At 45.3% G+C, this 71,172-nt stretch overlaps 2 protein-coding genes across 3 annotated transcripts; both read right to left on the bottom strand.

Moving 5' to 3' along the window:
* Nucleotides 1-46,230: 46,230 nt before the first annotated feature.
* Nucleotides 46,231-56,657, bottom strand: LOC119249317 (zinc finger protein 546-like). 2 transcript variants are annotated; one of them, XM_037516563.2, is made up of 5 exons: nt 56,500-56,657; nt 55,973-56,061; nt 54,099-54,225; nt 52,949-53,044; nt 46,231-48,267 (listed from the first exon to the last, which is right to left on the bottom strand). In XM_037516563.2, exons 3-5 carry the CDS (start codon nt 54,223-54,225, stop codon nt 46,904-46,906), a joined length of 1,587 nt encoding a protein of 528 aa, XP_037372460.1. In that variant the 5' UTR covers nt 55,973-56,061; nt 56,500-56,657; the 3' UTR covers nt 46,231-46,903. The 2 variants fall into 2 exon arrangements, with proteins under 2 accessions (XP_037372460.1, XP_037372461.1); XM_037516564.2 differs by having other exon boundaries at nt 56,551-56,657.
* A 2,390-nt stretch (nt 56,658-59,047) lies between these two features.
* Nucleotides 59,048-66,658, bottom strand: PSMC4 (proteasome 26S subunit, ATPase 4). The gene is made up of 11 exons (XM_037516565.2): nt 66,546-66,658; nt 65,594-65,692; nt 65,277-65,463; nt 63,758-63,904; nt 63,567-63,676; nt 63,379-63,472; nt 60,208-60,375; nt 60,046-60,122; nt 59,740-59,908; nt 59,467-59,522; nt 59,048-59,306 (listed from the first exon to the last, which is right to left on the bottom strand). The coding sequence occupies exons 1-11, from the start codon at nt 66,579-66,581 to the stop codon at nt 59,193-59,195; spliced, it is 1,257 nt and encodes a 418-aa protein (XP_037372462.1). The 5' UTR covers nt 66,582-66,658; the 3' UTR covers nt 59,048-59,192.
* Between the last annotated feature and the right edge of the window lie 4,514 nt (nt 66,659-71,172).

The raw sequence follows: 71,172 nt of genomic DNA, 5'->3' as shown, positions 1-71,172 counted from the left end.
TGGAGGCAGTGCCAGGCAGTATAGGCATCAGGAGTTACAGTGTCTTTTCCATCAGGGGCTTGCCCTAATGCTTTCCTATCTCTGAAGGGGCAGAGGGAAAGATTTCCAGTGGAGAAGTAACACAGTTCTCAAGATTCCTGGGAATGCAGGAATAAATCACAGGGGAGAGGGAAGTGTGGGAGAAGGAAAACAAAGTGTTGAGCCCTTGATTCTGCTTAGTTTAACCCTTTCTAAGCCTAAGAGATCCTAGGCTACAGAATAAAGGGGGTCAGTTACAAAGTGAATTGACGCATGTTAGCCAAGACACAAATGAGTCTGTGTCCTCAGTGCATCAGGCCGGGAACCTCATGAGGTCAATATATCTCTCTGCTGGGGTTGTTGACCTTGATCGTTTGGTTAAGATACTGTCTACTGGTTTCTCCACCTAGTGTTGCTGTCTTTCCCTATGTATCTAACTAGTATCTCAGGGGAGATGCTTTGAGACTATGTACATCTTGTTTCTCCTCAAGCTCTAATCTGTTGGTGGATTTTATCTGCAACAGTTATTACTAGGGTTTTTTGCCTTCCCCTGTTTCCTTTTGCATTTATTTATTTACGATTTTATTTATTTTTGCATAGAAGAACTTGGGTGTAGGCCAGAGGTACAGCAGGGCGGAGGGGTAGTGGGTAGGATTCGCCAGAGACAGTGGGGAGCAGAACGGGTAGATCTACTGAAATATGCTGCTAAGGGGAGCAGTGCGCGAGACAGTAGAAGTCTTTTGTGTCATGTGGGTCATCGATCCCTGGCCGGGGATCGATCTCAGGCCATAGTGGTGATGGTGATAGCGCTGAGACTTCACCCCCTAGGCCACCAGGGAGGCCCCTTCAGAAGATGCAATTCATGCATTTATAAATTGGGATTCTATTGAAAGCAAGAGCTGCCCCTTCTCCTCAATTATTTATTTGCTTTCTTTTATTTTGTTTATCAATTAATCTGATTTATCTGATTCCAAATAAACTACTTATTTATTTGATTGTTTACTTAGATTGACATAGACTTGTGGATATTTTGTTTTATACTGTGGATTAAAGCCTGATACTGAGAGACTGAATCCTTGACAACCAGCAGGATGTGAAATGGTATGCCACTGTGGTTTTAATTAGAATCTTTCTGAATCCTGAATACTGATGAGGATGGCATCTTTGGCCTGTCCTGTTGTGGCCTCTATGAAACGCTCATAGCAGCTATTTTTAATCATCCTCTTGTTTCTCTGAGTCAGAATGTCAGGCTCACAGCACAGATATGAGCCCGTGTCTTGGGAATAGACCCGTGTGTATATTAAATGCAACTTCAGCTTTCCATACCGTCTATATGCTGATGGACCCTGTTACAATTTGAGTTCTCTGGAAGCAGATACTGAGACGCAGTTTGAGGTGCAAGATATTTATTAGGGTTTGTCACCTGTGGAAGGGAGCTCCTTCTTTTCCATGCCCAGCTGACTCTTTATAAAGACCGAGAACCGGTTGCCTGTATGCCAGGCAGCCTTCCTGATTACTTCCTCCAGTGAGTGGAAAGGCTGAGGGGTTGGAGATGGTAGTGAGGGTTCCTACTGGAGGCACTTTTCTTCATGGTGTAAGGAATTGGTGCTACGGAGGAGCAGTGACAAGGCCCTCAACACTGGGTTCTTGAAAGACTTATGACTTGGAACCTTAATCTTGGTTCTCTTAGTATCTGGGGCAGTGGTTTTCAAAGAATGGGCTGAAGGAGACTCCCTGGTGGTGCAAGGGGTTAAGACACAGCCTGTGAAGCTGTCTGCAGCCTCTGCAGCACAAGTTCAATCCCCACCGGCCAGGGAGCTACCCACATGGCGCAGCAGACCTCTCCTGTCTCGCCTGCTGCTCCCCTCAGCAGTGTATTTCAGTCAGTCTGCCTGTTCTGTTCCCCACTCTGTCTCTGGTGCATCCTCTCACCCTCCTGCACCTCTGGCCTGTACCCCAGCTATTGTATGCATAAATAAATAAATATTTTTTTAAAAAAGAAAGGGATGAAGATCCTTTCAGTGCTTTTTCTTTAACAATATTAAGAGATTTTTTTTTGCCCCTTACACTCTCATTCTGCCGTGAGGACTGAGTGTCCTCCAGACATTGTATATGTGATGACATCACTGTTGTGCTACATGGAGTGTGCATGGGGTATGCCAGCTAATTGTGTGTGTCTGTTTTCTAACAGTTTTATTGCGGTGTCATTCAGATACCATACATTTTACCCATTTAAAGTGCATGATCCAGTGTTATTAGCATATTCACAGTTGTGCAGCTATCATCAGAGCCCATTTAAGGAATATGTTGCCACCCCAAAAAGAAATCCCATATCCATTAACAGTTAATCCTGTTCCCCCACCCTGAGGCCCTGGCAGCAACTCATCTATTTCCTTTTTTTTTAGAAGTGGGGAACAGGCCAGAATTGTAGGGGGTGAGAAGATTCATCAGAGAGAGCAGGGAGCAGAACAGGTAGATGTACCGAAACACACTGCTGAGAGGAGCAGCGGGCAAGACAGGAGAGGTCTGCCGGGCCATGTGGGTTGTTTCAGGTTGGCCAAGGATTGAACTTGCACCGCAAACGCTGTGGACAGCTGCACAGTGCTGCGCTCAACCCCTTGCACCTCCAGGGAGGCCCTATTTCCTTTTCTGTAGATTTGCTTTTTCTGGACTTTGTGGTAAAATGGAATCATTTACTACATAGTCTTGTAACTGACTTCTTTCATGTCTTCAAGGTTCAGGGACATTGTCACGTGTATCACTCATTCATTCCTTTTCGTTGCCAGATAATATTCTACGGTATGGAACTACCACATTATATTTATTTTATTTTAAGATTTATTTATTTATGCATACAAGAACTGGGGTACAGGCCAGAGGTGCAGGAGAGTGAGAGGATGCACCAGAGACAGAGTGGGGAACAGAACAGGCAGACTGACTGAAATACACTGCTGAGGGGAGCAGCGGGTGAGACAGGAGAGGTCTGCCGCGTCATGTGAGTTGCTCCCTGGCCAGGCATCAAACTCGTGCTGCAGTGGCTGTGGATAGCTTCATAGTGCGGTGCTTAACCCCTTGTGCCACCAGGGAGGCCCTACCACATTACATTTATTGCCCATTCATAATTTATGTACATTTTGGTTATTTCCACTTTTTGGCTGTTTACAAATAATGCTGCTTTTGAACACTTACATACAAGTGAGTAAAGAGAAACCATAAGGCAAAGGAAATTAAAGCACAAAAGTTAGATTCCAGCTTCTGTCACTTTGCAGACAGACACAGACTTCTGCAATCTGCCTGGCTTTCCATCAACTTTGATTTACTTCTAGCCTCTCAGACTCTGTGGATTCTTCCACAACCTGCACAGAGCTCACCTAGCCTCTTGCCCAGCACATCAGAGAATTCAGCCACCAAAGGGCGTTTGGAGGAGATATTTATTTATTTATTTATTTTTATTAATATAAATTTTTTTTTTATTTTTATATTCCCCATACAATTGCGACCCCCTTATTTTGACCCCAATCCCTCCCCTCCCCGCCCCCCCCCCCCCCCCCATAGAGTGTCTCTGGTTCATAGTGTTTTGTTGATTTTGATTTTTACTTTACTATAGTTATTCTTTTTCCTGGTCCCTTATTTAAGTTTTCTAGATTCCTGCTATGAGTGAGACCATCCGGTATTTTTCTTTTTCTTTCTGGCTTATTTCGCTGAGCATGGTCCCTTCTAGCTCCATCCATGTTGCTGCAAATGGCATGTGTTTATCTTTTTTGAATGCTGAGTAATATTCCATGGTGTATATGTACCACATCTTCTTGATCCAGTCATTTATTTTGGGGCATTTGGGTTGTTTCCAAAGCTTAGCTATTGTAAACAGTGCTGCTATAAACATAGGGGTGCAGGTGTTCTTTGGAATGGATGTTTCTGTGTCCTTTGGGTAAATACCTAGGAGTGGAATGGCTGGATCATATGGAAGCTCTATGTTTAGTAGGTCCAGAAATCTTGGAGGAGATACTTAAAGAGATATTTAAAGAGCAGGTCCAGGGGCTGGGAGCAGCGGAGCAGCTAAAGGCAGGTTGTGGGGTGGGCCGCCCTGGGCATGCGCAGACAGCTTCCACCCCAACTGCGCATGCGTGCTCTTCCCCGGCTCCCTCGAGGCCATTGTGAGCGCCTGGTGCCTCGTGGTGGGCCGGGCGGCCGCTTTGTGGACCGGGCTGGGCAGCCATGGTTTCTTCCGCCTGTTGAAGCAGCAGCGAGTGGTGATGTCTTTCACCCTAGGCCGTCTCAGCACCCTAGGCCGTGAGTACGGGGGCCATCTTGGGAGACTTCTTGGGAGCCCTCCTTCCGGGGCTGTTTCCAGATGTTGGCTGTTGTGGGGTGTGGCTCTGGCTGTTCTGTCCCTGAGTTTGGCTGCCCATGTATATGCGTTTCTGTAGGACAGCTACCCAGGAGATAGGTACGTAGATTCCATAGGGGTGGCATTGGCAGGGTGCGGCCCTGGCTGAATAGGCATATAGTTGTCAGCCTTCATAGACTGGCAAATAATTCTCCAAATTGCTGTAGAGTTATTACATTATATATCATTATATATAATGTTTCAGTGCCCACTGGCAGCGCAGGCAAGTTTCAGCTGACACTAGAACCCATGACTGGCCAAGGTGTCAAAGCTTCGAAAAGTTGGTCGTTTATCAGGGTATTCATTGACACCCTCAGCGATGGTGCTCCCCAAACCTAATCTAGCCCCCACAGATTACGTCTAAAAAGAAATCTGTTTCTCAAAAGCAGTGGAATGTGAACTTAAGGTAAAATTTACATCAGTGGTGGTGTTTTCTGTTCCAGATCATGAATATACACACGCGGTTATCATGATACATGGTAGTTATATTCTGCTCTTCATTAGCAAATACTAAACCACTGCTCCTAGTGTTGCCAATCAGGTGGGTTCTTGTGTTCAAGCAATTGAGGAATAATCACCGGCACAACGGACTGAAGATTAGCAAGCTCAGGTTTATTGCATGAGAGACTCCTGAGAGCAGGAAGGGGTCCAAGGCAGAGCCCATTACTGTTGGGGGTAGGTTTACTTTGATCATCTCTCATGGGGACTTTTCATGTTCTGGTGCTTTTCCACTACCCCCTTTGCCTCATTGCCCCACTTTGCCACCCAGAGGTGTGAAGCCACCACAAGCTACTGTGTGTGTGCTTCTAGATGCCTCTTGTGGCTACCAGCCTCGGCCTGCTCAGTGGCTAGCAGCCTTTGCCTGTCAGCTTTCTGCTCCCTCAGGCACCCAGCCTTAGTCTGCTACCTTACAACCAGCCCTTGCCAGCCAGCTTGCAGCCAGCTCTTGCAGGCCGGCTTGCTAGCCAGCTAGTTCTCTGCTCCCTCACTAGGAGAAATGCACTGGTTAACATTGTGCTCACAGACCATGGCACCATCTGGTGGCTGTGCAAAGCTGATCTAACACGTATTTCTCCAGCTATTGATGTTTTTCATGTAACTGCCTTACCATTCTTTTCTTGCTCACCCAAAATTGGGAGTTTCCATTCTGCTTTCCAGAGCCTTTCAACTCCAGGCAGCATGGAGATTTGGCGTAGTTCTCAAAGAGGAGCCCAGCATTTGGAGGCCTCTCAACTCCCCATTTTTGTCACCCCATTCTGTTGTCACTACATCACAAGATTGCCCAGAGCCTTGCTGGCCAGACCTCTGGCTAGAATAATCCTTTCTCTAGTTCTTGAGTTCATAGCTCATTTCTGAGTAAAGGTTGACAAATACCACAAGGGAGAAAGTCATTGTAGATCATCAGAGGGTATGGATCCACTTTTTTCTTATTGCATGCAGGTGCTGAATTGTTTTTTTATATAATTTTAAATTAATTTCTTATATGCATACATCATATATATTTGCAAGAACTTTTGCAAATTGATAAGAATGCTACAAATAACTCAATGGTTGTGTCTTGCCTTTTGATCCAGCCTAATAATCTCTTAATGGAGTATTAAACCATTAATAGTTAACATGGTTCACGTTGTTGAGTTTAAATCCAACTTTTATGGTATTTCTCTATTACTTGTCCCTCTTGTTCATTTTACCTCTTTTTCTGCACTTTGGGTTAATTGATTCTATTTGTGATTTATGTTGTCTCCACTATTGATTTATTAGCTGTGTCTTTGTTTTTGCTCTAGGGTTTACAATAGACAGTGTTTCACAGTCTACCTGTAAATATTGGGTTGTTGGAAAAGTCATGACATATTTTTTTTTGTGGTTTTCAAGCAAAAATGTATCATGAATTTTGCAGCAATAATATATAATATAATAACTCTACAGCAACCTTTTCCCATCTCCCAACTCAGTTTTCATGCATTTGTCATTTTACTTCTACCTGTGTTGTAAACCTCAACACATATTGTTGTAATTTTTTTAAAGGTTTATTTATTTTTGCATAGAACTGGGGGGTGAGAGGATTCACTAGAGACAGAGTGGGGAGCAGAACAGGCAGATTTTACTGAAATACACTGCTGACGGGAGCAGTGAGTGAGACAGGAGAGGTTGCTGCGCCATGTGTGGGCTAGCTTCCTGGTGGGGGGATTGAACGCAGTGTAGTGGTGATAATGATAGTGCTAAGACTTAACCTCTAGGCCACCAGGGAGGCACCCATATTGTTGTAATTTTTATTTAAAAATAATCTTTTAAAAAAGTCTTTCACTTCTGCCTATATATTTCCCATTGCTGGTGTTCATTATTTTGTGTAAATCTAGAGTTCCATCTGGTATCATTTTTTCTTACATTTGAAGAATTTCCTTGTAACTTTTATTCTAGTAAATATCTGTTGGTGATAAATCCTGGTTTTGTTCATTAGAGAAAGTCCTTATTTTGAACTCACATGAGAAAGATATTATTTTGTAGAATTCTAGGTTGACAAGTTTTTCTCTTTCACATCTGCAAAGATATAATTTCATTGTTTTACTATACACATAATTCTGATAGGATGCCTTCGGTATTTATAACCTTTGCTCCTCTTTTCTTAATGTGTATTTTTCTTTGGTTGCTAGGAATTCAATTCTGTTTTTTTTCTTTTAAAAAGATTTATTTATGCATACAAGAACTGGGGTACAGGCCAGAGGTGGGGGGGTGAGAAAATTCACTAGAGACAAAGTGGGGAACAGAATAGGAGGATTGACTGAAATGCACTGCTGAGGGGACCAGCAGGCAAGTCAGGAGAGGTCTGCTGCACCATGTGGGTAGCTCCCTGGCCGGTTAGGGATTGAACTTGTACTGCAGAGGCTGTGGACAGCTTCTTCATAGGTTGCATCTTAACCCCTTGTGCCACCAGAGAAGCCCTAGGAATTCAATTCTTATGAGCTTCAGTGTGGTTTTTGGATCTCTGAGTTTATAGGTTTCATTAAACTTAGAAAATTATCAATCATTCCTTCCAATATATGCATTTTATACCTTTTCCTTTGGGGGTTTTAGTTACATATTTGTCAGCCTGCTTCATATCATCTCATAGATAAATGAAGCTGTGCTACCTTCTAAAAATTCAATCTTTCATTTCTCTCTTTTACTCCATTTTTAATAGCTACTAGTGATATTTCTTCTAGTTCACTGCTTTCTTTTTTCTCCAGTGTGTAATCTGTTAATCCCATCTGGTGATTAAAACAACACAAAACAAAAAAAATATATGGGTCTGTTTTATTCACTTTTTTCTCCTATTGATAGACCATCTTTTTCTGGTTCTTGGCATATCTCTTTTACTTTGTTGAGTGCCTGAATTTTATTTTATTTTTTAATTTTTATTTTTTTAAAGATTTAATTTTTTATGCATATATAAGAACTGGGGTGCAGGCCAGAGGTGTGGATGGTGAGAGGATTCACCAGAGACAGAATGGGGAACAGAACAGGCAGATTGACCAAAATACACTGCTGAGGGGAGCAGCGGGCGAGACAGGAGAGGTCTGCTGCGCCATGAGGTGTTGCTCCCTGGCAGGCCAGGGGATTGAACTCATGCTGCTGTGGCTGCAGATTGCTTCATAGTTTGCGTCTTAGCCCCTTGTGCCACCAGGGAGGCCCTTATTTTATTTTTTAAAAAAGAAATTTAGGCTTTAATTTTAATTTCGCATCTCAGAATGCAGTTGACTTACTTGTGATTAAGTCTGAATCTTTCAAAGCTGACATTTACATTTTGCCAGGGTGGGATTAAAATAACCCCTTATTTTATAGAGTTATTCAGTCCAATTACTAAGGCATGATCTCTCTGATGCCTCTGTTGAGTACCCCCAAATGAGCAGTGAGGAGTCGTTTTTCCTGGCTGGCCCCATCTTTTTTTTTTTTTTTAATTTAAAAAAAGATTTATTTATTTATGCATACAAGAACTGGGGAACAGGCCAGAGGTACCGGAGGTGAGAAGAATCACCAGAGACAGGTGGGGAACAGAACAGGCAGAATATGACTGAAATACACTGCTGAGGGGAGCAGTGGGTGAGGCAGGAGAGGTCTGCCACGCCATGTGGGCAACTCCCTGGCTGGGGATCGAACTTGTGCTGCAGTGGCTGCGGACAGCTTTACAGGTTGCGCCTTAACCCCTTGTGCCACCAGGGAGGCCTGACTAGCCCCATTTTGAACACCCTCCGTCTTTGAATGAGCTCTGGGACAAATGGTGTAGTTCACAGTTACCTGGTTTCTAGATGCCTTATGGAATTCCCCCCTTTTCATGCACAACTTAGTGTACAAAGGGTCCCCGCATGCAGATTTCTTGAGTTCTTATGCCCTACTCTTTCACTGCCTTTTGGCCTTATTAGTTATATTCTTGGCTTTCTGTTAATGTCAGTTCATCCCAGTATTGCTTTCTTTCTCTCTTTAATGTGGTTTTTGGAGACCAATCCTTTTCCAGGCTCTTCTAGTATCCTTAACTCTTGTTACATCTCGTCACCCTGACCTGGAAAACCCTCAACATTAATTGACTCTGGTGTCTATTTTCTCCCCTTTGGCTCCCGTGGTGCTTTTGTGCAGCTGAATCGTAAGTGGGTGGGTGATAGCAGCATGAATATTATATCGACAATACCCTGAAATCCTCTTGGGGTTCTAACAAGCTTCTTCTGTCTCCTTTTTTATTTCTTCGCCATTATCTACCACTGAGCTTTCAATTCTCAAATATCCTCAAATCTGTTTCAGCCGCTTTTTATTTATTTTTTTAAGTTTTTTTAAAAATTAATTTATTTATACAAGCACTGGGTGCAGTCAGAAGCGCGGGAGGGTGAGAGAATTCGCCAGAGCCAGAGTGGGGAGCAGAACAGGCAGAAGGACTGAAGTACACTGCTGAGGGGAGCAGCTGGCGGCAGGAGAGGTCTGCGTGCCATGTGGGACCCTCGCTCAGTGGTGGGAGATCGAACCGGCGCTGCAGAGGCTGAAGGCAGCTTTGCAACCCAGCTCTCAACCGCTGCGCCACTGGGGAGGCCCTCAGCCACTTTTTAGATGTCCCCTTTTCTTGCTTCATAGAGAAGTCGAAATTATATATTGAGAAATCTCTTTCCTTCCACAGTTCACAATAATCCTCACTTTATACTTACTCTTTTCCCCCTAAATTTCAGTTAAATGATAATTGTATCCCAATTTAAAATTAAGACTAATTTATTTACTTATGCCATGGATCCTTTTGGCCAATAATGGACTTTGAGCTAATGAATATTAAAAATATATTTATTGTAATTCAAGATATCCTAGTCTACCAGATGTTTCCCGTCAGTGTTTTCTTTTCACATTTTTAATTAGGTTAAAGTGTGCATGAAGTTTACCATCTCAACCATTTTTTTTTTTTTTTTTTAAAGATTTATTTATTTATTTATTTATACAAGCACTGGGTACAGTCAGAAGCACGGGAGGGTGAGAGAACTCATCAGAGCCAGAGCGGGGAGCAGAGCAGGCAGAAGGACCGAAGTACACTGCTGAGGGGAGCAGCGGGCAGCAGGAGAGGTCTGCGCACCATGCGGGACCCTCCTCTGGTGGCCGGGGAGCAGCGGGGATCGAACTGGTGCTGCAGAGGCTGCGGGCAGCTTCGCAACCCAGCGCTCAACCGCTGCGCCACCGGGGAGGCCCCCATCTCAACCATTTTTAAGCGGCCGTAAGTTTTAACTTTTTTGATAGAAATTGTTACGTTCAGTGGTGTAGCCATCACCACCATCCATCCTATAACTTCTCATCCGGTAAATGTGAAGCTCGATACTTTTCAAACAATAACTCCTTTCTCTCCTCTCTTCACCATTACACTTGCTGTCTTTTTTTTTTTAAGATCTATTTATGCATGCAAGAACTGGGGTACAGGCCAGAGGTGCGGGAGGGTGAGAGGATTCACCAGAGACAGAGTGGGGAACAGAACAGGCAGATTGATGGAAATACACTGCAGAGGGGAGCAGTGGGCGAGACAGGAGAGGTCTGCCGCATCTTGTGGATAGCTCCCAGGCCAGTGGGGTATCAAACTTGTGCTGCAGTGGCTGCGAATAGCTTCATAGGTTGTGTCTTAACCCCTTGCGCCACCAGGGAGGCCCTACACTTGCTGTCTAGATGATTTTGACTTGTCTGTGAGTAGAATTGTGCAGTATTTGTCTTCTTGTGACTATCTTATCTCACTTAGCATAATGATCTCCAGCTTCACCTGTGTTGTAGCGCATGTCAGAATTCTCTTCTGATGGTTCAACAATATCCCATTGGATGAAAACATCACATTCTGTTTATCATCTTTTTGTCTCTCGATGGACTTCGGCCACTTCCATGTTTCAGGGATGGTGAATGGTGTTGTTGTGTCATGTCGTGTCATATCCAAGTATCTCTTTGAGTCCCGGCTTGCCATACTTTTGGGTATGCCTAGAAATGAAATTGCCAGGTCATGTGGTAATTTCATTTATAGTTTTTTAAGGGCTCTTCATACTGCTTCCGCAGTGGCGATTTCATTTTATATTCCTACCAACAGTGCACAAGGGCTCCAGTATCTCCACATCTTTGCCAACACTTTTTTTGGTCTTGTTCTTTTGACAGTAGCCATCCTGGTGGGTACGAGGTGGTCTCTCATTATAGTTTCAGTTTGCATTTCCCTTCGTGATCATTGTGTGTGTCTTTTCATGCACTTGGTGACCATTTGTGTATTCTTTGGAGAAATGTTCAATCCTTCCCCATTTTTGAATTGGGTTGTTTATTTTTATAAAGTTTTAGGAGTCCTGTACATATTCTAGATACTAATTTCTTTGCAGACATGATTTGCAAATATTTTACCCCATTCTGAAGGGGTCCTTTTTACTCTTGTTACTGTTTCAATGTATAAAAGTCTTAAGATATCCATGAAGTATAATTTGTCTTTTTTTTTCCTTTGGTTGCCTGTGTCTTTGGTGTCATAGCCAAGAGATCATTGCCAAATCCAAATGTTCTGAAGCTTCTGTCCTATACTTTCTGCTAAGGGTTTTATGGTTTAGGTCTCATATGAGATTCTTGTTCTACTTTGAGGTTGAATTTTTTTTTTAAGATTTATTTTTTATGCATACAAGAGCTGGGGTGCAGGCCAGAGATGCTGGGGGATGAGAGGAATCACCAGAGACAGAGTGGGGATCAGAACAGGCAGACTGACTGAAATGCACTGCTGAGGGGAACAGCGGCCGAGACAGGAGAGGTCTGCTGTGCCATGTGGGTCAGCTGCCTGGCCCAGGATGGAATTGGTGCTGAGGTGGCTGCAGTGGGTGCGGATAGCTTCATAGCGCTGAGACTTAATCCCTTGCGCCACTGGGGGAGGCCCTATTTTGAGTTATTTTTATATGTGTTGTTAAGTGAGGTGTAACTTCATTCTTTCGCATATGGACATATGGTTTCCCAGCATCATTTATTGAAAAGACTGTCCTTTTCCCCGTCGAATGGTCTTGGCACCCTTGTCAAAGTCGTTTGACCATACATGCAAGTATTTATCTCTAGGGTCTTTGTTTTACCCCATTTGTCCATCAGTATTTAAACTCTCCCTTCACCCCCAGCGAAGTTCCGGTCACCCCTCTGCAGTTACGTTTATTGAGAGCATGGTCTGCACCCCTCCCCATTTCCTCACTCTCATGTACTCTCCATCCATGTTAAGTTGGCGCTCCACTCCACAGCCCTGTCTGATTTATTTTACCTTTAATAATGTGCTTAAGACAAGCTCCGGCAAAATGTCGGGTCAGGTGTCCCTGAAAGGATGGGACAGCATCGGCGAAACTGAGGGCTGAGGAGAAGGGGAGTGAGGCAGACACAGACACTATTTGGTGCAAGTATCTCCTGCTGAGGGTCTCAGAGGGTCTTTATTTATACATTAAGGCAAGCAGTGGGATTACATCATCGTATGCATAGAAGCAAAACAGAAATAATCAGTACATTCCTCTCCCATGGCCATTTTGGAGCCTACGTGTTTTGAGAAAAGAGGTGACCTTTAAAGTTAATAGATAATAAAAACTTAAACTCATTATTTCAGCCTAAACAATTACCTAAGACAACTAACAGTCCTTGGTACATCCCTATCAAAAGATTTCTCTATCTATATGGCCTGCAACTAGAGACCAGCTGCTTCCTGGTTATCAGTTATTAGAACTTTTTCTACCTAGAAGCTCCTAGTGTAATCGACTTTATGAATCATTAAAAGGCTTCTCTAAGAAACTTCCATAAAAGGAAAATTGCGGCCAGCTCTGGGTTGCTTATCAGGCATGCCCTTGCACAGTATTTATTTCCCATACTCAAGTGGGCCAAATTGTTTAGTGTTTAATTTTAAGCAGGTAATTCTCCATGCCATGTGCTCACAATATTCTTATACGCACAATTTATTGCCCAATGTATTTTCCGAGAAGTTTTTTCTTGTTATGACCAAGAACAAAAAACAAAGGGATGTTTATTCTTCAGCTCCACGGTGTGAGGCCTCTTTAAAAGTCTTCGGCCCCAGGGTGTGAAGCCCTTTTTCTTCAGCCCCACAGTGTGAGGCTCTTTGAAAGTTTTCAGCCCAACGGTGTGAGGCCTTTTTCTTAGCTACTTGTCTTATCTGGCTGGGGCAGCAAGGCCCCTTGCAGCAATAATGGGTCTCTGTCAATAACTGCTACCTTATTTAGATGCCCCCACCACTCTTTCCCTGGAAGGTCTCTCTCTTGGAAGGTCTCTGTTTCCCTGTCAATTCTTTAATAGGTGGAATTCACCAGGGTGTAAGGTCAAGAATTTAAGAATTCTCTTCTAGAAGTTACACTCATCAGTGTATGTTTTTCAGGGTCATATGTTTTATTTCTTGAGCCCTCAATTTTCAGGCATCACAATTACTTGACTTCATCCCTGAGGAGAGTACAGAAAAATAGTTTCTTCCAGTTACCTCTGGTAGCCTTTTGGGATATTATTCACTTTAAACACTCATAATTAAATTGGATAATTATTGTGCTGAGAAAAAGATGTGTAGGGATTTTCCTTGTCATTGATGCTAGAAATAACACAATTATCGCAGCTCTAGAGAGATGAGGTCAGAAAACCAAACCTATAACTAGAGATTCCCTCCCACAACAAATCTGGTAAACACTGGACCCAACATTCTGGAACAAAGGTTATTCAGGTGAGTGGAGTTTTACTTCAGATTTAGAAACAGTCTGGAAATGAAAAGGGTTGAATATTCAGAGATGGGAACCTACATGATCTCCAAACAACTGTGCTTTTCACAAGAATGTACAAGAGTCCCCGATGGAGCTCCCTTCACTGGGAAGAGGTGTTGCTTGCTGGCAGCAGAGATTCTGTTCCTCTCTCCTTTGCTTCTTGTCTCCTCAGTTCTTTTCCCATGGTAGGTCTGTCCGAATTCTCACTTCAGTTCTGTGGTTACACCTTTTTAGTCTGAGATTTTCCAGCATGGGATCCAGACAAATTAAATGTATACTAGAGAGAAGTATAGGTCTGTGCATGGAACATCTTAAATGTTAATATCTTGATTCCATCAGACCTCGTCTCTTGGTAAGACTGACTCTTGGATATTCATTTACACTGAAAATTCTTCAACATGTGCAGTGCCTGAACACTTGAAGGCATTGTCTGACTTTTCGTTAGAACTGGTATACCAGGAAGTGACCCATTATTGTAGATGCTGATCTTCAAGTCAAAATAATCTTCCTTGGAGCAAATGGGAGACCCAATTATAGAGGAAAACTGTTTCCCAGTGACTATCCTCACAGCTGGGTCCTCAGTCCCCATGACATACTGGGGTCCCAAATTTGGAATCTGAAAGGAGATCTGGGTCCCGCCGTCAGACGTGTGATGGAGAACTTGACTTCTGCTCTGTGTTCCAGAAGATCCGAAAAATCCTCAGAGCCACTCTGCTAGATCAGGACAGAGGCTAGTGTGGGATCAGTGCTCACGAGATGTAATGATTTAGTGAAATCTCACTGAACCTTGAGGTGCATGGACTTTAGGGAGGCCTCTCCACACTTTTCGCTCACACCCAGAGCCCACGCAGGACTCGTCACCACTCACATCACTCTCCAGGCCGCTTGCATCTGTCTTGTTGTTTCTTTCTGCCCGTGGGTGACTGATTCATGGTCTTTTTGATTACTTTTTTGTCTTAAAGTGAATTTTTCTGTAAGATTTGATTTGATACTCCAATTCTATACTTTTAAATCATTCACCAGTTTTTCTAGTCCCTCATACTGACCAGTTATTTTCTTTTACATTGAACTTCCTATTCATAAATTTTACTAGACGCTTTTATTCTGAACTTTGCTATATTTGAGTTTTCTTCACTCACACTGTTAGGGGGAAAAGGATGTCTAAAGCTAATTCCATACAGGCTTTGTGGACTCCACACCCACCCCAGGCCAAAGCCAAAGACACTGGGAACTCCAAATCCCATCACCACCCAAGGGAAGGTGGCTGGGACCTGAGGGTGGGGTTAAGCAGCCAGGTGTGGTATAAAGCCAGACACGTGGGCTTTGGAGGTGAACCCCCATTTTGGCTCTCCGCCGGCTCGCAGCGTCTGCCAGCTCTAAGAGTGCCTTTGGGTTTCCAGGTCGGCGGATCAGGTAGGAAGTATTAAAGACTTTATTTCCCTATTTTCTCCCTGAGTTGTACATTTCCTTAATTCCCTTTCCCTTGTAAATAAACCTTTTATTAACCTTTTGTGTGTGCCTGTAGTGGAGTATTAATAAGTCCCTTTTAAGCGCGCGGGTGAGGACCCACAGCCAGGCAACCCGTTTTATATTGGGGTTGTCCTAGAACAACACCACACACTTCAATTGCTGTATTAAGTTTTAGGAAATCATTTAGGTCAATCTGCTTCATTAATGGTTTTTTTTTTTTAAATGACTTGGTTTCTTTGCTTGAAAATCTGGGGGGAAGTGACTTGAATTTTCTTGTACCATTATAGTTTATATTTGAGGAAAATTGCCTCAAAAGCTACTCCCCAAATTCTCATGTGATTTTGATTGATACTGAATTGAATCTACAGATTAATTTGAGGAAGTTTCCAATCCTGACTTGAATATTATATCTTCTGCTCAGGTACATGGAAATACCGCACTCATTCAAGATTTCTTTAATGCTGGTTTTTTTTTTTTGTTTTTTGTTTTTTACTATTATATTTCTGGTACATTCCTCATCTAGTTTACTCCTAAGATTTTTAAAGTGTTCATACACTGTGTATAAAAAATGTTTGCATGATTTACTTATTGCTTCTTATTGAAGAGGCTTACTTATTGCTCCTAAGACATTCCAGTTGGTTCTTTGTAGCACAAAGATATAATTTCCAGCTTGCCATTTTACTGACCAAGTCAGAAGAATCTTGACTAATTATGTCTCTGTGGTGATGTGACTCTCTTTTCCTCCAGCGAGACAAGCTTCCTTCTTATGTTCACTCTCGTGTTAATTATGTGTACTTTGGGGATGCATTTTTGTTAGTCATGTTATTATTAAATGTATTGCTCAACAAAACCTTTAAGTCATTGATTCAAAAGTCGAATTGAAAAATTAAATTGACTTACAGAAAGATATTTGGCACACACAGTACTGGCTAGGATCTCGTGCAACATAAGGATATGAGGTGTGACTAACACAATTAGTGAGCTTAATGTTCTATTTTTAACTATAGGTAGAGAATCTGCATTCCATGTTAATAAGTCTATTAATGTAAATGACATTGCAGTAACTTTTGACATGAAAACAGTGATTCCATTCACTTGTTTATTCTCGTAACAGGTATTTATTGAGTGCCTACAAATAACTGATCTAGACCCTAGATTGAAGCTGAAAACAAGGTAGACAAGATACCTGCTTTCATGGCCCATAGATTTCTTAACATGCAATGCAGGTTTTCTGCTTCATCGTGTCTGGCCCCTTTCAGTTTTTTCCATCGGAGAAAACTGTCTCCGTCAGCAGAAATAAGATAATCCAATGTGACAATTTTAAGTATCATAATTACCACAAGGGATATATTCAGTGATGAGGAGAAACAAACTTTAGGGCTAGAAATTTTATGCCCAACAATAGAATGGGGTTTCCAGAAAGAAGATTAAAAAAAATTTTGGTGAGACCCGTTTTTCATGTGACTGGAAGAGACTCATGTGTTCCTTTTGTTTCTCCACAGGTTCTGTGGCTCTAAGCAAAATCATTCTCCTCAGCTGCTGAGGGAATGTTCTCTGTTGACTTGGCCATAGGCGTGGTCATCCTTGCTCAGACTGGAATAGGGACTTTGGGGAATGTGTCACACCTCTGTCATTATGTCTGTTCTGCCTTCAGGAGACATGGGTTGAGATCATCCGAGCAAATTATCAGCCATCTGGCCTTAGCCAATACCTTGGTCCTTCTCTGTGGAGGAATCCCTCAGGCAATGGTTGCCTTCCAGTGGAAATCTTACGTAGATGACACTGTGTGTAAACTTGTCTTTTACTGGCATAGAGTGGCCTGGGGAAGCTGCCTCACCACCACCTGTCTCTTGGGTGGCTTTCAGGCCTTAAGTATTAATCCCACAAATTTTAGATGGGCAAAATTAAAGTTTAAATCCCCAGTGCATATTAATTCTCCCTGTATCTTGAGCTGGGTGTTTCATTTGATGGTAAATATCATTGTTCCTATGCGAATAACTGGACAGAAGAATAGCACAAATGTCAGTGTGAAATCAAATCTTGGATATTGCTCGCGTGTGTCTATCAGTGTAATTACAGAATGGATATTTGCAGTTATTTTTGTCTTTGTTGATGTTATTTGTTTGGGACTGATGATATGGGTCAGTGGATTCATGATCTATTTCCTTCACAGGCATAAACAGCAAGTCCAGTACCTTCACAGCACCAGTAAATCCCCTTCAATGTCCCCAGAGGCCAGAGCCACAAAATCTGTCCTGACAGTTGTTAGCGCTTATGTCATCTTTTATTCTCTCTCTTATGCTTTCGAAATGCAGGTTTATCTTACTGACAATCCACAGTTGTGGCTTCGGAACGCCAGTGTGCTATTAACAGCGGGTTTCCCAACCCTCAGTCCTTTTTTACTCTTCAAAAGTAACTCCCATGTCTTCAGCTTGTGCTCTTCCTGATAAGGAAGATGTAAGGCTTGCCCAATTACTGACAGCATTGTACAATACTCCTTCATCCATTTATCTCATACTGTGAACTATCTTCTCTATACCATTCATATTTTAGACAGTGGGGAAACAGCGAGGATGTTTGCTTCAATAAGGTTCATGGGGAATCCAGAAATCAAATAAACAATTACACAGATAATTATATAATTGCTGTTGTGTCAGTTGCTGCAGTGAGGGGCACAGGATACTATGTTTCAGGGTCATGGAAAGCTCTTTGTATCTCTAGTTAAGGCTACTCCCTGGATATTTTGGAGGAATTCAGCTATAGTTTGTATTTCAGGCAATTGGTGAATGTAGAAACTTGGATCTGACAGCCAACCTTGACTGTGTGCTTAACTGATTCATCACTGAAGAGTCTCTATTTCAGGGAATTGGACAAGTGTGTCTGATCATCATTTGCAGAAAGGAACATAGAAGATACAAACAATGGAAAGAAACTCCTATGCATCACCTGCCAAGAATAAGAGAATTCAGAGCCAAGGCTACTGAGTTAGGGTGGGGTGACAGATGAGGTTAGGGATTTGTACCATGAATCCGGCAATAATTTCAGGTAGGTTAAAGTTTTATAAGAGAAAGGAGGTACTTAGAAAATTGTCCAAGGAGGTACTAACAATTACAAGCATAGTTTATTGAATTGAGCAAGAATAAACTTGGGAAAAAGAAGACTTAGGAAGGAGACTTAGGAAGTAAACCAGGTGAGAGGGGATGATGGTTCTGATGAAGATAATGAAAACCAGCAAGAAGAAAGGCATACAACATTACACTAATACCAAAACCGAACAAGGACAACACAAAAAAGGAAAACTACAGGCCAATCTCCCTAATGAACACTGATGCAAAAATCCTCAATAAAATTTTAGCCAGCAGAATCCAACAATGTATCCATAAGATAATTCACCACGACCAAGTAGGATTCATTCCAGGGACACAAGGATGGTTTAACATCCGAAAATCAATCAACGTTATCCAACACATCAACAAAAAGAAATATAAAAACCATATGATAATATCAATAGATGCTGAGAAAGCTTTCGACAAAGTGCAACACCCATTCATGATAAAAGCCCTTGAAATTCTTGGGATACAAGGAACATACCTCAACATCATAAAGGCCATCTATGACAAGCCAACAGCCAGTATCATTCTCAATGGTGAAAAGCTGAAAGCAATTCCATTAAGATCTGGAACAAGACAAGGATGTCCACTCTCACCACTGCTTTTCAATATAATATTGGAAGTCCTAGCCAGAGCAATAAGACAAGAGAAAGACATCCAAGGAATCCAAATAGGAAAAGAAGAAGTCAAACTATCACTATTTGCAGATGATATGATAATATACATAGAGAACCCCAAAAACTCCACAGAAAAACTAATTCAACTCATCAATCAGTTCAGTAAAGTGGCAGGATACAAAATCAACACGCAAAAGTCAGTAGCCTTCCTATACACAAACAATAAATCTGAAGAAGAAGAAATCAAAAAAACCATCCCTTTTTTTATTGAAACAAAAAAAATCAAATATTTGGGAATAAATCTAACAAAAGAGGTAAAGGACCTATACAAAGAAAACTATAAAACACTGTTAAAAGAAATAGAAGAAGACACAAAGAAATGGAAAGACATCCCCTGCTCATGGATTGGAAGAATAAACATTATTAAAATGGCCATCCTTCCAAAAGCAATATACAGATTCAGTGCTATTCCAATCAAAATTTCAATGTCATTCTTCAAAGAAATAGAACAATTATTGATGAAATTCATATGGAATCACAAAAAACCCCGAATAGCCAAAGCTCTCCTGAAAAAAAAACAAGGGAATGGAGGCATCACACTCCCAGACTTCAAACTCTACTACAAAGCCATAATCATCAAAACTGCATGGTATTGGAACAAGAACAGACATACAGACCAATGGAATCGAATAGAAAATCCAGAAATAAACCCACAGATTTATGGTCAACTAATCTTTGACAAAGGAGCAAAGACTATGCATTGGAGCAAAGAAAGTTTGTTCAATAAATGGTGCTGGGAAAACTGGGTCGCTACATGCAAAAGAATGAAGCTTGACCACTACCTCACACCATACACAAAAATCAACTCAAAATGGATTAAAGAACTAGACATAAGACCTGAAACCATAAAATATATAGAAGGAAATATAGGCGAAACACTACGTGATTTGCACATCAAAGACATCTTTACAGACACATCACCCAAAGCAGTGATAGTGAAGGCAAAGATAAACAGCTGGGACTACATCAAATTAAAGAGCTTCTGCACAGCAAAAGAGACAATAACAAAAACAAAGAGAAACCCCACCAACTGGGAGAACATTTTTGCACCCAACACTAATGATAAAGGACTGATCACAAAAATCTGCAAAGAGCTGATGAGACTCAACAACAACAAAGAAAATAATCCAGTCAAAAAATGGGCAGAAGAGCTAAAAAGAAACTTCTCTGAAGAGGAAATACAAATGGCCAACAGGCATATGAAAAAATGTTCAACATCACTTGCAATCAGGGAAATGCAAATCAAAACTACCATGAGATACCATCTTACACCAGTGAGAATGGCACATATTAAAAAAACTAGCAACAACAAATGTTGGCGAGGGTGTGGAGAAAAAGGAACTCTTCTGCACTGTTGGTGGGAGTGCAAACTGGTCCAACCACTGTGGAGAGCTGTGTGGAGATTTCTGGACCTACTAAACATAGAGCTTCCATATGATCCAGCAATTCCACTCCTAGGTATTTACCCAAATGACACAGAAACATCAATTCCAAAGAACACCTGCACCCCTATGTTTATAGCAGCACTATTTACCATAGCTAAGCCTTGGAAACAGCCCAAATGCCCAAAAATAGATGACTGGATCAAGAAGATGTGGTACATATATACCATGGAATATTACTCAGCATTCAAAAAAGATAAACACATGCAATTTGCAGCAACATGGATGGCACTGGAAGGGATCATGCTCAGCGAAATAAGCCAAAAAGAAAAAGAAAAATACCGGATGGTCTCACTCATAGCAGGAATCTAGAAAACTTAAATAAGGGACCAGGAAAACGAATAACTATAAGAAAGTGAAAATCAAAATCAACAAAAAACTACGAACCAGAGACACTTTTAAGGGGGCGGGGGTGGGAGGGGAGAGATTGGGGTCAGAATGGGGGGGGCTGCAATTGTATGGGGAATATAAAAATAAAATAAAAAAAAAGGAAAAAAAAAAAAAGAAGAAAGGCATATGCACTTGAGAAATACTTCCTTAGAAAGAAAGATGTGCTGAGCCTAGTGGTTGTTTCATAAAGAGTTGTTTGAGAAAGGCTTGTGTGGACAGTGACTCACACTTCTCTTAAGACTTGAGCACCTATAAAAAGAAACTTCTCTGAAGAGGAAATGCAAATGGCCAACAGACATATGAAAAAATGTTCAACATCACTTGTCATCAGGGAAATGCAAATCAAAACTACCATGAGATACCATCTCACACCAGTGAGAATGGCACATATTAAAAAAACTAGCAACAACAAATGTTGGCGAGGGTGTGGAGAAAAAGGAACTCTTCTGCACTGTTGGTGGGAGTGCAAACTGGTCCAACCACTGTGGAGAGCTGTGTGGAGATTTCTGGACCTACTAAACATAGAGCTTCCATATGATCCAGCAATTCCACTCCTAGGTATTTACCCAAATGACACAGAAACATCAATTCCAAAGAGCACCTGCACCCCTATGTTTATAGCAGCACTGTTTACAATAGCTAAGCTTTGGAAACAACCCAAATGCCCAAAAATAGATGACTGGATCAAGAAGATGTGGTACATATATACCATGGAATATTACAAGCATTCAAAAAAGATAAACACATGCAATTTGCAGCAACATGGATGGCGCTGGAAGGGATCATGCTCAGCGAAATAAGCCAAAAAGAAAAAGAAAAATACCGGATGGTCTCACTCATAGCAAGAATCTAGAAAACTTAAATAAGGGACCAGGAAAATGAATATAAGAAAGTGAAAATCAAAATCAACAAAAAACTATGAACCAGAGACACTTTTTGGGGGGTGGGGGGCGGGAGGGGAAGGATTGGGGTCAGAATGGGCGTTTGCAATTGTATGGGGGAATATAAAAATAAAATTTATTATTTAAAAAAAAAAAAAAGACTTGAGCACCTGGATTGGTGGTGGTAGTGTTCCTTCATTTTGAGAAACCAGGGAAGTTCTAGTTTGGGTGTTAAGACCCTGCACATTATTTTTAGCATGTGGAGTGTATTGTGTCCCTGTGACCTCTGCATCATGCACTCGTCTAGTTATATATCACACGTGCACATACAGATGAGTAGAGTGAAGGTGGAAGGTTTGATTTGGAAATACACCATAAGGCTGGCAATGCCATGTACTGGTAATAGGAGCTTAGGCAGGACTGAAGTAAGAGGCAGGGAAATCTGAGAGGAGAGTAGGCCTGAGATCTAGTAATGAGTTAGCTTCATCAAGCATCAGATAGAGGAGGCGGAGCTACACTTTTAGTGTAGATTTATATTAAGAATATTTAGTGATCTTTTGCTGTATGCCAGTCACTGTTATAAGTGGTACTGGAGGGCCTCCCCTGGTGGCGCAGCGGTTGAGCACTGGGTTGTGAAGCTGCCCGCAGCCTCTGCAGTGCCGGTTCGATCCCTGGCTGCCGGGCAAGGGTCCCACATGGTGCGCAGACCTCTCCTGCCTCCTGCTGCTCCCCTCAGCAGTGTATTTCGTCGGTCTGCATGTTCTGTTCCCCACTCTGGCTCTGGTGAACTCTCTTACCCTCCCATGCTTCTGATTGTACCCAGTGCTTCTATAAATAAATAAATAGTTTTTTTTTAAAAATGTGGTACTGGAAATAATAATAGGAAAAAATAAGGGTTCATAGAGAGTTTACCTTCTGTTTGGAGAGGCAGAAAATTATTAGACAAACAGGTAACACTGTACAGTATTTCAGATGGTGGTAAGTGCCCTGCTGAAAATGAAAAGTAAGGGATCGGAAGGGAGAAGGAATGTCCTGGGTGATTCAGTTTTAAATAATCTGGTCAGGCAATCTCTTCCTGGTACTAATATTTGAATGAGTCCAAGATGGCTTGAGGGAGTAGATGATGCAGATAGCCCTCAGCAAGAATGTGGCGGGTGGAGAGAAGAGGTCAAAGCTCAGATGAAAGGAGAAATTTGTTGGTGTCTTGGAAGAAGGTACCAGTGTGGTTGTGGGGGAACATGGCAGTGAGCAGACAGTAGGAGTAAAGAGTGACAGATTTATGTGAAATGTAGGAAATTAGTTTGACTTCCACTCGGAAAGAGAGCTATTAGTAGTTTTTGAGCAGAACGACCTGATCTGGTAAACTTTTGTTGTTGAAAGAATGTCTGCGGTGGTTTTATCCCGTTACAGTTCATCTAAGCTGGGGCCGTGTCGCCAAGAATTCCTTTCCCGGACGGTTTCAGGTTAGAGCTGGTGGGCCCCACATTGTACCATATTTAGAAGTCGGAAGGGAAGCCGCACCCTCGGTGAGGCGCGGGCACAGCTCTGCGGCCGCTCTCCGTGGTGCTGACGCGCCGTGACGCGCTCCGCTGGCTCCATGCCCCGGCTGGGCCAGGTGTGTGGGCGATCCGTGGCAGCGTGCCAGCTTCTGCAGGTGACCCACGTGGTAGAAGTTGGAGGTCGTGAGACTCTGACACAGGCTCTGGTTTGTCTTCACTCTACCTAGTTCACACCCAGCTCTTGGTTCCCGACTGCTGGGCCTAGAGCGTGTGGACCTACAACGTCCCCTTGTAAGCTTCTTCCATATCTCTCCCAGTGTTTCTACTTCTCTGAATCCTAACCAATGCAATGATATTCCTCCTGGGTTTTTACTTGTGAGATCAGCAGGAAACTAGAGACCATTTAGAGGGCAAAGTGCAATGATTCAGATGAGTTCTGGTGGACTGGTATCTTAACAGCAGAAGTGGCAGGTGTTGTTCAAATTCACATGTGTTTTTATGCATTTGTCTTTTTTTTCTTTTCTGAGAAATTAATATCCCCAGGTAGAGACAAACCTTTCTTTTTTTTTTTTTTTAAAAAAAGATTTATTTATTTATACAAGAACCGGGGTACAGGCCAGATGCGCGGGAGGGTGAGAGGATTCACCAGAGACAGTGGGGAACAGAACAGGCAGACTGACAAAATACACTGCTGAGGGGAGCAGCAGGCGAGACAGGAGAGGTCTGCCACGCCATGTGGGTTGCTCCATGGCCGGCGGGGATTGAACTCGTGCTGCAGAGGCTGCAGACAGCTTCACAGCACTGCGCTCAACTGCCTGCGCCACCAGCGAGGCCTGAGACAAACCTTTCTTATCTTGTTATTTCTCTGCCAGCTTCCAGCACAGTTCCAGGCTATTCTTTACTTGACCGGATTACTTTCTCCCCATAAATTTTATTGTAGTATATCCTTCATAAGGAAAGTAGTCTAAATAAGCCTACAGGCCATTACATTTTCATAACTTGAACACTAATAAAACCAAAACCCAGAATAAGAAATAATAACATCTCAAGGTTTTTTTTTAAGATTTATTTTTATTCACTTCTGTACACAAGAACTGGGATGTAGGCCAGAGGTGCGGAGGATGAGAAGATTCACCAGAGACAGAGTGGGGAACAGAGCAGGCAGAGTAACTGAAATACACTGCTGTGGTGAGCAGCGGGCGAGACAGGAGAGGTCTGCTGCACCATGTGGGTAGCTCCCTGGCCGGGAATCAAACTCAGGCGCAGTGGCTGGTAATAGTGCTGAGACTTTAACTTGAGGGAGGCCCCTCTAGTCTATTTCTTTTATACCACTGTAAAGTCAGTGATCCCAAAGGTATCCACCCTCCAGATTTCTAACACCTTACATTCATTTGACTGTACTTGAACTGTGTATAAATGGAATCAGTTTGTGTATACTCTGTCATGCCTGACTTCTGTGACTCAGCCTCAGGTTTCTGAAACTCTTACATGTCATTGAATATAGTTGAAGTTCTTTTATATTCACATCTGCATGTTATTCCATTTTGTAAATATGAGACAACAGAATCATTCTTTTTTTTTTTTTAAAGATTTATTGATTTATTTATGCAAGCACTGGGTACAATCAGAAGCGCGGGAGGGTGAGAGAATTCACCAGAGCCAGAGTAGGGAGCAGAGCAGGCAGAAGGACCGAAGTACACTGCCGAGGGGAGCAGCAGGCGGCAGGAGAGGTCTGCGCGCCATGCGGGACCCTCCTCCGGTGGCCGGGGAGCAGCTGGGGATCGAACCAGCGCTGCAGAGGCTGCGGGCAGCTTCGCAACCCAGTGCTCAACCGCTGTGCCACCAGGGAGGCCCAACAGAATCATTCTTGAGAGCTCATTTGGAGATCTCGCAGGGAAGCACAGCGACTCTTATACACTTGACCAAAGCGATTCATTTCTGTTCTGGGAATGTGAAGGGGAAAGGATGTCCTAAGCTAATTCCATACAGGCTTTGTGGACTCCACCCCCACTCCAGACCAAAGCCATCAAGACATTGGGAAAGACAAATCCTGTCACCACCAAAAGGAAGGTTGCTGGAACCTGAGGGTGGAGTTAAGCAGCCAGGTTTGGTATAAAACAGGACACATGGGCCTTGGGGGGCTCTCTTTTGGCTCTCCGCCAGCTCGCGGCTCTCGGCCAGCTCTCAGAGTGCCATTGGGTTTCCAGGTCGGCGGATCGGGTAGGACGCATTTAACACTTTATTTCCCTATTTTTCTCCCTGAGTTGTACATTTCCTCATTTCCCCTTCCCTTGTAAATAAACCTTTTATTAACCTTTTGTGTGTGCCTGCAGTGCAGTATTAATAAGTCCCTTTTAAGCGCGGGTGGGGACCCACAGCCAGGCAACCCGTGTTATATCGGGGCTGCCCTGTGACAGGAAGGCCGTCCTCTCCCACCGCCATGCAGCTTCTGGAGGGATGCAGATGCAGCAGTGAGGAAGGGTACACCCACCAAGCCATCCATGTCAGCCAAATCAGCCCCGGTGATCAGCCAGATTACCCCCACATCTGGACAATTTAATCATTCTAGTGTACATGCTTATTTGCCTTGTTTCTTGATTTGACTTTAGAATAAAGCAGTTCTTAATATGCTCCATCCATGTTGAGACAGGGCAAGCTAGGGTTATTAGACAGTTTTAGGACAGTGCAGGAGGGGACCTTTGAAGAATTCAGGAAGGCTTCAGAGATAAGGATGAGCAAGGAAATGAAACCAATTCCACTGGGAAAAACAAACATCCCAGCACCACAGATAATCTTGTTAAGGATGGTCCTGGTTTTCTTCAGTGATAAGATAAAGTGTAAAGATGCTCACCGGGAGGGCTAGACCATAAAGATAAAGATGTAACAAATGGGGAAAGACAGACCTGTTAGATAAGGAATGTGAAGATCTCCCACTCAGTAGCAAATTAAGTGAGACAGCCAAAAACTGACCAATCACAAAGAGACTGGTAGAGCTTTAGAATAATCAGGGAAAGAAAGTATATATTCCCTGAGACACGACTTCACTTTGGCTTCCTTGCCCCTCCCAGGCCTGGTTACCTGGCCTGGGAGTCCCACTTTATTTCTGTTTTTTTTTCTCCTCAATAAACTTTTTCTTCTTCTAAACAAACCTGCGCTTCTCGCTCGCTTGCCTGAGCGTCTGCAAAGTTCCTGCTGCGGCTTCGTGAGACACCAACCCGTGGGGGGTCTGGCGGCTGGGGCTCAGCGCTGCCCTGCAGCCTGAAATCCGATCCTGGCTGGGAGACTAGGCCTGACAATTCTGGCATCAATGTCTTTGTGCCGGAAGCCAGCTCCGGCAAACTGTTGTGTTAGGGGTTCCAGTAAGGATGAGACTTTGGCGTGGACGAATCTGAGCGATTAGGGGGATGGGGGGTTTGGGGACAGCAAACACTTGATCAGGGTGCAGACATCATCCTGCTGAGGGTCTCAGCAGCCCTTTATACATTACAAGCAAATCATGAGAGTGTTATAGAGCAGCCCTGATATTGAACGGGTTGCCTGGCTGTGGGTCCTCACCCGCACGCTTAAAAGGTACTTATGAATACTCCACTACAGGCACACACAAAAGGTTAATAAAAGGTTTATTTACAAGGGAAAAGGAAATAAGGAAAAATGTACAACTCAGGGAGAAAATAGGGAAATAAAGTCTTTAATGCGTCCTACCCGATCCGACGACCTGGAAACCTAAAGTCACTCAGGACTCTGCGAGCTGGCGGAGAGCCAAAATGGGGGATCCCCTCCAAAGCCCACGTGTCTGGCTTTATACCAACCTGGCTGCTTCACCCCACCCTCAGGTCCCAGCCACCTTCCCTTTGGTGGTGATGGGATTTGGAGTTCCCAGGGTCTTTGGCTTTGGCCTGGGGTGGGGGTGGAGTCCACAAAGCCTGTATGGAATTAGCTTTAGGATGTCCTTTTCCCCCTAACAATTGTACATAAGCATATGTGTTAGAGCATGAAGATAACAATATCACATCTTCCTCTAGAACAGCCAGGGGTTTATTTGCCCTCCAGCAGAGGTTGTAACATTCTTTCTTTCTTTCTTTAAATATTTATTTATTTATTTATACAAGCACTGGGTACAGTCAAGAAGCGCAGGAGGGTGAGAGAATTCACCAGAGCCAGAGTGGAGAGCAGAACAGGCAGACCGACGAAGTACACTGCTGAGGGGAGCAGCGGGCGGCAGAAGAGGTCGTGCACCATGTGGGACCCTCTCCGGTGGCCAGGGATTGAACTGGCGCTACAGAGGCTACAGGCAGCTTCGCAACCCAGTGCTCAACCGCTGTGCCACGGGGGAGGCCCAACATTCTTTATTTTGAAGAAGGCACAGTTGATTAACAAAAGTGTTCTTAGAATAGCCATTGATCTTAAACAATTATTTTATTACTGGCAAAAACTTATGTGACCGAAACTAACATTTCTGTGTTTACCATGGTGAACGATTAACTAAGGGCTAGGGGAAACAAAGGACAGGAAGTTACCTGGGGAAGGGAAACAAAGGGATTTTTTCTAACTAACCTATAAACTTAAGACTAACATATAACCATGATTAAAGCAAAAACAGAAGGCTTTCATATAGAAATCATCATCTAATAATATATATTGTTTCAATATCAAGGAACCAAGGGCCTGAAGGGCGTCAGTGAGCTCTCAATTAAGGGAGGAATTTTCCTAATCTAACAAAAGAGTTTTCTACTTATTACTCCCCTGCTTATCTTGTCAGCCTAGTTTCCACATCTAACTTTACGATCAAGGGAAAATTCCTTTTTCTGAAAGATTGGTGATTGTTGTTTTAAGGAACTACAAATATTTCATCGGAGGCAGGACAGGAGATGGATATAGCTTTTGGTTCCCAGAATAGTTAATATGTGACATATCAGTAGTTGTAACATTGACTATTTCCAAGTGCATTATTTGTGCTGTCATGGCTACAGAATTGTTGTTGACTTAAATTGTCACATCCAGGGGAGTCAGCCCTAAACAAACAGGAAGAATTTAGCAGGAGCCTGCTATGGCACCTCCTGGCTTATCAGGAATTTTCTTACATTTGGAGCATGGCTCGTGTCTGCCTCCCAGCTGCTATCTCTAACTTCAAGGCAAAAGAATTTCCTTTTCCATTTAGCCCTTGCCTCAAAAGACCCCAAATCCATATCAAAAGACTTGTTTACAGCGTTTTGTTCCCGGAAGTTTTTCACTTGCTAATGTAAGGCCAAATGTTGAATTACTGCCTTATGGCAGAGAATTACTAATTTTATAAAAAATGTAGTATTTGTGTCATGCAGTGCCATTTACCATCAAATTGGTTATTCAGTAATTGATCAAAAAGCATTTGCAGTTTTACTTTTAAATGCGTATTTAAACAGTTGCCATATACGGTAGAAACTAGCCATAAACAAATGAGAAGAATGTAGCAGGAGTCAGCTAATGAGATTTCTGACTTTTCAGGAATCTGCCCCATGCCCAGACCTTTGTCAGACAGCATGAGTAGCATGGCCCTCGCCATCTTTGGGTATATTTATACATGGACTTCCTCTAAGTATACAGCTAGAGAAAAATTGGTGGATCATAGTGTTATAGAGCAACCCCGATATTAAACGGGTTCCTGGCTGTGGGTCCTCACCCGCGCGCTTTAAAGGGACTTATGAATACTCTACTACAGACACACACAAAAGGGTTAATAAAAGGTTTATTTACAAGAGGAAAGGAAATAAGGAAAATGTACAACTCAGGGGAAAAATAGGGAAATAAAGTCTTTAATGCGTCCTACCCGATCCGACGACCTGGAAACCCAAAGTCACTCCCAGAGCTGGCCGGAGGCTCCGCGCTGGCCGAGCGCCCCAAAATGGAGAGAGCCCCAAAGCCCACGTGTCTGCCTTTTGTATCCACCTGGCTGCTTAACCCCACCCTCAGGTCCCAGCCACCTTCCCTTTGGTGGTGATGGGATTTGGAGTTCCCAGTGTCTTTGGCTTTGACCTGGGGTGGGGGTGGAGTCCACAAAGCCTGTATGGAATTAGCTTTGGGACCGCCTTTTCCCCCTAACAATTCCCCCCTTTCACTTTTTGCCACCATTTCCATGGTGATGAAGATCAAATATATGGAGGTTGGGATGCAGTCTCAGAGGAACGTTTTGTCAGGTTCCAGTGTGAAAGAAAACCAGTCTCTCCATTTGTCCATTGTGGAAAGCAAAAGTCCTCCACTCCAGGAAAAAATAGTTCATCAGTTTAAGCCAAAAAAAATCTGGAGGCGTTAGCCAAAACAAGTCAGCAGATATGTAAAAATTTCAGGAAAAAAAAATCTTAAAATGGTTCAACTGATGTAAAAACACAAATTTTCTCAACCTTGATCCCAAACTTTTAACAGCAAAGCAAAAGTTTGCAAACTAGATTTACTTTTAAACCATTTTTCTATTTTTGCATAAAATCACAGAGTAGAAATAACTAACAGCAATTTTTAGCTGGCTTTGTTGAAATATTCCATACAGGATCAGAGCGAACCGGCGGCATCCAGTCGATGTAGGCTTCAGGTATAAAGTTGGTCTCATCAGACTCCACCTGGGCTTTCCTCTTCTCGAGGGTACCAGGGCATTTTCGTTGGCCGGGTTGTCCAGTCCTGCCAATGGAGGCAAGCTTCCTCACCTTCTTTGGAGGTCTCTGGAACCCTACAAACAAGGCAAACAGGTTCTCCTTTTCTTGGTTCAGCTCTTTTTCAACTTTCTGGAAGAACTCCACACAAAGCCACACAATCAAACTCACGTCCAATTTTCGTTAAAACAGACAAAATCCCTATGGAAGTTATGCAAAAACAGACTCTGAAATAAGTAGCAAAAATTACTACCACTATTTGTATGCTGTGTTGGTATCAAGGGGAGAGAAAATGTGACAAGTTAGCTTTGCTGGAAAAAAATTACAACCTTTCTGTAGATCCTGGTTAGTCAAAACAAAACAAAACAAAACAAAAATTTCGTGGATTCAGGACAGAATGCATAAAAAAAAAAGTTCCAGTATTATGTCAAAGAAACCTTAGTAAATGTCAGGTGTATTTCCAGGTCTATTGAGTCCTTTGTAAGAAAGTTTTACTCTCAACAGTTCCATCAATAGGAATCTGTTGAGACCTTTTCTCCCTATATTTCCAGAAACAATTTCTGTAGATGTGAAACAATTGAATTATACAATATTACAAGGTGACAATCACCACTGACAATTTACATACATACCCGATACTACTGTTAACATATTGGACATACCAAAGTTTTTTACCATTTTCCCAAGTGACAATGCTTCCCTTCCAGTTTTACTTCATTAGGTAAAAGCCAAATAGAACAAATTCATGTAATGCCTTCCCAGGAGGAAAAGGAGAAACTTCGTGGAGTGTCTCAGGAGCTCTACTGAGGTTCCACGAAATTTCCTTGCATCAGTCAAATGACAGGCCACCAAATTTGTACTTGAATTTAGATTTCTGGGAAGCTTTGCCATAAATATCAGAAAAGTAACAGAAACAACAATATTTAATCTCTAAGAAGGCACCGGCTTAGTTCAGTAGCACAACGTTGACAATCAAACCATAACTTTTTGTTTTTCTCATAACTGGAGACTCTTTTTTTTCCTTTCCAACGTCTATGGGCACCATGTATATCAATTCGTCGATCACTGGAGGTCAAGACGGTTAGACACAAGGACATACAGACAGACAACATACAGACACAAAGAGCTCTTTAGTTACCATTCATCACGCGTGGGATATCCCGTGCAACTGCAGTTTGTCTGATAGGCCAAAGTAATAATAAAAAAACGAGCAGGGTTAACAAAAAAACTTCAAAGAAAAAAAAAAACAAAAGTTGATAGGAAATAACAAAATCAAGATTAGAAACCTTTGTATGAAAGAAAAAAAAATACTGTCAGCATATGCATGATCCTAGATGTCATTTCACATCTCCTAAACTTTGCAAGGAAAGAGATTGGTTAGAGCATGGTAGTTTTTTTCTTCTCAGGGTTTCTTCAGAAAAAAAAAAAAACGAGTCCTTGGGTATCCTGCAACAATAACTGGAAAAAGAAGTCAGTAACATTCAAGTTTCTTTCTGTTTCTTAAATAAATATCTCAAGTCTTCAATGGGTTCACAAGACCAATGGGACTTCGTCTCTGGGTCCGTTCCTTTTGGCGCTTTCTTAACTCTGGAATGATGTACCCAGGGTTTTATTCCTGCAAGTTTCAGAGAAGTATGTGTGCTTAGCAAAACATCATATGGACCAGTCCATTTTTCTGACAACTGGTTTTGGGCATCCCCACTCTGTCAGGTCTTCAGTAAGACCTGATCTCCAGGTTTGAAGGGATGCAATGGTTGATCAGGAGGCATAGAGATTCTCGAGGTTGCAAAGTTATGAATTACTGTCAGAACCTCCTGGATGTGTTTCACATATTGTGTGATCCGGCAATCTTGAGCTATTTCCGGACTGGCTTTCAGAACTGAGGCCTGGAAGGGTCTTCCAAACACAATTTCAAAGGGGCTTAATTGTAGCCCACTTCTAGGTGCCACTCTTATGCGGAGGAGGGCAAGGGATAGTACCTGGTCCCAACGAAGCTGTGTTTCTTGGCACAGTTTCGCCAAGGTTTTCTTCAAGGTGTGGTTCATCTTTTCTGTTTGCCCGGAAGACTGCGGTCTCCATGCAGCATGCAATTTCCAGTTGATCTGTAACGCACTGCTTACTGCATGAGTAACATCAGAGACAAATGCTGGCCCATTATCACTCTGGATAGAATCCGGCAACCCAAAGCGAGGAATTATCTCCTTTAGCAGCTGTTTTGCGACCTCAGAAGCTTTTTCCGTCTTTGTGGGAAATGCTTCCACCCATCCCGAGAACGTATCCACAAAAACCAACAGGTATTTGAAGTTGCCTGTTGTTATAGGCATTTGTGTAAAGTCCACCTGCCAGTCCTCAAAAGGGCACTTGCCTCGATATTGAACCCCAACGGCTTTGGGGTGGGAGTCAGTCTTGGGGTTATTCCTGGCACATAGTTGACAACCTCGGGTGATCCGTTGTGCTATTCTATGCAAATATGGTCCCTTCAAATATGGGCGCACAGTTTCTAATAAGGCATCTCTCCCATAGTGGGATCCTTCGTGAAGATGTTTTAGCACCGGATATACCAGGGCCTCCGGGAGGAGTATCATCCCATGGGAGTTTACTCTCCAAGTAGAGCTGGGGTCAAACTCAGTAAATCCCCATGCACGAGCTCTCTCCTCATCCCGCTCGGTGTATTCAGGAGCATACTGAGTCAGGTCCACAAGAGGGATGAGTGCACCCTGGAGGGCAGAACGGGCAGCGGCCTTAGCTGCCCGATCAGCTGCCCTGTTGCCCTTTGCCAAGTCAGATCCACCCTTTTGGTGGCCAGGACAGTGCATCACAGCGACAGCTGATGGTAAAGCTACTGCCTTTAACAAGGCCAGGATTTCTAATGGGTGTTTGACATCCTTGTTACTAGCCGTAAGAAGTCCCCGCTCCTTCCAAATGGCCCCATGCATGTGGAGAATCATAAAAGAGTACTTTGAGTCAGTAAATATATTGACTCTTTTACCTTTTGAGAGTTCCAAGGCACGGGTCAGGGCTATTAATTCGGCTTTCTGTGCTGATGTACCTGCCGGAAGAGCCTTGGCTTCTACGGTGTTCTGGAGCGTCACCACTGCATATCCAGCACATCGACGGCCTTGATCCATAAAGCTGCTGCCATCTGTAAATAGCTCCCACTGTGGATCCAGCAGAGGCTGGTCCGTTAGATCTGGTCGGCTGGCATACACTGTGTCTATGGTTTCTAAACAGTTATGGATTAAAGTGTCATCCTCAAGTCCGTCTGCATTGCTTGGAAGCAGTGTGGCAGGATTCAGGGAATTAGAAACCTGCAGTTTCACATTAGGATTGTCCAACAGAGCTGCTTGATATTTTCCCATTCGCCCAGCAGTTAACCAAAGTCCACCCTTCTGCTCCAGCAATGTCAAAACCTGATGTGGCACACACACAGTGATGGGCTGACCCAATGTAAACTTCTCTGCCTCGTGTAGGAGGTCACAAGTGGCAGCCACAGCACGCAAGCATGAAGGCCATCCCTTAGTGGTGTGGTCCAACTGTTTGGACAGATATGCAACGGGCTGCATTTCTGGTCCCAACAATTGGATCAGCACTCCTAGGGCAACCCCCTGTCTCTCATGTACATAAAGTCTGAATGGCTTCCTAAGATCCGGAAGTCCTAATGCTGGTGCTGAGATCAACTTTACTTTTATTTCATCAAAAGCCTTTTGACATTCCGGAGTCCAAGACAAAGGTTCAGAGTCCAGGCCTTTGAGAGCATCATATAAAGGTTTTGCTATTAGTCCAAAATTAGGAATCCAAATCCTACAAAACCCAGCCATACCCAAAAATCCGCGCAACTGTCGCCGGTTACTGGGGATTCTAAGGGCTGAAATTACCTGTTTTCTTTCCGTCATCAGGCTCCGTCTGCCTTTCTTGATTTCAAACCCCAAATACGTCACAGTTTGTTTGCATATCTGTGCCTTGTTAGGTGACACCTTGTAGCCACATTTTGCCAGGTGGTTCAGTACCACTATGGTATTTTCCAGACAAGATTCGTAGTCTGGACTTGCAATCAATAAATCATCTACATATTGCAATAAGACACCCTGGTTTAGTTGAACCTTCCTGAGATCCCTGGCCAGTATTTCCCCAAAAATAGTTGGGGAGTTCTTAAATCCCTGTGGAAGCACAGTCCAACAATACTGGAGAGTGCTCTTGGACTTAGGGTCCTGCCACTCAAAGGCAAAAAGCGGTTGATCCTGGACATCAATTGGAATACAGAAAAAGGCATCCTTCAGGTCTAATACTGAAAACCACCCATAGTCACCAGGTATTGCAGTTAATAGGGTGTACGGATTAGGCACAGTGGGATGTAAATCCTGAACAATATCATTAATAGCCCTTAAATCTTGGACAAAACGGTACTCGCCTGTATGGGGTTTCTTCACTGGCAGAATTGGAGTATTGTACGGTGAGCGACAGGGCCGAATGAGTCCAGATTGAAGGAATCTTTTCAATACTGGCTCAATTCCCCTCAAGGCCTCCTCCCTTAAGGGGTATTGTTTCCTTCTCGGGGTTTTGCTCCCCTCTATCACTTCTATCCTTACAGGCTCAGCATTTTTCGCACGTCCTGGGGTTCCATCAGCCCAAACCCACTTACTTACTCTTTCAACAATTTCTGGAGGTAAAATTTCACTTTTTGGTGGAGCATCTTGAGTAAGCAACATCTGGAATCGCAGAGCATGCTCTGGAGGAACCTGTAGGTGAAGCCTCTGATTTTTGGGTGAGAATATAATTCGTGCGTTGAGCTTACTTAAAAGGTCACGACCAAGGAGAGGGATTGGACACTCTTCCATGTATAGGAAGCTGTGCTGGAGCTGTGTGGTGCCTAGCCGGCACTCCAAAGGTTGCAGGAAGGGTGTCTGTTGTGACTTCCCTGTAACCCCAATGACTGCTGCAGTCTTTTTGCTCATTTTAGTTAATTTCGAATTCAAAACTGAGTATGTTGCTCCAGTGTCCACCAAGAAATCAATCAGATGGTCCCCCACAGCGAGGGTTACCCGGGGCTCCGAGGGGGTTATTTTGATGGGTTTAAGATCTAGTGGAACCCCTGGGCACCCCTATTCTTCATCTGAACCTTCTCCATAAACTTTCATTTGTCTCCTTTCCTCCACACTTGGCTCCCGATTCCTTCTACTCTGTCTATATTCCCTCCTATCTTCTCCTGCCCTATAACAGATTTGGCGCCCCACGTTGGGCGCCAAGCTGTTATAGAGCAACCCCGATATTAAACGGGTTCCTGGCTGTGGGTCCTCACCCGCGCGCTTTAAAGGGACTTATGAATACTCTACTACAGACACACACAAAAGGGTTAATAAAAGGTTTATTTACAAGAGGAAAGGAAATAAGGAAAATGTACAACTCAGGGGAAAAATAGGGAAATAAAGTCTTTAATGCGTCCTACCCGATCCGACGACCTGGAAACCCAAAGTCACTCCCAGAGCTGGCCGGAGGCTCCGCGCTGGCCGAGCGCCCCAAAATGGAGAGAGCCCCAAAGCCCACGTGTCTGCCTTTTGTATCCACCTGGCTGCTTAACCCCACCCTCAGGTCCCAGCCACCTTCCCTTTGGTGGTGATGGGATTTGGAGTTCCCAGTGTCTTTGGCTTTGACCTGGGGTGGGGGTGGAGTCCACAAAGCCTGTATGGAATTAGCTTTGGGACCGCCTTTTCCCCCTAACAATTGGATGACTTTAGTAGACAATGCCAGACAGTTTGCCAAAGAGGTTGTATAAATGAATTGATAATTCCCAGTGTATGAGAATTCTGTTGCTCTAAATATTCCAAATGTTGGGGCAACCTTTGGTATTGTCCTTTTTTTTTTTCACATTTTGGACATACAGTGATGTCACATGATTTTAATTTTCACTGCCCTATGGCTTCTGAAGTTGAAAATCACACATGTATATTTATTGGCTATTTGATCTTTCTCTTTTGTGAAGTTCCCTTTAAAATGTCTTGTTGGTCACTGAAAGGTTCGGCGTGGAAAAGAAAAGGAGAGCCAGGCTACATTTCTCAAAGGGAGGGAAAGTTTATTGCGCCCCGGGCGGAACTCACAGACCCAAGGTGGGGGTCAGTGAAGCCGCGCACGTTGTTAGGGGGAAGCAGGGTTTTATAGGGTGAGGAGAGGTCAGGTGGGTAGTTGGGCTCGAACGGCGGGAAAAGTTTGTAGGGCAGGTAGAGGTTCTTTGTCTGAGATGAGACTCGTAGTGGGAGGGGGGAGGCTCATTGTCTGAGTCCTCCAGGCAGGTATCCGCATTCCTGCCCCCCAGGTGGGCTTCCTGGTTGGCTCCTGCATGGACCTTTCATACCAGCCTTTTGTTGATAGGAAAAGGGGCGACGGTTCTTTTTTTGGCTACTTCCTGCTGAAAAGGGGCGATGATCAAGGGGGGTGGCTCAGGCCTGGTTATGAGGGTCTTCTGCGGGGATGTGAGAACACGGAAGGAGCAGGAGCTGGTTAAAGGTGGTTAAAGGACATTTCCCGAATGCGAGCCTGTATGAACTTTAGGAGGCAAGGAGCGAAAAGAAAAAATAAGGTTATCATTAGTATTGGCCCCAAGAGTGGGAGGAGCCATGACACTATAGGATTTTGAAACCATGTCAGCGGAGAGTTGGAACCCCCAGTTTCCCATTCTATGTCTTTGCGTAGTTTTATTAAGGCTTTTACATTTTGTTCTACAATTCCCGATTCGTTGATATAGTAACAACATTCTTCCCTGAGGAACAGGCAGGTACCCCCTTTATTAGCTGTTAACAAGTCCAGAGTCCGCCAGTTTTGGAGAGTGACCTGTGCCAGGGAGGGGAGCTGTCTTTGTAATGATGCTAAAGACACATAGGTTTTTTCTAAGGAGGTATCAATTTGTTCATAAAATTCCTGGGCAGAAATCAGGCTGTGTCCCAGGGCCCCAACTGCCATACTTGCAGCTGCTATCGATGATGCCAGGCTGATTCCAACCATGATTGGAAGAAAGGCTGCCTGCTTAGTCCGATGTGGTGAGAATAACTAACCTAGCTCAGACCGTCTGTACAAAGTTAACTGTGGGACCACGAGAGAGTACGTGGGCCTGGAGTAGCAGAATTAATACACTGAGAGAGAGAGCCATTGCACCAGAAAAAGTTTCCCTTTGCTGTTGTTCGGAGTACAGAAGTAACCGAAAGGTTAGAAGTACAGGAATGAAAGCTGACAAGGGCATCAGTTTGATAGCAGGGGTAGCTGTGATTGGAGTCAGTGTTGCCACTGGATAGGAATGCCAGCCAGTGTTAGGGTGAGTGATAAGTGCTGTGCATCTGGCCTGTGGACACTCCGCAGTACCCACCTAGTGGGTGGTCTCAGTGGATCCTGAGACAAAGGTCTCCCTAACTTTGAATTTCCATACACAGGACACTGAGCTAGGGGAGATTTTGACAAGAAATGCATATCCTAGTAGGACCCAGGTTATAACATACATACTGTTTGTCTTCAGGGGCACGTTTGACCCATGATAGATGGTGCCAGGAGGGGTGTCCCAGAAGTTTTACCGCTGTAGGCTTGGTGCGAATAACCGTGTGTGTGCCGGTCCACCGAGGCTGCAGTGGCTTTGGCTGAAGCGATTTGAGCAGGCCTTGGTCTCCTGGATGCAGTGGTAGGGAAGGTTGGTTGAGGAGGTCGAGATCCGAGGCAGGACTGGGTAAGTACCGGTCTGTGTGTTCCCGGAGCAGTTGGCTGAGTAGGGAGAGGTCAATCCTGTCTGGGTAGGTGTCCACGCAGTTGGTGAGCTGCAAAAGAAGGTAGGCGAGCTCCCCTTTGAGGTGACATGCGAGCATAGGTTTGACGACGGAAACGTATTTGTCAGACTTTTGCACTCAAGGAGGGGTGGAAGAAGAGCAGACTCAGGAATTGGCGTTCATTAGGCTCCTAAGCCGGAGTGATGGAGGGGACAGATAGAGAATAGGGGAAGAGTCTGCAGCAGAGTCAGTTGTGAGAGCAAAAGTCCTTGCATCCGCCTTGTTATTCCCTGTGGTAACGTAAGAATTGTCAGTTGGTGTCCTTTCAGTGGATAATGGCGACTTCAGTTGGAAGCTGCAAGGCTATTAAAATCTTAAGGATAAGTCTAGCGTTCATGATGGGGGCCCCTTGGTGGAAAGGAACCCCCTTTCCTGCCAAATCGCAGCATGACTGTGAACAATAAGGAAGGCATATTTTGAATTTATATAGATGTTGACTTTTTTATGTTTGCTGAGTGTAAGGTCCCTGGTTAAGTGCTATGAGTTTTGTCTTTTGGGAGGTGGTTCTTCTGGGCAGTTTTCCTGTGTCGATTACCTGATCTATGGTAGCAGTGGCCTAGGTGGCCCTCCGCTGACCACGTGCATCTTCGCAAAAGCTGCCAGTCTACAAACACAGGAGGCATCTGACAAAGGAGAATCAGTTTGGAGGTTTGCATTTCTTCCAGGATTTTAGGACATGAATGAATGGCAGAAGGTGGCCAGAGACAGGCAGGAGAGTGGCTGGGTTGAGAGAATTAGACTGAGTGAGACTCACTAGAGGGTTTTCGATAAAAAATACATGGAAATTTTGTAAGCAGGAAGGAGTAAGAGTGGAGAGCGAGCGGCGAGACAGGAGGTCCTGAAGGCGGTGCGGGGAATGTACTTGGGTGGGTCTTTTTAGAGTAAATTTGAGGGATTTTCGGGTGAGTAGAGCTGTCGCCGTCAGGGCTCTAAGGCAGGGTTGCCAGCTCCTAACGGTGGGATCCATCTGCTTGGAGAGATAAGGGATAGGATGCAGGGCTGGTCCGAGAGGCTGGGAAAGGCCGCCTGCCGCAGTGCCCCAACGTTTGTCTGTGAACAGGAGCAAAGGCTTTTCTGGATCAGGAAGGGTAAGGACAGGTGTCTGAAGAAGGATATGTGTGACCCTGCGGACTCTCCGGGGGATTGGAGAGGTCCTTCAGGGAGGCTTTTGCTGCATTTTGCAGTGGCGTGGCTGGGAAAGCAAAATTAGGGATCCAATGACAGAAAAGTCCAACCAAACCTAGGAAAGAAAGGATTGTTTTGCCGATTTAGGGGAGGGAAGGTCCCGGATGGCCTGTTTGTGGTCCACCGTCAGCTGTTTGGAGGAAGGAGTTAGTGGAAGACCCAGATAGACGACTGTGGGAACTGAGAGTTGCGCTTTGAATGGGGAGACACTGTAGTCTTTGGAGCACAGGAAGCTGAGGAGTTGTGCAGTGTGTTGCTGAGACAGCGGCAGAGCAGGACGGCAGAGGAGGTCAGCAACACACTGGAGGAGAGTGCGGGGTGGAGTATGACATGTCGAGAGATCACTGGCTAATGCCTGACCAAACAGATGAGGGCTGTCCCGGGAACCCTAAGGCAGGACTGTCCAGGCCAGTTGCTGGGAGGTGTGTGTCCGGATTTTCCCAAGTAAAAGCAAATAGGAAGTAACATTGAGGATTTAGAGGGATGGTAAAAAAGGCATTTTTTTGAGGTCAAGCACAGAGAAGTGTGTAGTAGAAGACGGTATATGAGACAGAAGGGTGTAGGGGTTGGCACTACAGGATGGATAGGCACCACCACTTCGTTAATGAGGCGAAGGTCTTGAACTAAGGGATAAGAACCATCAGGCTTTTTAATGGAGAGAATGGGAGTATTACAGGGCGAGTTGATAGGAGTAAGGAGTCCCTTTCCCAGGAGTCGTTGGCTGATGGGTTTGAGACCCTGACGGTGAGTGAGGGAAATTGGAAACTGGGGGTGAGAGGGAAAAGAAGAGGGATCCTTAAGGCGAATGAGGACTGGGGTATGATGGGTGGCAACAATTAGGATAGAGATATTCCAGAACATGGGGTTGACAGTGGAAGGAGACAGCGGGTAGTCCTGAGAAGGATTAGGAGATGTTTGGAGTCATGGGAGGATGAGAGCAGCACTAGGGTGTTGGAACCATGAGAGAGTTAGCCCTGAGTTTGGTCAGAAGATCCTGACCCAGGAGTGGTGTGGGGCAAGGAGGCATGACTAGGAAAGAGCGGGCCACTGGTCCTGAACTGAGAAGGAAGGCCGTCAACTCCCGTAACCGAGGCCTGAGAAGGATAAACTTGACCAGAATAGGAGGGGAGGACAGAGAAGGTAGACCCCGTGTCAACCAGAAAGGAGATGTACTTACCTGCTACCTTGACCGTTACCCTGGGCTCCTCAAGGTTATCAGAGTCGATGAGTCCGGGCCTCTTCAGTCCTCAGCCGCCAAACCCAAGACCGCCGGTGGCAAGAGTTGCAGGGGCTGGAAGGACTGGCCCACCACAGCCAGGTGTGGAGGGACAGTCACTTTTCCAGTGACCCTCGACGTTGCAGATGAGGCACGGTCCTGGCGGAGGGCGGGGGTTGGGGCATTGTCTGGACCAGTGGCCTTCTCGGCCACATTTGAAGCAGGCTCCCGGTGGCAATCGGTTGGGGCCCATGGGGCCCATTGTCGTCCTCTGTCGGTCTGCGGTCGTTGGAGGAGCAGGGCCTGGCGATCTCAAGGCAGCTACTAGGGCCTGAGCTTGAAGCTCAGCCTTCTGGTGACTGCGGAGTTCCCTCTCTGCCCTGTCCCGTTCCTCCCGGTTGTTAAATACAGTAAAGGCCATGTTCAGCAGGTCCTGGATAGGGGTTTGAGGACCATCCTCAGCCTTTGGAAGTCAGGAGGGTTTTTTGAGGAAGACAGGGTAATCTTTCTGAGCTTATGAAAATTTATAGGTTTAGGCGCTGCCGGTTGGAGACCAGCTAGGGGACAGGTCAGAGGTCAGCGTGGAAGAGAAGGTAACATGTAATTATGACATGTATGGTCATAGGCTTGGATAAGATAATGAAAATTTAGGTGTAGGTAGTGGGATAGTTTGTGAAAGAGCCAAGACTTTTTTTAAGTTGGGAGAGATCAGACAGAGAAAGGAACATGGACTATAACTCCTCCTTCAGTCCCACCCACTTACCTGCGGGGAGGGAGAAGAGGATTAGCAGGGAGAGGGTGTGGCAGCTGGGAGGTGAAAAGAAAGGGGGGATGGGCAGGATTGGGGAGCTGGAGGAGGTGAAGACTGAGAATTTAGAGGATTAGAGAATGCAGAAGAGGGGTCTGCAGAGGGCAAAGAGAGAGAGGAGTATTAGAAAGTAAGGCAGGTTTTTTGGAGGGAGGGAAGGGGCGGGGCGCAAGAGAAAGACAGCCTGGCCCTAAGGATCTCTGACCATTTTCCATTGCGGTGACAGAATTGTTTAGGTCTGTAAGGACCGAGAAGTCAAAAATGTCATGTTTGGGCCAGTGGGAGCCATTGTCCAATTGATACTGAGGCCACGTAGTGTTGCAGTGAAAGGCCAGACGGTTAGGGCGTTAGACGAGACGCTTAGGGCGTTATCTGGCCTCAGTCCCAAGGGACCGAGGTTTGAGAGAAGGCATCCCAGTGGTGTGGCCGGGCTTGGCTTGGAATTTGCGGACCCCATGACTAAATCGGCTCCTTTCCCAACCGACAGGGGGCACAGTGTCAGAAACGCAGCGTCCCACGAGCCTGACCTGGCCTACAGGGGGCACAGCCCCGGATCGCGGCATCCCCCGGTCCGGTTCTGGCCAACAGGCAGGGGGCAAACAAGCGAGGGGGACGTCTCCACCGCTCGGTTGTTGCCTAGACAGGGCACCTAGTCTGGACGGGCGTCCCCAAATCCAGGCCTAGGTGTAACGGGGGTCGGCTGACGTGGGCCCACGGTTTACAGGACAGCCGACCAAAACAGGAGATTAGGAAAGGAGCCGAATAGCCAGAGGCAAGGGCCTCCCAGGAAGGAGGGTCAGGCAGGTGACTTACCCCAAGGATTAAGGCTGGTGGTGGGTGTGAGGCGTCTGCAATGGAGAGGAAAGGTCCCAGGGACGAGAAGGCGGCCCCGGCGCCAGGGGACACGGCCTTCCCGGGTTTCGGCACCAAGATGAAAGGTTCGTCGCGGTAAAGAAAAGGAGAGCCAGGCTACATTTCTCAAAGGGAGGGAAAGTTTATTGCGCCCCGGGCGGACCTCACAGACCCAAGGCGGGGGTCAGTGAAGCCGCGCACGTTGTTAGGGGGAAGCAGGGTTTTATAGGGTGAGGAGAGGTCAGGTGGGTAGTTGGGCTCGAACGGCGGGAAAAGTTTGTAGGGCAGGTAGAGGTTCTTTGTCTGAGATGAGACTCGTAGTGGGAGGGGGGAGGCTCATTGTCTGAGTCCTCCAGGCAGGTATCCGCATTCCTGCCCCCCAGGTGGGCTTCCTGGTTGGCTCCTGCATGGACCTTTCAGTCACCGTCCTTTTTTCTTATTTATTGTTAAGAGCTCTTTATATATTCACAGTGTGAGTCCATTGTGGATCTGTTCAATATAAATATCTTAACCCATTTGCCTTTTCACTTTTTTATTCATGTATCTTCTAAATAGAATTTCTAAATTCTAAAGTAGTCCTGTGTAGGAACTCTTTGCATACTCCAAGGTCATGACCTTACTCATATTTGCTTTGATCAAAAATTCTTATTGCTGATACTTCCACATTTATCTATAATGTATATTGCTGCAGACAGGACAGCTGATGAAGTTCTCTGCCATTAACAAAGACTCAGAGTCTAAATGAATTTGCAATGGGGGGAGGCTGGGAGTGCCATTGAGAGCAGCTTTGCCTTTCATTTTCCCAGCCCAAGCTTTTATTGAAGATAAGAACAAAGGAACAAGAAAATAGCACACATTGTGTTTTTGCTTATACAGATTAATACGTTACTGCTGAAAACAAGTTTTCCTGGTTAGTAGGGAACATGTACAGAAGCCAGTGGGTCCTCAGAGAACAGGAGTCAATTCTGGGAAGAAGTTCTGAGCAGAACTTCTGATGTCCTGGAACTCCATATGCAGAGTAAACAGGTGCTCTCCAAAATCTCTAGCTCCCAACAGCATATGATTTCATTGTTGTGGATGGTGTTGTGGGTGACTAGTCAAAGACCGGCTCTTACGGATATCCAAGCCCCAGTGAAGTCCAGTGCCTTCTTTATTCTTGTCATAAATCAGGTTGAGCTCTCTACTCTTTCCATTGGTCTGTTTGTCCTTGTGCTGCTGCTGTACTATCTCAATTATAATAGCTTTGACATAAACCCTCAGGCTTTGTTCTTCAGTTTGCCATAGCAATTCTTTGCTCTTCACATTTCCACATTTTATAATCAGCTTACACTTCATTTATCACTATTTTGAGTGACTTCCCTTTTGAAACTTCATTTTATTGGTGGACTTAAGAAAGTCAGTTTTGTATTTTGAATTAAATCCAGCAATGTTGCAAGATAATATTACTGTAACTCCTTGTTTATCTTCTGTGTACACCAGCATGTCACCTGTGAATAAAAGCAGGTTTAATTTTGTTCAGTTGATATGCCTTTTAGTAATTTGTCTTGCTTTCAATGCATTGAATGGAGCCTTCAACAGATACTATCTGTATTTTTGATATGCTGCTATCTTGAGAAGGAATTTTATATCCATGCTTAAGTGCTATGCCTTAAAATGTCCTTGTCAGGCTTTAGTATCAAAATTATTAGACTACAGGAATGAGTTGGAAAGTGTTTCTTTTCTGTTCTCTAGATGAATTTTTGTAAGCCTGGTATCCTTTCTTTCTTGGGATATTCATTGATGAAGCAATACAGGCATGGGATTTTCTGCATTTCATGCATTTCCATGTGAACTATTTACTGTGAAAAAATTTTAAATATTGGTCAAATTTCTTTAATAAATTTAGGAAATTCAGAGTTTCTATCTCTTCTTGTGCCAATTTTCATAAATTCTATTTTCCCCCCAAAATGGTCATTTAGCTAAATTGTCAAATGTTGAAAAACGGTTTATTGAATTCTTATTTGAGTCTATATTCAGGACCTCTTTTTCATTCCTGTTGTTGCTAATCCTTCCTTCTTCCTTCCCTCCCCTCCCCTCTTCTCTTCCCTCCTTTCTCTCTCTCTCTTTCCCTCTACAGGAGGTGAATCTATACTTTCAGTTCACTTGTTCATTCATTCATTTTATTAAGGATATTCAATGATCCTTTACTGTATGCCAGTCACTGTTATAAGTGATACTGGAAATAATAAAATAGGAAAGCACAATGGTTCTTATGGAATTTGCCTTCTACTTGGAGAGGCAGAAAAATGCTAGACAAACGGTATTTCAGATGGTGGTAAGTGCCCTGCTGAAAAGTAACAGATAGGAAGGGAGAAGGAATGCCCTGCGGGATTCAGTTTTAAGTTATTTGGTCAGGAAATCTCTTTCTGATACTAATATTTGAATGAGTCCAAGACGACTTGAGGGAGTAGGTAATGCAGATAGTTGTTGGTGAGAATGCGGAGGGTGGAGAGAAGAGGTCGGAGCAAAGATTAAGGACCTTTGTTGGTGTCTTGGAAGAAGGTACCAGTGTGGCTGTGGGGGAACATGGCGGTGAGCAGATAGCAGGTCTGTTATTTAGTGTGTGTGGGGGTGAAGTCTTTCATCAAATTGGGGAAACGCTGAGGCATTAACCTTAAATTCATCTGCTGTTACATCTTCCATCTTTCATTTAAGTCTTACATATATTTCATCTTCTGTATCTCTTGCCTTTTCTATGGTTTTAACGTTCTTATCTATTTGTATGTTTCTGGGTATTTCTTTCTCACTCACTTTTAAGTTTCTAATTTTGCTTTCAACTGTGTCTAAACATCTAATAATTTCGGAAGGAGTGTTCAAATAGAGTTAACTTGTGCTCATTTAATCTAAGAGAAAATAATCACATCAATACAACAAATGTAGTATCCAGAGAAACATGCAAATTAATTAGGAAAAAAGAAAAAAAAAGAACAGAAATAACAGAAAATCAAGAACAGGAAAGTCAAAGCATGATGATTGTGGGGGAAACATTTCTGAAAAGATGCTCAACTGAAATTGAAATGCCTGAAAACAATTACTAAAATAAGTATCGAAAGTGAGGCTTTAGAAAGTTGATTTGGTAGACATATTCCTGTCAAATTGCATATTAACAGCAGTCGAAGAGAACAATTTGGCCTATCTAGTAGAATTAGATGTGTCTAGCCTGTGAACAGTTGAGGAATACCTAAAGTACTTGAAAGGATATAAAATGTAAGAACAGGGCTCCCTGGTGGTGCAAGGAGTTAAGACACAACCTATGAAGGTATCCGCAGCCTCTGCAGCACGAGTTCGATCCCCGGGCAGGGAGCTACCCACATGGCAAAGCAGACCTCTCCTGTCTCATCTCCTGCTCCCTCAGCAGTGTACTTCAGTCGATCTGCCTGTTCTGCTCCCCACTTTGTATCTGGTGATTCCTCTCACCTCCCACACCTCTGGCCTGCACCCCAGCTCTTGTATGCATAAATAAAAATAAATCTTTAAAAAAACATAAGAGCAGTTCTACCACTTGCATACAATTAAAGAAATTGTATACATTTGTATACAATGATCACAGATAAGGAGGTTCACTGAAGTGTAGCTGAAGTAAGGAAAAGCTGCTGAAACCTAAACACTAAACAGTAAGAGGGCTTGAGTGCATTATGGTGTTCATCTCAAAAACAGGATCAAGTGGATTTTTAATTATAGGAAAAGTGGCAGCCCTACCTAGAGGGCAACCCATTGACTTCAGAAGACGCAAACCTCAGAGAAATGTACCTTCCCTAACACAGCTTAGCATCTGCCCCCTATATCTTAATAGTCCATCTTTAGGGCCCCTCCTTTTTGGTGATAACAGCCTTTCCAATGTGGGTTCACATCCCCAAAATACCAGGTGTTGTGAATGGAACTTCCTTAGCAGAGCTTAAGAGACAACGGGATAGACAAGGTTAAGCAAATTTTCTTTAGTCTCAGACTCCTAAGTTTTCCCATAGCTTGGCAACAAGCATCTGTTTCTTAGAAGGGATTTAATATTCAAAATTTCAAAGCCTCTGTGGTCACAGAACATTGTTAAATGCCATTAAATACTGCTTTTCTCAGAGATGTTCTTTCAGGTGTGCTGGGCCGAGGCCTGGTGTCTGTCTGTCCTGTTCCAGGTTATGTAATGACTTTATCTCCTTAGGTCAAGTCAGAGAGTAATGATGTAGGAGACAACCTCCGTTCTTAGGGGCTACCTACAGAGAGGGCAAATGTCATGCCCACAGTACAGACTCAAATACCAGCAACAACTATGTGAAAAATTACATAGAAGCAAACCAAAAAATGACATATGAACAATCACTGAATATAAAGAAGGCTATTCTATGCTACTTTTTTTCCAAATGGGCAGCTTCTAATTTATGATGAATTTTGTGCAGGAAAAAAGCGGACTGTTCCACGTCGTTTTTTCTTGGGTTATGAAAAGCATTACGACTCTCCGAGTCCTCAGAGGCTTTACTTTCCCCACCTTCACACTTAATAGTGATTTCTTGCTCACATTAGCTTTTAGAGCGGAGTTCTGATTTTACTTACTCTGCTGGATTCTCCGCACAATGGTCAGTTTATGTAAGGAGCAGATGGTGGGAGGTGTTTACCCCCATTAAGGGTCTGCCCCTCGCCTGCATTTGCTGATGGTGTCAGCAATGATAAAAATAATACCAAGCACATATGCTTCAAAAGGTGGTTTTTATTATTTCATTCTCACAAAAATACTATTAAATAGGTACTACGATCACCATTTAAAAACTGAGGCACATAGGGTTTTGCCAAATATCACACAGGCCTCGGTGGAGCTCATGAAAACAGCAGCAGAGGTGTCCCGGGGCCAAAGTCTCCCTGTTCGCTGTGTGAACGGAATTTATCTGCGACACTCAGTCCTGGAGTCAATGCCAGCCCTGAGAGCTGGAGCTTAGAGATCTTGACTGCAGTTTGACGGGGCTTATTTACATCTGACAGTCAGTAATGAAAAGAAGGGAACTTGATTTTGTCAAGCGTTTTCCTTTCCATTTCATATTCTGGCAACCCAGTTGTATTTCATTTTATGAAAATACTGGACAACAGCAGTTTGTGGGGGGCGAGCCCTTCCTCTTGTGTTGAGGTGCACTGCAGCCCTGCTAAAGTGTAGGCAACACTGGAGAGGAGATAGTGTCTCTCTCCACATACAGAGTTGAAAAACTCTCTCTGTTAAGTTCTGAGCAAAAGAGGTGTGATGCAAAGCAGGTTCCCACCTGTTCCCTCACAAGCAAAAATATCTTAGGAGTTCTCTGCCGTCATGAAAGGCCTTTACTGTAAGGCCTCTTTACAGGCATAGGGTTCCTCGCTAAGGTGATTTCTCTGATGTGAATTTAGTTGATCCCTACGATTAAAGGTTTTCCCACATTCTTTGCATTTATGGGGTTTTTCACCAGTGTGAATTCTGTAATGGCGGGTAAGTTCTGCGTTAACACTGAAGGCCTTCCCACATTCTTTACATTTGTAGGGCTTCTCGCCCGTGTGTACTGTGTGATGGCGAGCAAGTTCTGCTTGAAGACGAAAGGCCTTCCCACATTCTTTACACCCGTAAGGCTTCTCGCCGGTGTGAAGTCTAAAATGTTGAGTGAGATGGTACCGGCGGCTGAAGGCTTTCCCGCACTCCTTACACTCATACAGGATCTCACCGGTGTGAGTTCTCTGATGCAAGGTAAGCTGGTAGCTACACATGAAAGCATCCCCACACTGATGACACGCGTAGGGCTTCTCCCCAGTGTGGGTTCTGTGGTGTTGAGTGAGATGGTAATGGCGGCCAAAGGCCTTTCCGCACTCCTTACACTCATAGGGCCTCTCACCCGTGTGGATCCTCTGATGCTGAGTAAGGTGACTGCTACGAATAAAGGCTTTCCCGCATTCCTGACATTTATAGGGCTTTTCGCCAGTATGAAATCTGTGGTGCTGAGTAAGTTCTGTTTGGAAGCGAAAGGCCTTCCCACATTCTTTGCATTCATAGGGTTTCTCACCAGTATGGATTTTCTTATGCTGAACAAGGTATGAGCCGTGGCTGAAGGCCTTTCCACATTCACTGCATTTATAGGGTTTCACACCTGTATGGATTTTCTGGTGTTGACTAATATGTCGCTGCACCCGAAAGGTCTTTCCGCAAATCTTACATTCATAAGGCCTCTCGCCGGTGTGAATTCTCTGGTGTTCAGTGAGGTGGTAATGGAGTCTAAAGGTCTTCCCACAGTCACCACATTCATAGGGTCTCGCCCCGGCATGAATTGTCCGGTGCACCCTGAGGTCCCCCACACGACAGAAGGCCTTCCCGCACTCCTTACATACATAGGGTCTCTCACCAGTGTGGATTCTCATGTGTTGCATGAGGTAGGACTGCTGTCTAAAAGCCTTCCTACACTCCTTACATTCATAGGCTTTCTCTCTGGTAGGGATTTCCTGATGCAGAGGAATAGCCAGGCGTTTTGGGATTGTGGTTGGGCTAATGCCTCCCATCCGCTGTCCTCGTCTCTCAAGTTCACGATTGCACCGCGCGTCATTTCTGAAAGTAGTGTCCTCATAGAGGCCGGTTTTACTTTTTTCCACAGTCTGCAACTGAGACAAGTAGATTTCACAAATATCCTTTTCAGGAAAGAACTTCTTGGGGACAGATCTCAAACCTGAAAAACAAAATGCAAATAGGAAACATGCTATAATATGATATTTTTTTTTATGTTGGGGGCAGGCCCATAGAAAGAAAAGACAGACCAAAAATAATACCCTTTAGAAGGAAAGGCTTAGAGCCGGGCCCAGCCATGTTTTCAGTGAGAGGCCAGGCAGAGCGGACGGCCTCGTCACGGCTGCTCAGGCCTGCTGTGATAACACGCTGTCACAGTCTGTGACTGCACGAGGATGACTGAGGTATACTAATACTTTATTTATGGACCCAGAAATTTGAATTTCAAAAAATTTCTATGTGTAACAAGATATTCTTTGGATTTTTTCCAACCATTTAGAAATGTAAAAATGAACCTTAGCCTATGAGAGAGATAAAAAGCAGGTGGGGAACTAGTTACGCATGGGCCGTATTTTCCTGAGTCTGGCTTAGAGAACTCAAATTATTGCAAGGGAATTTGAAAGACAGCAGAATGATCTCAGATAGCGATGGCTTTAAAAATAGGTGATCAGAGGGACGGGTAAGCCAGTGCTGCTCCTACTTAAAATCGTTGTAGGGGGATTCCTTACATACACTGTTCTTTAGGCACCAATCTAGACAAAATCAACAGGATGTCTAAATACCTGCATTTCTAATCTTTTTCATCAGCTAATTTTGATGTGGCTCATTTTGGGACTCTTCTTAATTCTTTCCCCAAAAGTTTTTCTTTACTTTTAGTATACAACCCAGACATAGAAATCCAAACAATCCAAGCAAGGATACCAAGCCCTTCCTTATGTGTAAGATCTAGTCAAGCCACTGTCATCTTTTCGATCTTTCAGCTCCTGTGATTTGCTTGAACTTTCCCTCTTAAGGCTTTCCCCAAGCGCCTCTGGCTCTGATTCTTTGCATGGCTGGCTCCTTCTCACCCTTCTCAGGTTTCAGGTTAAATGTCATTTCCTCTGAACAGCTGTCCTCACTGACCACGTGTGAGTCAGCTCATGTTCCTGATTCCATCTTCCAGCACCTCGTTCTGTGGCTCTTCTCAATTATATATACACTGATTTCTTCATCTGTTGTTGTATGTATTTCCTCAGGCCTGTAATTCCCTAAGTATAGACACAGCTTCTGTTTTAATCCTGCCACTGAGTAACAAGCTCTAACACACAGTGCATATTAAGTAACTAGGAGAAATAAACCATGGATTTAAAAAGGTCATTAGCATGAGAATAAAAGTAAGTATTATAAACAAGTCACAGAAGAAAGCAGCTGAGTAAAATTTAATTTTTCCTAAATAACACTACCATTATGAATATGTCTCCCATCTCTCACCATGATATAGTGATTGAATATACCCTTTTCTGCATGACTTCTCTTATAAAAGGGAACAAATGTACATTCGTTTAGTTCAAGATTGCTCTGTTAGAAGCTTAAATGGAGGGAACAGAAACAAGAGAATATAAGCAGATGGGGCTACATCAAACTAAAAAGCTTCTGCACAGTGAAAGAAACTCCTTAAAATAAGACCACTCTACTGAATGGGAGAAAGTATTTGCACACCATATGTTTGACAAAGGGTCGACATCCAAGTCTACGAAGACCTCATACAACTCAACAATTGAAAACAATCCAATCAAAAAATGGTCAGAAGAGCTAAATACACACTTCTCCAAAGAAGACACAGAGATGGCCAAAAGGACATGAAAAATTGCTCATCATTTATCATCAGGGAAATGCAAGTCAAAACCACAAGGAGCTACCATCTCACACCTGTGAGAATGGCCCATATCAGAAAGTGCAGAAACAAGGGTTGGCGAGGATGTCGAGGAAAAGGATCCCTCGTACACTGTTGGTGGGAATGCAGATTGGTCCAGCCCCTGTGGAACAGTATAGAGGTTTCTCAAAATATTAAAAACAGATCCACCCCTGGGTATCTACCCAAAGAATGCAAAAACACAAATTAGAAGTAAACACACTCCTGTTTATGGCAGCACTAAGAGCCAAGGTGTGGAAACAACACTCATCTGCCCAAGGACAGATGAGTGGATTAAGAAGATGTGGTTTGTACATATATAAAAAAATGGAATATTACTCAGCTATAAAAAAGATGAACTCTTGATATTTGCGACAGCATGGATGAAACTGGAGGGATAATGCTAAGCGAAGTCAGGAGGAAACAGACAAATGTCACATAGTTTCACTTGTATGTGCAATCTAAAGAAGCAATACAAAGGGTCAAAACCAAACCACTAAGACCTTAAAAGTCTGTAGAATTAAGGTTACTAGAGGGGCTGGCTGCAGGGGGCTAAATGGACTGTGGCGGAGGACTGTGGGTGCCTTGGTGATGGAAGTGGTGTGGTCACAGACACCTGAAGAGGTGCAACCTATACCTCTGAATCATACAGAGTTGTAAACCAATGTTACCTCAATAAAAAAAAAAAAGATCAGATATTAAGATGTGTAAATGTATACATTAAAATAAATATACATTTACAAATATATAAACATTAAAAAGAATAATTGGGGAAATGTCATTTTCTACACCCCATCACTCTGTAATACCCACAGTTGCCTTGAACGCAGGCCTCGCCACTGTGGTGTGCAGTCCCTGCACGTGAGCGGTTGCTGCTTTTCTTTGCCCCGCCCAAACTAAAGTATTAAAATGTTTTCTTTAGTCAGCATCAGCTGAGTTTTATTATGACTCATTCATGCTCACACTCACTTCTATTCGATAGTCATACTGCATAACATAAGGGTTAGAAAGGAAGAAAACAAAAGGCATCATTCCCAGATACGGTGGGTGAATGGTGGCCTCAGTGCCTGGGAATGTGTCCTCATTTGGAAAAAGCCTTTATAGATGTAATTAAGGCTCTTGAGGTGAGATTATTCTGGATTCAGGTTAACCCTAAATGCAATGACAGGTACATTTTCATGAGTGAGGCAGAGCGAGATTAGACACCAGGCACACGAAAAAGCAGTTTATGTGAAGGGGATGTGAAGACAGAGGCAGAGACCTGACTCGTGCCATTAGCCAGAGAATGTCAAGGAGAACAACAATAACCATTTTTGTTAGGAACTCTTGGATCAAATGGCTAAAATTTTGTTTAGAAGAACTGCATCTCTTTAGACATTTCCTGTAACATCTTTGGTTTTGGTATCGGGGTATTAATGTTGGCCTTGTAAGGGAACTGGGACGTATGCCCTGTTCAACTTTCTGTAGGAGTTCAACTGATTCACAAATGGAAAAGCCTAGAAGTATAAATTTCTGGAAGAAGATAGAAAAGACTTTTTGGATATGATACTGAAAGCATGATCGTGAAAAAGAAAATGTGGCAGTTTCTTAAAAATTTAAATATATTTACCATATGATCCACCTGCATATCCCCAGATATTTATCAAAGACAAATGAAAACGTGTCTGTACTTGTACATGAATATTTATAGTAGTTTTACATGTAGATACTCCCAAACTGGAAATAACCCAATGTCCATCAACAGGTAAATGGAAAATGTAACACAGCCACACAAATGAACGCTATTCAGCATTAAAAAAGGACGAACCATTGACACATGGGACAGCGTGGATGAATCTCAATTATGTGGAGTGAATGAAGCTAAATAAAAAAATCACTGTGTGATTCCATTTGCAAAAAATTCTAGAAAATGTAAACTGATCTATAGTGACAGGAAGCAGATAAAAGGTTACCTGGGGGTAGGGTATAGTGGCATGAGGGAGGGGTTACCTTTGGAGGTTATGAATGTGTATCATTTTGATTGTAAAAGCTTTAACACACATTATAACTTAACATTGTATAGTAAATATATGCAGTTTATTGTATGCCAATTATATGCCAATAAGTTTTTTATGCTAGAAAATTTGATGCTGAAAATGGGGTACATTTTATATTATGTAAATTATACCTCAGTATATACAATAAAGCTAATATATCTGGCCTATTACTTAGCAATGCACTTCTATATATTCCCAAGGAAATGAAAACTTCCAAAGACAAAAATGATCGTACAAGCTGTTCACATCCGCTGGCATAATCTGGTTTGGGAATCAACACAGATGACACTTGATCTCATAATCTTTGCATTTGCTGTTTGCGCTGCCTGAATGCTTTCCCTCTGCATTCATCTGGCCAGAGATCTCACTGCATATCTCTGATCAAAGGTGATCACTTCAGAACAGTCTTTCTCGATATTATCTAAATTAGCCCTGTCAATCAGCCCGCCAGCATTCTGCCTCCTGACCTTTCTTCATTTTCTTCACAACACATACACCAACCTAATGTGATCTTATCTGTGGGCTTATTGACTGTGTATCTTCCTTATTACTGTGTCAACACCTCCACTAGAGGGAGGATCATGGAGCCACAATGCTTGGACTGTAGCACGGTGCTTGGTTTCAAGTATGTGGGAAAGATGTGTTGAGCAAAATAAGTTTAGTCAACGGGGAAATAAATGTAACTGTAAAGGAGGAATTGGAAACTCAGCTAAAATGGTCAGTGGGGAAGAAAGCAAGCAATCCCAGTTTTGAAATGTGAGGGAAAGAAGAGAAATGAGCGTGGCAAAAGGGGAGAAAGGTGACCCTCCTTTTGGTAGCTCATGTTGAAAGGATCTTTTTTTTTTCTTGGGTCTCAGGAAAGGGTGCTTTCTGAACAGTACCCAGGGTGCGCCCCTGCCAAATTTGCCATCACTCACCTGTGCACCAACTTCTTGTCCCTTCGCTCCTTACCACCCAGGGTGCTTTCTCTTGCTCCAGTAAAGCAATCACCTCCGGCTTAGGAATCGAACATCCTGCTCAGGAGAAAAGAAATGCCACTTGATTTAGAACAAACAAAATTCCTGACGCTCACAATGACTTCATTCAGACTTGGTTACATTTATGTTAAACTATATAGGTCTAAATGGTACTTGATGAAACTTGATGAAATGAAAAAAAGCCACTAGAGAATAATGACATTTAGAGTGACTAAATATTAACATTTAGATAGAACTAAATATTAGAGAAGGGAAAGGGTGTGTTCTGATTTTAAAGGTAGCATAGAGAGGTTGAAGACACATTCTCTGGAGCCCCATGGCTTGGGTTCAGAACTTGCCAACTGTCAGCTGTGTGTCCTTGAAAAGCTATCCTCCAAAGGTAAAGGTAAAGGTCTCTATCAAATGCAAAATAGAGCTAATATTACCTGCTGTTCAGATAATTAAATGAATTCATATATGTAAAGGTTTAAAAGGATGCCTGGGATACAGTATTATTTTTACTCTCGTTATTTTGCAAAAGGAAAAATAATTTAAATGTAAAACACTTTCAGGTTCTTCAGATATTTTTTCCGTAGAAAATCCAAAATTCACAGACTCTAACTTTCAACCACAAGGAAGGGTAAAAAGAAAATAAGTCTCTTCTAGGAATGCATGTTCGCTTGAATTCTAAGTGGATATGGTCAACTCAGTCTCCAGTATTTAAATCAGACGTTCCTGTGATGAGCTAAGGAAACCAGGGCCCTGGCACTAGCTGGCACCTTTGTGGGTGGACCAGCCGTGAACACAGGGCAGCGACAGGAATTCTAAAGATACACTTTATATCACATCTGGCTTCTCTGAGACTGTTGTGGAATTCAAATCTTGGAGTCATTTAGAAAAACAGGCAAATGCAGGAAGGAGTAAAGGCCACTGAAAGAATGGGAAATACAGGTGCTTAATGCAAATGCTCATTTCTAAGCCAGCAAGTACTGAAACCATTTCTTTCAGAACAGGGGGCAGAAATTCAGGTTTCTTAAAACAGAGCTCTGAAATTCAACAATGGAGACTTGTTCCAGAAAACAGACTGCAAACTATTTGCACAGATCCTTACCCAGGGAGACCAGGTGGCTGTAGTTCTCCAACATCACTTCCCTGTACAAGGCTCTCTGTTCAGGGCCCAGGCACTCCCACTCCTCCTGGGAGAGGTCGATGGCCACGTCTCTGAATGCCAAGGACATCTGAAGTGACAGACCCATGTATTATAAAAGTTGTTTTAAATGTGTTTTCAAGATGGAATACTGCTTTGCAGGAAAGAGGCAACCTAACAAGTAAGTAAACTGGGGTTCAAGCCTGTGATGTGTAGGAAAGAATAAGGAAATTCATCTTTCTAAAGCAGAGTGCCTATATGCTTTTAAAACATACTGATGGTGCAAACAATTGTCCGTTATACCATGGGATAACATTATCTGGGAATGAATAAAAATGAACATTTCCCAATGAAACGAAATCACATGCATAAACACACTGCCTATCATTTAAGTCCTGCATGTTTAAGTACCTGAATTATAAGTTCTGAATTAATGTGCATTCCACCATGTTCTTTTACTTCCAAAGAATTAAAGAATTAGTGAATTTCTCCCCCAAAAGTACTGAAAAATCTGCCTTAGAAAATAGAAGATGATTAATGTTTGATTTCATAGAAACTCAGGCTTATCAGATAAAACATCATAATCATTTTCCTTTGAGTCCATGACCAAATCGTTCATTAATATATTTATTAGCTGACTAATCCATCTTGTGAATATATCAGACCAAGTCTTTGTTCACAGTTAGGCAAAATGTATAAGGTCTTCCTGAATCCTAAGAAGACATATGTCCATCCACCATTAGGAATTAGGAGGATCTTGCTAGCTGCCATCGGCCGCTGTCCCTTAGGATAACCTGTCTTAATCCCGTGCTAGAGAATGCTGATGTGGAATGACCCACAGTGATGATGTCACTGGGCTAAGTGGATGGAACAGTGTTTGGGTCTTCCTCTATTTCTAGGCTGAATAAACAACCGAAATACCATTTTGTATCTAATCCTTGTAAAATATCTTTACATCTCAATAAAAGTCATCTACAGTTTAAAACTGTGTAATTGTTCATCGCGATGAATGTCACTTTTCTCGTAATTTTTTTTACGATAAAAATTTTTTTTAAAGATTTATTTATTTTTATACAAGAGCTGGGGTACAGGCGAGAGGCACAGGAGGGTGAGAGGATTCACCAGAGGCAGGGCAGGGAGCAGAACAGGCAGATGACAGAAATACACTTCTGAGGGGAGCAGCGGTTGAGGCAGGAGAGTTCTGCTTCGCCATGTGGGAGTCTCACTGGGTGGCAGGGGTCGAACCTGCGCTGGAGAGGCTGCAGACAGCTTCACAGCATGGCACTCAACCTGCTGCGCCAGCAGGGGAGGCCCTCTTATGATAAATTCCGTATAAATCTTAACTCATTGATTCCTTGGGGAAGTCCCTGCCTATGAGGACACAGATTTCCGTGTCCACACACCAGTCACCTCCCTGCTCCTAAAAGCCTTAAAAAGCAGATAACCTTGTGCCTGGCTTACAGACTTAGTCAAACCTCTTCTGATTGTGCCTTCCTTTTAAAATGTTTTAGAGAAGGTTAGTGATACAGTTCCACTTGCACACTAACCTCAACAAAATAATTTTGAAATTTTAGACTCCAGGATATGTATTTCTTACTGTACAAAAAGTAAGTACAGAGGGTATTTCTTACTGTACAAAAAGTAAGTACAGAGGAATGATTTGAAAAAATGAGGAGAGGAGCACTTGGGGGTGAGCTAGGAGAGGAATCCATGTGTATGGCTCGTCATTCACCAGGAAGGAAAGCCTGGGATAGGCCACCGGACATTTCAGTCAAAGAAAAACAAATGTTTTTCCAAGTACTAAAAAAAGTGTGAACAAAGAGGGAATACAGGCTCACCTGGGCTGGGCTTTCAGATGGTCAACAGTTGAACTGTTAGGACGAGATGTCCCTCCTCGCAAGGATACTTCTTTTGGAAAATGGCAGGACTGGGGAGGAAGGAAATCGTGAGACACAACACCTTTCTTAGAGCGGAGAAAAATCCCCGCCAGGGTCACATCTACCGTGACCTCGTACGTATAACCAGATGGGGAGGGAGGCTGGACTCTGGCTGTGAACTAACAGAAGATTCCGAAGAACCGCAGCATGGGAATGTTGTGGTTCCGAAAACTGGAGCAGCACCTCAGCCCTCCAAGTCCCGTTCGTCCCAGCAGTCTGGCTCAGGGACACTTCTCGCCCCAAAAGTCCCACCCAAGCCCGGCACTGAGCCTTCTTGCTGGGAACTTTCATCTCAGGGCTCGACACTGGCGTTGCTCCCGGGGACGTGACTCTCGGCTGACACGCGGCCATGACGGGTGCGGGAAGGCGGCAGGGGCAGACGCGGGTCAGGGACACACACAGCGGAGTCAAGCCTCCCAAACACCCACCGTCACGCAGGCCCGAGCCGGCCCAGACAGGCGAGTCCCGCTACTTCTCACCCAGCGCCGACTCCTGCCCAGGCTGCGGCTACCTCCCCCGCGGCGGCTCAACCCCAAGGACCAACCAGAGCGGGCCCCCAGGGTCATGGCTAATTGCCCCCTGGGGCTTCTGGGAAATATAGTCCGCGGCCGGAAGCCGGAAGCCGCTGCGCTCGCACTCTCACTGCGCAGGCGTAAACGCGGGCGCTGGCGCAGGCGCAGAGCTGACATCTCAACCCGCCCGCTGGGGCCCGGAGGCTGACGGTGAGCGGGGTCCCCGAGCCGCGCCGTCTGGGCTCTGCCGGCGCTCAGGGCCGCCAGGGTTCCGGGCCGCGGAGTGCATCCGTGGGTGCTCCCTGAGGCCGAGCCCCGAGAGGCAGAATTTTGTCTTTTCCTTTAAGGTCCTCCCCAGCTCCTGTGCCCTGCGGGGTTTGGTGTGTGACGCGGGGACTTGGAGTGTGTGTCGCCCCGAGGGTGGGGGTCGACCGCGCCCCCGGCTGCGGGGGGATGTGTCTGCGTGTGTGTTATTTTTTGAGTGGGAGACGGCGTGTGACCGAGGCGGCATCCGCTTGCCGGGAGCCTGGTCTGTGGCCGTGCACTGTGAGGTGACAGGCTCGGTGGGGGATCGTGGCGCGCTGGGCTGCGGCTGGGCTGATGGGTGTGTTGGGGGGGTTGGAGGGGGGGGTCGCTGTGAGCGGACTCGTGAGCGCTGGGTGTAAGCGTGGCTGGGCGAACACGACTTGTGTGATGGCTGTGGCGCATCGTGGGTGCCATGGAAACGGGACCACGCGCTGCCATAGGTCTCTGTGGGGTAAGGAAGTCTGTGTTGCATCTTCTTGCAGCGTCAGCGTTACTTAATATGGGGATCAAAGATTGATAATTTATTTGGTCAGATCATTTTGTCTTTTTATGTACCGTCAGTGAATTTGTTTTCATGCATAAAAATACAAGTAACTTTTTAAATAGGAAAGAACTCTTTATGCTCCTCTGTACTTTGGAGTGTTTGGCAGATAAAATTTGAGCATCCTGGACTGAGAAAATAGATTTATGCTTGCTTGGGAAGACACTGTGTCTTTGACTTAGTGAGCCCACAGATTTGCAGCAGATGGCCTGAGTGCTAGGTCGAGTTCAGCTAGCCCTACTTTAGGATGGGAAAAACCCGCGCTCTAAAGGCAGAGAATGAGTTTAAGACCCACTTAGTGCTTCAGAGCATAATTTGCTTTATTTCAAATTATAGTACTTATGATTCTTCCTCTTCCCTTCCTGAACAATTCAGTCCTAACGCCATAAGACGGGCTCAGAGCAGGGTCTTAGATCCTGAGCAGAGTGAGGAGCGTGATTGTGCTAAGGGGAGCAGCAGGCGAGACAGGAGAGGTCTGCTGTGCCATGTGGATCATCCCTGGCCAGGGATCGAACTCAGGTCATTGTGGTGATAGCACTGAGACTTAACTTGCAGGCCACCAGGGAGGCACAAGATGAATCCTTAAGTTACCTGCCTGGGCTTGTACCCTCTTCAACACGGCACTCTCCTCACTGGTGCTGCGGGCCTGTCCCCCCAGGCTGTGGGCCAGCCTTTCTGGAGCAGACCTGTCTGTGGTCTTCAGCTGATGGGCCATGGGCCTGGAGTAACCTTAGCAGGGAAAGTCACCTGGCGCTAGTCATAGCCAAGGTGGGCATTCTGAATGTTACGCAGCCTTCCAGCCCTTACTTCTAGAACCTGCTCCTCTGACTTCTGAAACTTAAGACTTTCCTTGAGCCCAGGCTCAGGTTGCCTCAGGTCTGCTCCAATGAGCAGGAATCTGCTTGTTTCCAAAATCATTTTGCTGCATCTTTTCTCCCCTCCTGTATCCTTGAGTTTACACTTTTATCTCCTTACTCATTTTAATGAGGTTTCAAGAGGAAGGAAAAGTTAACTACTCTTTTCAGCCTGCCAGGCTCACTTCTGGAAGAATCATCTTCATCCCTTCAAAGAACTGTAACTCCCCAGCATTTTTTCCTTACACCTTCCCATCTTACCCCCAGGTATACAGTGACATTTATTTATTTGGTAAACAAGCCTAAACTGGACCCTGCTGCTCTGCCAGGGGAGCGCAGGGGAAGGCTCTTTCCCAATCTGGGGTATCGGGGATAGACACCCAGAAGAGGTACCTAAACCATTCCCACTCCAACCAGGTGTGCCTGCCCTGATAAAGTCAGCGACATGCACACCACGGGGCATCCTACCCACAAGTGCGCCTTCCCTACCTCCACTTTGGGAGTTGGGCCGAGTCCCAGATATTCTCAGTGTGCAAAGACAGGTATCCCTAGAAATGCAAATGGTCCACCTGGAGGAAGCAGGGGTGCCAAGAGGCATGGGGGTTTTATTTTACGGTCCAAGGCTAAGGTCTGAGGCTTGCTTTCCACCCCTTGCCCCAAATCTTTGCTTCTCTCTCAAGCGGTAACCCTGACCATGGCCTCACTCAAGCGTCTGTCAGGAGGGGCACAGAGCGTCCAAGGCCCACATTGTCCAAAGAAGTCAAATTTCTAAGAGGAAATTAAAGTGATTCAGTCTTGTCTTTATTGAATAAACCAATCGTAGGTAAAGAGAAAAAGAGAACTTGGTTTGGGGACAAAGGCTGGGGAGCTGAGAGAAACCCCCGCCCCTGTGGCGTGGGGGTGAGGGCTCACTTGTAAAACTCATGCTCCTGCTCGTCCTTCTTGATGACCGTTTTGTACGCCTTCTCGAAGTCCTTGGCCAGGACGATGTAGCGGTTCTCGCGGACGGCCAGCATTCCGCTCTGTTGGAGGAGGAGCGGAAAAAGTGGGCTCCCTGCATTTCCCACCCCCAGTGATGGCAGAGGAAGAGGAACAAGACGCCAGGGAGGCAATGGAACAATGGCAGCAGAGAGGTCTCAGAGGCAGCCCCCCACCCTGACCCAGAGATACACCGGCACTCACCTCCTGACAGATGGAATTGATGTCAGCTCCCGAAATCTTATCCGGCCGGGCCACATCTACAGCGGGCGAGTCAAGGAAAGCATTCTCTGTGTGACGGGGTGAATACGCAGCACCGGGGAGTCACCCTTGAGTTGCCTCTGTCAGCACCTCTCCTCCCGGGACCTGACTCCACCTAAACCGTCTGATGGCAGCAGCGCCAGGGGCAGAGATGAAGATTCAGTCCTGCCCCCTATCCCCTGTGGGCCCCTGCCCCGCACTTGCAGAGCAGGATACAATCCTCCAGGTCAACCTCCTCAGAGAGGTTCATCTTGCTGGTGATGGTGGAGAAAATCAATCTCTTCTGGCGGCGGTCAGGGAGTGGGAATTCGATCTTCCGGTCAAGGCGTCCCGGCCGCAGCAAGGCTGGATCCAGGGTGTCTGCTCTGTTTGTGGCCATGATCACCTGGTATGGGGGACAGGCTGGCTCAGACTTCTGTCCCCACCACACTGTCCTTCCCATTATAACACGTCCCTCACAAGCACATGCCCCCAAGCCCCATGCCCACACCACACCTCCCCTGGCCATCCTGAACACCAAACCTTGACATTGACATTCTGGTCGAATCCATCCATCTGATTTAGCAGCTCCAGCAGGATTCTCTGAACCTCCCTGTCAGCTGCAGACAGTGGAACATGGTCAGTTAGGGGCACACAGTACAAGCAGCCTGCCCCAGACCCAGGCCCTGCTTGGGCACCACTCACCTCCGGTCTGGGCATCGAATCTCTTGGTGGCGATGGCGTCGATCTCGTCTATGAAGATGATGGCGGGTGCGTTCTCCTTGGCTAAGCGGAACACGTCCCGGACCATGCGGGGGCCCTCGCCCAGGTACTTCTGTACGAACTCTGAGCCCACAACCCGGATGAACGCGGCTGAGGGTGGGAAGACAAGGGTTAGAGGCGATGAGTCTCCAGGGGGCCCGTTCTTTCACTGAACTGGAAACTGCCTGCTGTCACCCCTTTCTCTGGATGCCCACCCAGGCTGTTCTGCCAACACCAAAGCTGGTCCCAGCCTCTGCTTGCACCCTGCAGAGTACCCAGAGCAAGCCAGCAGCCCAGATCAGGAATCCTGCCCACAGATGGCTGTTTTGGCCCTACACTTAAAATCCGGGATATTAAGGAAAAAAGCCAGTGCATCTGTGCTCTAAAGCACCCCGTGGAGAAGGGCTGGAAACATTCATGGATCCAAGAAACAAAAAAAGAAGTCAGGACTTCTATAATATTTTTAAAAATCAGTGAGAACAGTTTGTCTGCACATGAAGACCTCACACTGCTTCCCGGAGAGCCCCGTGGGTAGCCCCGCTCCCGACTCCATGACAGCTGGCAATGGGGTGGATGACAGGTTCGTTCTGGACTATTTTAAACTTGTGTCTCAAATTTAGTCTAATTTGGTGACAGATGAGGCTGTGTTGTGCAGAGCAGCCCCCAGGACACTCCTTCCAGCCCCCCCCACCCCAGGAGAGGAGACAGCCCAGGGGCTTCATTACAAACTAGAGCTGTGGACGAACGGCCTTCTGCCCTGACAAGCCCCCTCGTCTGACTTCACCCCAGCTCAGGCCCTGCTCCCGGGTTCCTGTATCACCTAGGGCTCCTTCAACACCCCTGCCTCGGGATTTGACCTCTCCTGCTCTACTAACCCACTCCCACCCCCTTGCTGTGGCCGTACTTTTATTTGGATAGTCTGCAGGGACTGAACTGTTCCCTGGGAGGCCCCAGTCTCTGGAATCCCCTTGTCTGGCCCTGGTCTCTGCCTCTCCCACGGGGTCGCTGCAGTGCCCTGTCCCACTCCTGCCTTCCCATCCTCTCTGTCTCCCCCTGTTTCACTAATGTTTCCTGGCCACTGAGTCCATCGACTGTCTGCTGCCCAATGTGCTGTTCCCCATCCCCAGGAAGGTCACCAATAACCATCAGGATGCCCAAGCCAGAAACCAGGAGTGGCTGCTGACTCTTTCTTGCCAACCAAGGATATACTCTGTGGCTTTTCCCTTTCATCCCAATCCAACTCTGCCCAAGGCTCCCATCACCTCCCTAGATCATAACTAAGTTCTAAAAGGCACTTTCTCCTCCTTCCAGGTCACCTCCAGCTGCCACAATACTCTTTCAAAAGGCTAATCTGGTCACACCACTTCTCCAATATGGTGGACACTGAGCAATTGAAATGTGGCTGGTCCAAAGTAAGATGTGCTATAAATGCGAAATACACAGCAGATCTCACAAGACTTAGTACCAAAAAAAAGCAAAATTTCTCAACAAGTGAAAGGATGTGTAAAACTGTAATTTATACAATGGAATATTACTCAGCCTTAAAAAGGATGGAACTCTGACACATGCTATGACATGGATAAAGCCTGAGGACAAAAGACAAATAGTGTATGATTCATACATTTTTATGAGGTCCCTGGAATAAGCAAATTCAGAGAGGCTGTAAGTGGAATAGAGGTTCCAAGGGGCCAGGCAGAGAGAGTTTTCTGTTCAACAGGTATGGAGTTCCCTTTTGGATTGTTGGGTAAGTTCTAGGAATGGACAGTGGTGGTTGCTCAACATTATAAATGTACTGATGCCACTGAATTGTACACTTAAACGTGGGCTAAAATGATAAATTTTACTACATGTTTTATTACAATAAAAAATTATAGAAAAAAAATCTTGTTTTTTGTATGCTACACATGCAGATAGCAAATTTTTTTTTTTTTTTTTTTTTTTTGGTGGGACCCTTGCTGGTGGCCGGGGATCAAACTGGCACTGCAAACTGCTGCGCCACCAGGGGAGGCCTGCAGATAGCATTTTGAGCATACTAGTTAAATGAAGTAGATTAAGTTCACCTAATTTAACTTGTTTTTAATATGGCTATTTAAAACTTTTTCATTCTGTATGTAGCTTGCATTGTATTTCTCTTAGACCCCCACTATCTAAAACCACCCAGTCCTCATAGGTGCTTATAAAATCTCTGAGATCAGCACTGAGACTATTTATATTCTGGTCTCTTCAGTCTCACCTGGACCTGCCCAGCGTAGCCCCTCTGTCAGCCAGTCATTCAACAGACATTTTCTGAGCACCTACCATACGGTTTAGAGATGGGCATCAGAAAAACACGAAAGGAAAAAATGCACAAGGTTCCTGCCATGGTAGAGTGAAGTTGTGGTCTAGTCCCAATTAACCACCCCAGGGCCTTTGCACATGCTCTTCCTGCTGTCTCGGATGCTGTCTCCCAATTGCGTGCCCGACAAACTCATCGCTTGTTTCCTCTGGGAACCCCTACTGCAAAGCCCCAGGCAGAATGGAAAGACAATCCCACTACTGGCTCTGCTTCCCCGTAACATCTGCCACCGCCTGTCCCTCTTCTAACCATGAGCGCCCTCTCTCACTTGGCTTCAGCTGCAGGGGCCTCTCGCTGTCCCTGAGCACACTGCTGCCTCAAGGCCTCCAGAGGCACCAGATAGTCCTCAGTCTGAGATACTCCCTTCCCCGGATGCACCTGTGATTCACCCCTCAAGTCTTTCAGGTCTTTATGTAGCTACTACACAGAAGACGAACCCTGCTCCCAGCAGAGAAGGTCGCGGCCCTACTACTCCCTGGCCCCTGGCCCTGCTCAGTCTTTCCTAAGCAAAAGGCTGCATCATTTTATTAATTCCTCACACAGCACTGCAAAGTGAATCTTCCATTAGATGAGGAAATTGATGAATGGGGTGAACTGTGGGGGTGGTCACCCCCCACCCCAGGACGGCACAGCCAGTAAGAAAGGCACACCAAGGCTCTGACCCCAGAGCCCGTGTTCTTAATCACTGTACGTGCTGCTCCCTGGGGAAGAGGCGAGCATGGAGCCAGCCTGGAAGAGCCTGGAAGGTCAGAGCTCGGGAGAGGGGCTAAGTGGCTTACCTGTGGTGTGGTGAGCCACGGCCTTCGCCAGCATGGTCTTCCCGCAGCCAGGGGGCCCGTACATGAGGACGCCTCGGGGAGGGTCGATGCCAATCTGGAACACGGAGGCAGATAGAAGGGAGTCCCGGAAGCTGTCACCAACCTGAGGCCCGGTGGGCATCTCACTTCATTTCCCTCTAACCTCTCACCTGCTTGTAGAGCTCAAAGTGCGTAAGCGGGAGCTCCACAGCCTCCCGCACCTCCTGCTTCTGGATGTCCATACCCCCAATGTCCGCGTACATCACGTCCGGCTTCTGGTCTGGTGGGAGAGCAGAGCAGGGCTCCCAGCCTGGCGCTCAGGGCCCCCTCCAGTCTCCCCGGCCCTGGGGTCCCCTCTCACCTGAGGTGAGCATCATGATGCTGCTGTCGGCCTCGGGGGGCAGCACGTCCACCAGGGCATTGCTGTGCTTGTGCAGGGCCACAGAGGCATTGGGCTTGAGCAGCTCCCGATCGATAGTGCTCAGGATGCGCACATAGTAGTTGGAACCTTTAGGGAGGGAACAGACAGCGGAGGGGGCAATGAGCAGTGCCAGACCCTCCAAAACTGCTCCCACCTCCAATCTCAAGCTAGAATGTTTACCACAGAGCATGACTAGCTCTCCGGTCTGTCCCCAACATTCACACTAACACCCTCACATGTCTGAGCTTTGACTCTCACTGGAGTACTAGCTCTGTGTCCAGTAGCCTCCTGGAATTCCTTCCCCAGATATCCCCAAGGAATCCCTCACTCACTGGGCCCCAATGTGTGCGCACTACCTTCCTCAACTTGTGCTCCTCCTCCTGGATCTCTGTGTCAGGGAAGCCCACAGTCCCCAACCACAGCCCAAGCCTCAGCTCGGACCTTTCTCACCTTCCCTCCCCAGCCCATCAGTCACTACTACAACCCTGCACCCTGCCTCTGTCCCTCATCCAATCTCGCCTCGCCTCTCCTCCCCATGGACGCTCTCCTGATTCAGCGCTGTCCTCTTGCATCTAGGCATCTCTGCAGACTCCTCCCCACTCTTCTAGGCTCTAGTCCCCATCCAAACCACCTTCTACATTTAAGATAGTGATGAACACATCTCTTTTCAATCTTGGTCACTCTCCTGACCTTCAGATCTGGCTGCCCAGCTGCCTGGACACCTCCCTGTGATGCCCCAGACTGTCTTCATTGCCTCTCCAAATTTACTCCTCTGCCCCAGCCACCATCTCAAGGATAAGCCCACCGTGCTGAGTCCCACAGATCAAAGACACAAGCCTCACTCATTCTGAATTTCTCCCCTCACCAGCTCAGTGTAAGCCCATATGTCAAAGCCACACACCTTTCCCCACCACCTTTACAAGAATATAGCTTATCCAGAGGAGCAGAGGCCAGATGCAGGGAAAGACTGATAAGATACATCATGAGGGTAGGACCTGGAACCATGGTAGTGACAGCAGCTACCATAAGCTGAGTCTTTAGCGGATGACAATCTCTTAACTCTCCACCCATGGTTTCAAATGGCAGGTCCCAACCCAGAAGTGGTCATGAAGTCAATTTAGAGAGTCATATGCAGAACAGTTTAAAACAAAAATAGATGAGCGCAGAATGGAAAACAGCCGATTATGTCCCACGTGGTGTAAAGCTAAATATCATTTGGTGAACTTGCAGCAAACATACATCTACAGGCCAAATATACACATACATATGCATGTATGGAGAGAGAGGGCACATGCAAAATATATTTCTATTTTGGATCAGAGTTAAAACACCCTGAAAAACACTGTCACATTGTCTTGCTATTTAAAACTCTAGGATGATTCCTGACACATAGCAGGAAACAGTTAACAGTTGCTGAATGACCCGATGAGTGAAGGAGTTCCCCTCCCGACTCCCAGACCTGTAGTGGAGCCCACGATGGCTGTATTCTGATCCACAGCCTCCAGGAACTGCCCGATGACCAGCGGGATGCTCTGGATTCGTTTTACCTCCTCCTGGGCGTGGAGGAACTCCTTCTTCAGGTTCTTTTGCTCGTCTTTGATGTACTCCTCCTGCACCTCCAGGAACTCCAGCTCTTGTTGCAGCTTCTGTGAGTGGCAGGTGGAGAGGTAGAGGAAGACTCCAGGCCTCGCTAAGCAAGGAGTGGTGGAAGGCAGAGGGAGGCGGCGGGAATGGGATGCTGGGGCCTGTGCAGGGGCCAGTTGGGGATGTATGTACCTTGTAGCGGCTGTACAGGTCCTCCAGGTCCTCAGGCTCAGGTCCCAGGAAGGACAGACCAGTCTGGGGCCGTGACACAGACAGTGCTGGGATCTCATCCTAGACCAAGAAATAAAACTAAGGTTGGAAGAAGAGGGTTCCCTCATGAAAGAATCTAGATTCTTCCCTCACCAAGCCCCAGAAGGATCCAGACAACATCCAGCCCCTTTAATTAGACTCTGGAAACCTCTCACCCCCTAAATAGGCTTCTGATGTCACCCAGCCCCTAACTCATTACCGCCAGCCCCAACACGTCTATTTTGTCACTCCTACCATGTCCCCAATGTCACCCACTCCCAACTAGAGCTTAAATGTCACATCAGCTCTTTCCCAGACCTCAACGCCCTCCTCAACAAGCTCCTAAGGTCTCATGGTTCTCATACAGGCTATTAAAGTCACCACGTCTTCAAACAGTCCTAGCGTTACTCAGTTACCCCCAAAACACATCTCAAGCCACAGAACTCAACTCACATTAGACCCTTATGTCATCCGGCTGCCCAGGTAAGCCCCAAACTCCACTCGGCCAGATCAGATATCATTTAGCTCCCCTGCACCAACCAGGCCCCGAGCATCAGTCAGCTCCCAGCTCAGCCTCGGCCACCTTTCGGCTCCACGGCCGAGTCCCACACAGCACTGACCCGCGATCCACCCCCAACCCCGCCGGGCCACCGATGCCACTAAGCGCTCCCAGCGGCCTCGAAATCATTCGGTGGCAAAGCGCCTCATTGCCTTAGCCCCGACTTCCGAGCTTTGCTGCTCTCCTATCATCACTCAGCCAGCCAGGCCTCGCGGGGGCAGAAAGCTCTCCACCGAGGCTTCCGAAATCCCGCAGATCCGGCTCGGGAGCCCCACAGTCACCCAGCACCCCTCAGGTTGGCTTCGCCCTCTCCCCGCGAGTCAGGCCCCACCGGACCTGCGTTTTCTCCACCAGGATGCCTATCTCCTCCATAGTGACCAAGCCCGCCTCTGGGTGATCCAGCCAGGGCCAGTCACCGCTTCCGCTGACGCCACCGGAAGACCTGTCTCTGAGTGGATTCTGGGAAATGTAGTTTCAGGCCTGACCGAGAGAGGGCTGGGCTTGCAGGATAGAAGAGGAAAGGCTTAGCCCGGGGGACCATCCCCAGATATGCGCATGCGTGCTCCCTGCCCGCGCGCGCGACCGCGGGCTCTGAGCAGTTGCGCGTGCGCAGTAGCGCGCGGTGGCGGCTTCTCGTGCAGCTCCCCGGGGCGCGGGTTTTCTCGACGGTAGGCGGCGCTGCCCCATTGCTCCTTCAGCGCGGATTTCTTCAAGGTCAGGGCGATTCTGGTGGCAGGTGCCCTTCTCTTGGGGTGGTGGGGCAGGTGATACCTTGGACCAGGGTCCACAGGGGATATTTTAGGGGTTCTCGTGTGGGAAGCGCCCGAGGCTCGTGCCCGGACGCCCCTGAGAGACGCTTCAGGCCGGGTTCACCCGTGCTTGGGCGAGGAGCCCCAAGACCTGTTCCCTTAGCAGCCAGGGGCCAGGACTGCAGAAAATGAGACAGGGTGCCCAGGAGCTGGGGCTCCCAGGAGACCTGCAGGCCTGAGCCGAGACCTGCAGGCCTGGGCCAGGCCCTGTGCTAAGTTGTTTTTTTTTTTTTAAAGATGTATTTATTTATGCATACAATAGCCAGTGGGGTACAGGCCAGAGATGCGGGGGGGGGGGGGGGGGGGGGGGGGGGAGAGGATTCACCAGAGACAGAGTGGGGAACAGAACAGGCAGTTTGACCGAAGTACACTGTTGAGGGGAGCAGCAGGCAAGACAGGAGAGGTCTGCTGCGCCATGTGGGTAGCTCCCTGGCGGGACAGGGATTGAACTCATGCTGCAGAGGCTGCGGATTGCTTCATAGTGCAGTACTTAACCCCTCGCGCCACCATAGAGTCCCCCATGTGCTAAGTCTTAACGTGTATTAACTCACTGAGTCTTAAAAGACAGTATGTTCCCTCTTTTACAGTGAAGGAAACAGGCGCAGAGCTATGAGGCCACTCTCCAGTCACAAGGACCAGAACGCGGCCCAGGCCCATCTGTCACGGAGCCTGTGCTTCTGGTGCCAGGGACACACTGCTGCTCACCACATCAGGTTGTGTTAAGTAAACTTTCTTTAAGTATAAATACAAACAGATGCCCAGATCGTTCGCATTCAGCTCCATGAATTTACACAAAGTGAACACACCTGTGTAACTTGTACCCTGCTCAAGAAACTAGTGTCATTCAGAAGCCCCCCACAATTTCCATTTTGATAGCCCATCATCTTCCCTAAAGGTTGTCACTACCCTGATTTCTCTCTCTCCCTTTTGCTCTCCCGCACTGCTCCCTTCTTCCCTCCCTTGTGAGGGAGATTTGTGTTGCTTGTAGGAATGGTTACCTCGTTTCTGTATGGGCTCCATTGTGTGACTATAGCCAAAGCTGGGCGTTTTCCAGTTAGGGGTTGTGCTGGTGCTATAAATATTCTAGTACATTTCTTTGGTAGACATATGGGACTATGGAATGCTGGAATTGCTGGCCACAGGGCAGGTGTGTGTTTAGTTTTGGTAGATACTGTCAAGCTGTCTTACATTCCCACCCACTGTGCATACACTTGGGATTGTCTCTTTTTCTCATCCTGATGGGTGTGTTGTGGTTGTCACAGCAGACACCATTTGTACATTTACTTTCACTTGGGCAGCTTCCCAACGATGATCTCAGAATCTTTATAACACCTCAGAGGTAGGTTTTCTTTTCTTCATTTTACAGATGAGGAAACAGATTCAGACAGGAGGGGAAAAAAATCATTTTCACTGAGTCACGAGAGAATGAGTGGCTCCTGCTGGGTACCAGCCCTATGCTAGGAGAATCCAGAAACGAATATCTGGTCACTGCCTTCCTTTTTTTTTTTTAAGATTTATTTATTTATGCATATAAGAGCTGGGGTGCAGGCCAGAGATGGGTGGGGGGTGAGAGGATTCACCAGAGACATCAGAGTAGGGAGCACAACAGGCAGATCCACTGAAAACACACTGCTGAGGGGAGCAGCGAGAGAGACAGAAGAGGTCTGCTGTGCCATGTGGGTCACTTCTCTGGCCTGGGATTGAACTCAGGCTACAGTGGCTGCAGATAGCTTCATAGTGCTGCGTCTTAACTCCTTGTGCCACCTGGGAGGCCCCCTGCCTTCCTTCTAATGTCTCAGTATTTTTATTTCCACAAAACGTGAAAACAACAATGATAGCAAACCCTTCTTTCTCAGTATTGACAACTCATAGTTGTGTTCTAGGTCTCCACCTAACACTTAAAAGGCACCCCAGATTTCTACTTGAGACTCATAATCTATCACTCAAAATGGAACCCATCATCCTCCTCCTTGCTTCTCATTCTCTGTCCTTCCTGTGGCCAGGCTTTAGACTCAACCCTACACTAGAGCTTTGGCTTTCTTCCTCCAAGCTACATCAAATCCACCAAGTTCTCTCTGTTCCCTGGGGCAATGACGAATCATTGTGTCCCTTTGGAGTTATTATGAAATTAATCATATCTGGGCACTGCCTTCCCCTTTTTTTTTTAAGATTTATTTATGCATACAAGAGCTGGGGTGCAGGCCAGAGATGGAGGGAGTTGGGAGGATTCACCAGAGACAGTGGGGAGCAGAACAGGCGGATCTACTGAAGTACACTGCTGAGGGGAGCAGCAGGTGAGACAGGAGTGCTCTGCTGTGCCAGGTGCGTCAGCTCCCTGGCCTGGGAATCCAACTCATGCCACAGTGGCTGGTGATAGCTTGATAGCTCCGAGACTTAACCCCTGCGCCACCAGGGAGGCCCTCTGCCAGGATGGTCTTACGTATGCTAACATATTGATTAAATATTAAATATCTTAGAAAAGTGGGATTTGAAGTGGGAAGGGTTGTTTTACTTCCTTTCTCGGGTCCTATGTGGGAAACCAGGTTCTGAGAGGTGAAATCACTTGCCTAAGACCACACCGTGAGTAGATGGCAGAGTTACCATTCAAATCCAGAGCCAAAGCTGTTAACCTGGCATGCTCATTGTTACTTGCATTTTCAGTTGGTTTTCATCAAGTAAGCCAGTTTTCAAGTAGAACATTGGATTATTCATGGAGTTTTTTTAAGCTACACCCACCTTTACCTGTATACAATCATTATGGCCCTCACACCCCCACTTAAGGACCTCCCATTTAGGTCATTTCACAGACTGGCAAACTAGAGCCAGGAACATCCCAGTTTAGTTGACTAAAATTAATTTTTCTTGGTTCAAGTCCAGGTATTTATTCCTTTCAGCTACTCTGCCTTCTAAAATAAGTCCTGAACACAGGTCCATGGAACAGAACTGAGAGCCCAGAAATAAAACCACACACAAAGAAGCATTAAAGGAGCCAAGAGCTTACAATGGATCAAGGAAAAGTCTCTTCAATAAAGGGTTTTGGGAAACTGGACAGTCACATTTAAAGAAGATGAAACTATGTCGAAAGCTTCTCAGCATCTATTGATATTATCATATGGTTTTTATATTTCTTTTTGTTGATGTGTTGGATAACGTTGATTGATTTTCGGATGTTAAACCATCCTTGTGCCCCTGGAATGAATCCAACTTGGTCGTGGTGAATTATCTTATGGATACATTGTTGGATTCTGATAGCTAAAATTTTATTGAGGATTTTTGCATCAGTGTTCATTAGGGAGATTGGCCTATAGTTTTCCTTTTTTGTGTTGTCCTTATTCGGTTTTGGTATTAGTGTAATATTGGCTTCATAGAACGTGTTTGGTATTGTCCCTTCCTTCTCAATTTTTGGAAGAGTTTGTGAAGGATAGGCACTAATTCGTCTCTGAATGTTTGGTAGAATTCATTTGTAAATCCATCAGGTCCTGGGCTTTTGTTTTTGGGGAGGTTTTTAATTACCATTTCAATTTCGCTCCTTGTAATTGGTCTGTTTAGGTGTTCTATTTCTTCTTTATCTAGCTTTGGGTGATTGTAGAGTTGTAGGAATTTGTCCATCTCCTCTAGATTGCAAAAGAATGAAGCTTGACCACTACCTCACACCATACACAAAAATCAACTCAAATGGATTAAAGAACTAGACATAAGACCTGAAACCATAAAATACATAGAAGGAAATATAGGCGAAACACTACGGGATTTGCACATCAAAGACATCTTTACAGACACATCACCCAAAGCAGTGATAGTGAAGAGAAGATCAACAGCTGGGACTACATCAAATTAAAGAGCTTCTGCACAGCAAAAGAGACAATAACAAAACAAAGAGAAACCCCACCAACTGGGAGAACATTTTTGCACCCAACACTAATGATAAAGGACTGATCACAAAAATCTGCAAAGAGCTGATGAGACTCAGCAACAACAAGAATATATCCAGTCAAAAAATGGGCAGAAGAGCTAAAAGAACACTCTCTGAAGAGGAAATGCAAATGGCAACAGACATATGAAAAATGTTCAACATCACTTAATCAGGGAAATGCAAATCAAAACTACCATGAGATACCATCTCACACCAGTGAGAATGGCACATATTAAAAAAA

The sequence above is a fragment of the Talpa occidentalis genome, unplaced genomic scaffold (genome assembly GCF_014898055.3).
Source record: "Talpa occidentalis isolate TD23 unplaced genomic scaffold, MPIMG_talOcc4v2.1 talOcc4.17, whole genome shotgun sequence".
Classification (NCBI taxonomy): domain Eukaryota; kingdom Metazoa; phylum Chordata; class Mammalia; order Eulipotyphla; family Talpidae; genus Talpa; species Talpa occidentalis.
This window is presented reverse-complemented; position numbering and strand designations above follow the sequence as displayed.

Excerpts from the sequence above, each read along its gene's own strand:
- PSMC4 (XM_037516565.2), bottom strand. The coding sequence starts at position 66,581 with ATGGAGGAGATAGGCATCCTGGTGGAGAAAACGCAG. Across the intron at positions 65,464-65,593 it reads ACCTGTACAGCCGCTACAAG|AAGCTGCAACAAGAGCTGGA; the intron begins GTACATACATCC and ends TGCCACTCACAG. Across the intron at positions 59,909-60,045 it reads ACCAGAATGTCAATGTCAAG|GTGATCATGGCCACAAACAG; the intron begins GTTTGGTGTTCA and ends CCCCCATACCAG.
- LOC119249317 (XM_037516563.2), bottom strand. The coding sequence starts at position 54,225 with ATGTCCTTGGCATTCAGAGACGTGGCCATCGACCTCTCCCAGGAGGAG. Across the intron at positions 53,045-54,098 it reads CAGCCACCTGGTCTCCCTGG|GATGTTCGATTCCTAAGCCG; the intron begins GTAAGGATCTGT and ends TCTCCTGAGCAG. Across the intron at positions 48,268-52,948 it reads GACAAGAAGTTGGTGCACAG|GTTTGAGATCTGTCCCCAAG; the intron begins GTGAGTGATGGC and ends TTTGTTTTTCAG.